This window comes from Scyliorhinus canicula, chromosome 6 (genome assembly GCF_902713615.1).
Source record: "Scyliorhinus canicula chromosome 6, sScyCan1.1, whole genome shotgun sequence".
Lineage (NCBI taxonomy): Eukaryota > Metazoa > Chordata > Chondrichthyes > Carcharhiniformes > Scyliorhinidae > Scyliorhinus > Scyliorhinus canicula.
The window spans coordinates 1,187,733-1,254,731 of NC_052151.1; the positions used below are offsets into that span (position 1 = coordinate 1,187,733).

Here is a 66,999-nt window from a genome sequence, read left to right on the forward strand (position 1 = left end):
ATTACATTGTTATCCAAACAGGAAGAATGTGGAGGCTTACAGGAAGAATGGCACTAAGTGAATTGCTGATTCAGAGATCCAGTACAGACATAGAACATAGAAAATACAGCAGAGAACAGGCCCTTCGGCCCACGATGTTGTGCCGAACATTTGTCCTAGATTAAGAACAAATTAATCTACACCCCATCATTCTACCGTAATACATGTACCTGTCCAATAGCCACTTGAAGGTCCCTAATGTTTCCAACTCAACTACTTCCACAGGCAGTGCATTCCATGCCCTCACTACTCTCTGGGTAAAGAACCTACCTCTGACATCCCCCCTATATCTTCCACCATTCACCTTAAATTTATGTCCCCTTGTAATGGTTTGTTCCACCCAAGGAAAAAGTTTCTGACTGTCTACTCTATCTATTCCCCTGATCATCTTATAAACCTCTATCAAGTCGCCCCTCATTCTACTCCGTCCTAATGAGAAAAGGCCTAGCACCCTCAACCTTTCCTCGTAAGACCTACTCTCCATTCCAGGCAACATCCTGGTAAATCTCCTTTGCAGCTTTTCCAAAGCTTCCACATCCTTCCTAAAATGAGGTGACCAGAACTGCACACAGTACTCCAAATGTGGCCTTACCAAGGTTTTGTACAGTTGCATCATCACCTCACGGCTCTTAAATTCAGTCCCTCTGCTAATGAACGCTAGCACACCATAGGCCTTCTTCACAGCTCTATCCACTTGAGTGGCAACTTTCAAAGATCTGTGAACATAGACCCCAAGATCTCTATTCGCAGACATGATAGGCTGAATGGCCTCCTTTTGCATTGTAATAATTGTGTGATTCTGTTACCTTGTGCTTGCACATTCTGCCAATGTGGTGTGCTCATTACAGCTTCCAAAGAGAATTCATCCTCCTCCTCTCTGTCCAGCTTGTTTTCCCTGATTCTCTTTCTGACCTTGACTTTTATAGGACTATAGAACGGTTGCAGTACAGAAGGCTATTCAGCCCATTGTATCAATGCTGCCTCTCTGAAGCAACTCCCCCACCATCTGCTAGCCCTTTACCTTCATTTCTCAGTAATATGTAAAGCGAGAACATTGTAAGTCAATGGCAGTTGTTAATTTTGATGGAGCAGACTGTTGGTGAATGTAGTAGTGTGGGGACTGGGGGAGGTGGCCGGCTGCAAGCACGCTTTGAAAATAGTGGAGGTAGAGTGAGGGCAGGGTTGAACATGGTGGGTATCAAGCCAGTAACTCACCTCGGGATACACGCCCAATATGACACAGGGGAGCTGGGAAGTTACAGCAATATGATGTTGCTGCTGAATTAAAGTATTATTCAAAGTGGTGGCACAAAGTAGCATCGTTTAAGCAGAGTGGGTCATGAACCTTGTCAACAAACGTGTAGTCAATTCTCTGCAATGTGAGGCTGCTAGTCCTCTGTTCTGCTGCCTTCTCCAATCTGCAAGACAACAGAAGCACAGTCATCGTACTGTCAATCTGCCGTCAGAATCACCGCCCCAATCCCACAACAGAGCTAGTTACCACATCCAGCCATGGGTGAAAACAGCATTGTGCTAGCAATGCAAGTGCGGCACGGCATTGGGAGCCAGAAATGATCCAAGCATCTGAGCATTGTGTTCCTGAGCCACAATTGAATATCCAGCCTGATCTTTCTGCCATTTCTCATTATTTACTCCCCTGCAGAATACTGGGATGAGCATTGAAGCCTGGTATTTCTAGCACGGTGAGTGTGTTAAACAATGAGGTAAATCAGTTTCCATGTATTTGCTGAGGGAGAAATATGGGCCAGAAAATGGAAGAACTCTCCTGCTCATTTCTGAGATCCAATCACAGGATCTTTTATACACATCTGAATAAGTAGATGGGGCCTGTGCACAGGACCTCTGACAGTGCAATGCCTTCTCAGTACCGAGCTAAAGTGGCTCGATTTTGCGCTCAAGAATTTGGGGGACTTGAACTTGAACAGAAAACTTCTGATTCAGAGATGAGCGAGAAACACTTTAAATGCATCCTGACTTGCATTAAATGGGACAATAATGTAATGCCTATCCGTCTGCTTCAGACTAATATTGAAGGGTGCATGGCGCTCTGTGAACAAAAGCAGGGAGTACCCTGAGACACCTTCAACCAACAGCACCTCAATTAAAGAATTACTTCGTTTTTTAGAAAATATTTTGTTGAGGCATTTATAATTTTAACGCATTTTCACATTTTAAACAACAGAGAGATCCAACACACACGCAAAAAAACCCACAATAACATACCCAACTCCCCCCAGCCCTAAACCCTGACATTAGATTCTCTGCCCTTATTCGTCACTTCCATGCCTCCGAACAAAATCCACACTTGCAAGTACCGGAACACGTTCCCACCCGGCAGCTCAAACTCCTCCCCTAGCTCCTCCAGGCTCGGGAAACCCTCCTCAATGAAGAGATCCACAAATCTCTCAATCCCTGCCCGCTGGCACCTCCTAAAGCCCCCATCCAGCCCCCCCCCCCCCGATCACACCGACACCCCCTCCAATCTCGTGCTTCCTCCATTGCCCCCACACTGCACTACCTGCCACTGGGCTTGTGGAGCACTGAGGCGGCGAGAATGGCAGAGGTGCTGTTAACAAAGCCTTCAAACTCATACCCTTAAGAATGACTCTGTTTGTGTATGAACTTTCTGCTTACATACGGTGACTGTGCCAGTCTGCTGGGTGAGTTTCCACAGCAAATACTAGAATAGATTACATCCTAGCAGTTTACATTTTGAAGGAGCTGTCCATGTGAAGTCGCAGTGCAGGCTGCACTGAACCAAATGTTTGCTTCTGATAAAATACTGGAGAATGATGAATGTTCAGACCAATTCCGGGGATGGCGGGACTGACGTATGAGGAGAGATTGAATTGGTGAGGATTATATTCGCTGGAGTTTAGTAAAATGAGGGGGGGGATCTCATAGAATATAAAGTTCTAACAGAGTAGATGCAGGAAGGATGTTCCTGATGGTGGGTGTGTCCAGAACCAGAGGGCACAGCCTGAGGATACGGGGTAGACCATTTCGGACAGAGATAAGGAGACATTTCTTCACCCAGAGAGTGGTCGGCCTGTGGAATTCATTACCACAGGATGTAGTTGAGCTCAAAACATATGTTTTCAAGAAGCAGTTAGATATAGCACTGAGGGTGAAGGGGATAAAAGGATATGGGGGAAAGCTATTGAGTGGGATGGTCAGCTGTGACCTAATGAATGGCAAAGTAGGCTCGAAGGGTAGAATGGCCCCACCCTGCTCCTATTTTCTACATTTCTATGTCCCCAGCATAATTACGAACTTAGTCTCCAGGGAGCGGACTTGGAGGGGTAGAGGGGCAGAGTATAAGAGCTATAAGTATGAATAACTTACAAATAACAAGGAATAATACAGCACAGGAACAGGCCCTTCGGCCCTCCAAGCCTGTACCGGTCATGATACCAACCTTGACCAAATCCCTCAGCCCTTCCTTGTGCCGTATCCCTCTATACCCATCCTATCCATGTGTTTGTCAAGATGTCTTTTGAACGCCGTTAATGTATATGTTTCCCCAACCTCCCCTGGCAACGTGTTCCAGGCACTCACCACCCTCTGTGTAAAACCCTGCCTCACACATCTCCTCTAAACTTTGCCCCACGGACCTTAAACCTATGCCCCCTGGTGACTGACCCCTCCACCCTGGGAAAGAGTGCCTGCCCATCCACTCTATCCATGCCCCTCATAATCTTGTAGCCCTCTATCAGGTCACCCCTCAACCTCCATCTTTCTAATGAAAACAGTCCCAGTCTATTCAGCCTCTCCACATAGATAACAGCTAACGCCTGGTAAACCTCCTCTGTACCCTCTTTAAAGCCTCCACATCCTTCTGGACCAGAATTGTGCGCAATATTCCAAATGCGGCCTTACCAAGGTTCTATACAACTGTGGCATGACTTGCCAGTTTTTATACACGATGCCCCGTCCGATGAAGACAAGCATTCCATATGCTTTCTTGACTACCTTGTCCACTTGTGTTGCCACCTATAAAAATCTGTGGACCTGCACGTCCAGATCTCTCTGACTTTCTATATTCCTCAGAGTTTTGCCATTTACAGTATAATAATAATCTTTATTGTCACAAGTTGGCTCACATTAACACTCCAATGTGAAAATCCCCTAGTCGCCACATTCCGGCGCCTGTACACACAGGGAGAATTCAGATTGTCCAATTCACCGAACAGCACATCTTTCAGGAGCACCCGGAGGAAACTCACGCAGACACATATTTCCCTTCTACGTTAGACCTACCAAAATACATTACCTCACATTATTCCGGATTAAACTCCATTTGCCATTGCTCTGCCCAAGTCTTCAACCTATCTATGTCCTGCTGAAACCCACGCACACACGGGGAGGATGTGCAGACTCCGCTCGACAGTGACCCAGGCTGCAATCGAACCTGGGACCCTGGAACTGTGAAGAAACTGTGCTATCCACAATGCTACCGTGCTGCCCTAAACTTACTTACTAATTCGACCAGCTACATTTTCCTGCAAATCGTTAATGTATACTACAAACAACAGAGGCCTCGACACAGATCCCCATGGAACACCGCTAGTCACAACCCTCCATTCAGAAAAACACCCTTCTACTGCTGCCCTTTGCCTTCTGTGACCGAGCCAGTTCTGTATCCATCTTACCACCTCACCTCTGATCCCGTGCGACTTCACCTTTTGTACCAGTCTGCCATGAGGCACCTTGTCAAAGGTTTTACTGAAGTCCATGTAAACAACATCCACCACCCTCCCCATATCAATCATCTTTGTCACCGCCTCAAAAACTTGATCAAGTTAGTGAGGCACAACCTATCCTTCACAAAACCATGCTGCCTATCGCTAATAGAACAGTACAGCACAGAACAGGCCCTTCAGCCCTCGATGTTGTGCCGAGCAATGATCACCCTACTTAAACCCACGTAACCCATATACCCGTAACCCAACAATCCCCCCATTAACCTTACACTACGGGCAATTTAGCATGGCCAAACCACCTAACCCGCACATCTTTGGACTGTGGGAGGAAACCGGAGCACCCGGAGGAAACCCACGCACACACAGAGAGGACGTGCAGACTCCACACAGACAGCGACCCAGCCGGGAATCGAACCTGGGACCCTGGAGCTGTGAAGCATTGATGCTAACCACCATGCTACCGTGAGGCCAAAGTGAGTCCATTTGTTTCCAAATGGGTAAATCCTGTCCCTGAGAATTCTCTCCAATAATTTACCTACTGACGTGAGGCTCACTAGCCTATAGTTTCCAGGATTATCCCTGCTACCTTTCTTAAAGGGCAGCACGGTAGCATAGTGATTAGCGCAATTGCTTCACAGCTCCAGGGTCCCAGGTTCGATTCCCGGCTTGGGTCACTGTCTGTGCGGTGTCTGCACGTTCTCCCTGTGTGGGCGTGGGTTCCCTCCGGGTGCTCCGGTTTCCTCCCACAGTCCAAAGACATGCAGGTTAGGTGGATTGGCCATGATAAATTGCCCTTAGTGTCCTAAATTGCCGTTAGTGATGGGCGGGGTAACTCGGTTATGGGGATAGGGTGGAGGTGTACGGTTGGGAGGGGTGCTCTTTCCAAGAGCCGGTGCAGACTCGATGGGCCGAATGGTCTCCTTCTGCACTGATAATTCTATAAACAGCGGTACCACATTAGCTATTCTCCAGTCCTCGGGATCTCACCTGTAGCCATTGAGGATACAAAGATGTCCATAAGACCATAAGTCATAGGAGCAGAATTAGGCCAATCGGCCCATCGAGTCTTCTCTGCCATTCAACCATGGCTGATATTTTCCCATCCCCATTTCCCTGCCTTCTCCCCATAACCCCTGATCCCCTTATTAATCAAGAACCTATCTATCTCTGTCTTAAACTCCATTTGATTTGGTGATTTGGCCTCCACAGCAGCAAAGAGTTCCACAGATTCACCACCCTCTGGCTGAAGAAGTTCCTCCTCATCTCTGTTTTAAAGGATCCTTTAGTCTGAGATTGTGTCTTCTGTCAGTCATCTTACCTCGCGGATTCGCGGCCTAGTCTCCAGAATCAGAGAATAATACAGTACCCTATGGTCCATCGAGTCTGCACCAACACATGAAAAACACCTGACCTGCCAATCCTAATCCCACTTGCCAGCACTTGGCCCATAGCCTTGAATGTTGTGACATGCCAAGTGCTCATCCAGGTACTTTCTAAAGGACGTGAAGCAACCCGCCTCTACCACCCTCCCAGACCGTCACCCCACCTCTACCACCCTCCCAGACCGTCACCCCGCCTCTACCACCCTCCCAGACCGTCACCCCGCCTCTACCACCCTCCCTCCAGGCAGTGCGTTCCAGACCGTCACCACCCTCTGGGTAATAACGTTTTTACTCAAATCCCTCCCCCGAATCTCCTGCCCCTCACCTTGAACTTGTGCCCCCTCGTAACTGACCCTTCAACTAAGAGGAACAGCTGCTCCCTATCCACCCTGTCCATGCCCCTCATAATCTTGTCCACCTTGATCAGGTCACCCCTCAGTCTGCTCTGCTCCAGCGAAACAACCCAAGCCAATCCAACCTCTCTTTATAACATGTCAACCGCCTGTCCAGCTTTAGGGGCTGGTTTAGCACAGTGGGCAAAACAGCTAGCTTGTAATGCAGAATAAGACCAGCAGCGCGGGTTGAATTCCCGCACCGGCCTCCCCGAACAGGTAACTTCATTGAAGCCTACTTGTGAGAACAGTTATTATTATTATTCCCCAGAATTAGGTCCCGCACTGCACCGTCCCTTGTTGAACCTTCTGCATATTGAGCTAAAATGTTCTGTATACATTTTAAGAACTCCACTCCATCTAAGTCCTTACCACAGTGACTAGTTGGGAATGTTGGGAAAGTTGAAATCACCTAATATAATGACCCTATTATTAATTGACACACCTTTCCGAATTGCGCATATATTTGCTCCTCAATTTCCCGCTATCTAGGGGTCTATAATAAACACCGAGCAATGTGGCTGTCCCTTTTTTGTTACTAAGCTCTACCCACAAAGCTTCATTTGATGCCGCGTTCAGGGTTTAATCTCTCCTTACCGCAGTAACTGACTCCTTAACTAATAGTGTAATGCCTCCTCCTCTTTCACTGTTTGTCTCGCCTGAAAATCCTATATCCCAGGGTGTTGAGCTGCCAATCCTTCACCTCTATCAACTACGTCTCCCTGACAGCTACTCTATCACAATTCCATGTGTCAATCCTCCCCCTTAACTTATCCGTTTTACCTGTAATACTCCTGGCATTAAAGCCTCATCTTACTCCCTTGAAACTTACTACCTCTGACCTGATTGCTTTTCTATGTTATGCTGTGTCCCTATTCTGCTCACAGTCTGTGACCCCCCTCCCCCTGCCGAATTCATTTAAACTCCTCCCAACAGCACTAGCAAACCCACGAGCCAGGAGGTTAGTCCTTCTCTGGTTCAGATATAGACCGTCCCACTTGTAAAGGTCCCACCTTCCCCAGAAAGGGTCCCAGTGGTCCAGGAAGCTAAAATCCTCCCTCCAGCACCAACTGTTAAGCCACGCATTGATCTGTGCTATTCTCCTATTTCTGTACTGGCTAGCACATAGCACTGGGAGTAATCCAGAGGTTACTATCCCAGAGGTCCTGCTTTTTAGTCTACTTCCTAACTCCCTGAACACTTGATGCAAGACCTCATCCCTCTTTTTACCTGTGTTATTAGTGCCAGTGTATACCGTGACCTCTGCCTTATCACCCTCCTCCTTCAGAATGACCCGTGCCTGTTCAGAGACTTCCTTGACCCTGGCACCAGGGAGGCAGCATACCATCCTGGAGTCTCTTTCAGGTCCACAGAAGCGCCTATCTATGCCCTTGACTATAGAGTCCCCTATGACTATTGCTCTTCTGCGCTTTGACCCTCCCTGCTGAACATCAGAGCCAGCCGTGGTGCCACTGCTCTGGCTGCTGCTGCTGCTCCTTTCCCCTGATAGGCCCACTTGTAAAGGTCACACCTTCATCAGAAACGGTCCCAGTGGCCCAGGAAGCTAAAATCCTCCCTCCTGCACCCACTGTTACGCCACGCATTTATCTGTGCTATTCTCCTATTTCATACAAAAGCAATAGCATACAAAATGATATATTTGTTAGAGAGGGCGACAGTCACATGGGATTCCTGCACTGCCTGCCTGCCCTTTCTAGCAGTCACCCATCTATCTACCTGCAGCTTGGGTGTGACCATGTCTCTGAAAAGCCAGTCTATGACGCTTTCCGCCACCTGCATGCTGCTAAGTGCCTCCAACTGCTGTTCCAACCGATCCATGCAGTCTGTAGGGAGATGCAATTGGCTACACTTGCTGCAGATGTAGTTGTCCGGAATGCTTGAAAGGTCAGAGGTTCCCACAACTCACAGATGAAGTGTTGCCCCACTGACTGACATTTCTAGCTCCAATTGATTAATTTTAAGATAATTTCTTATCAAATTAACTTACAATTAACGATATAATCCCTGACGCTAGATTTCTACCATCGATATTAAACGCTAAATACGCTAATCTTCGCCCTCCGGTTTAGTACTCGGTGTGAAGGGACTGATTACAGTGCAGTGTGATACTCTGTGAAGGGACTGATTACAGTGCAGTGTGATACTCTGTGTGAAGGGATTGATTACAGTGCAGTGTGATACTCTGTGAGAAGGGATTGATTACAGTGCAGTGTGATACTCTGTGTGAAGGGACTGATTACAGTGCAGTGTGATACTCTGTGTGAAGGGGCTGATTACAGTGCAGTGTGATACTCTGTGTGAAGGGATTGATTACAGTGCAGTGTGATACTCTGTGTGAAGGGATTGATTACAGTGCAGTGTGATACTCTGTGTGAAGGGATTGATTACAGTGCAGTGTGATACTCTGTGTGAAGGGATTGATTACAGTGCAGTGTGATACTCTGTGTGAAGGGATTGATTACAGTGCAGTGTGATACTCTGTGTGAAGGGATTGATTACAGTGCAGTGTGATACTCTGTGTGAAGGGACTGATTACAGTGCAGTGTGATACTCTGTGTGAAGGGATTGATTACAGTGCAGTGTGATACTCTGTGTGAAGGGATTGATTACAGTGCAGTGTGATACTCTGTGTGAAGGGGTTGATTACAGTGCAGTGTGATACTCTGTGTGAAGGGATTGATTACAGTGCAGTGTGATACTCTGTGTGAAGGGATTGATTACAGTGCAGTGTGATACTCTGTGTGAAGGGACTGATTACAGTGCAGTGTGATACTCTGTGTGAAGGGACTGATTACAGTGCAGTGTGATACTCTGTGTGAAGGGACTGATTACAGTGCAGTGTGATACTCTGTGTGAAGGGATTGATTACAGTGCAGTGTGATACTCTGTGTGAAGGGATTGATTACAGTGCAGTGTGATACTCTGTGTGATGGGATTGATTACAGTGCAGTGTGATACTCTGTGTGAAGGGATTGATTACAGTGCAGTGTGATACTCTGTGTGAAGGGATTGATTACAGTGCAGTGTGATACTCTGTGTGAAGGGATTGATTACAGTGCAGTGTGATACTCTGTGTGAAGGGATTGATTACAGTGCAGTGTGATACTCTGTGTGAAGGGATTGATTACAGTGCAGTGTGATACTCTGTGTGAAGGGATTGATTACAGTGCAGTGTGATACTCTGTGTGAAGGGATTGATTACAGTGCAGTGTGATACTCTGTGTGAAGGGATTGATTACAGTGCAGTGTGATACTCTGTGTGAAGGGATTGATTACAGTGCAGTGTGATACTCTGTGTGAAGGGATTGATTACAGTGCAGTGTGATACTCTGTGTGAAGGGATTGATTACAGTGCAGTGTGATACTCTGTGTGAAGGGATTGATTACAGTGCAGTGTGATACTCTGTGTGAAGGGATTGATTACAGTGCAGTGTGATACTCTGTGTGAAGGGACTGATTACAGTGCAGTGTGATACTCTGTGTGAAGGGATTGATTACAGTGCAGTGTGATACTCTGTGTGAAGGGATTGATTACAGTGCAGTGTGATACTCTGTGTGAAGGGACTGATTACAGTGCAGTGTGATACTCTGTGTGAAGGGATTGATTACAGTGCAGTGTGATACTCTGTGTGAAGGGATTGATTACAGTGCAGTGTGATACTCTGTGTGAAGGGATTGATTACAGTGCAGTGTGATACTCTGTGTGAAGGGACTGATTACAGTGCAGTGTGATACTCTGTGTGAAGGGATTGATTACAGTGCAGTGTGATACTCTGTGTGAAGGGATTGATTACAGTGCAGTGTGATACTCTGTGTGAAGGGATTGATTACAGTGCAGTGTGATACTCTGTGTGAAGGGATTGATTACAGTGCAGTGTGATACTCTGTGTGAAGGGATTGATTACAGTGCAGTGTGATACTCTGTGTGAAGGGATTGATTACAGTGCAGTGTGATACTCTGTGTGAAGGGATTGATTACAGTGCAGTGTGATACTCTGTGTGAAGGGATTGATTACAGTGCAGTGTGATACTCTGTGTGAAGGGATTGATTACAGTGCAGTGTGATACTCTGTGTGAAGGGATTGATTACAGTGCAGTGTGATACTCTGTGTGAAGGGATTGATTACAGTGCAGTGTGATACTCTGTGTGAAGGGATTGATTACAGTGCAGTGTGATACTCTGTGTGAAGGGATTGATTACAGTGCAGTGTGATACTCTGTGTGAAGGGATTGATTACAGTGCAGTGTGATACTCTGTGTGAAGGGATTGATTACAGTGCAGTGTGATACTCTGTGTGAAGGGATTGATTACAGTGCAGTGTGATACTCTGTGTGAAGGGATTGATTACAGTGCAGTGTGATACTCTGTGTGAAGGGATTGATTACAGTGCAGTGTGATACTCTGTGTGAAGGGATTGATTACAGTGCAGTGTGATACTCTGTGTGAAGGGATTGATTACAGTGCAGTGTGATACTCTGTGTGAAGGGATTGATTACAGTGCAGTGTGATACTCTGTGTGAAGGGATTGATTACAGTGCAGTGTGATACTCTGTGTGAAGGGATTGATTACAGTGCAGTGTGATACTCTGTGTGAAGGGATTGATTACAGTGCAGTGTGATACTCTGTGTGAAGGGATTGATTACAGTGCAGTGTGATACTCTGTGTGATGGGATTGATTACAGTGCAGTGTGATACTCTGTGTGAAGGGATTGATTACAGTGCAGTGTGATACTCTGTGTGAAGGGACTGATTACAGTGCAGTGTGATACTCTGTGTGAAGGGATTGATTACAGTGCAGTGTGATACTCTGTGTGAAGGGACTGATTACAGTGCAGTGTGATACTCTGTGTGAAGGGATTGATTACAGTGCAGTGTGATACTCTGTGTGAAGGGATTGATTACAGTGCAGTGTGATACTCTGTGTGAAGGGATTGATTACAGTGCAGTGTGATACTCTGTGTGAAGGGATTGATTACAGTGCAGTGTGATACTCTGTGTGAAGGGATTGATTACAGTGCAGTGTGATACTCTGTGTGAAGGGATTGATTACAGTGCAGTGTGATACTCTGTGTGAAGGGATTGATTACAGTGCAGTGTGATACTCTGTGTGAAGGGATTGATTACAGTGCAGTGTGATACTCTGTGTGAAGGGATTGATTACAGTGCAGTGTGATACTCTGTGTGAAGGGATTGATTACAGTGCAGTGTGATACTCTGTGTGAAGGGATTGATTACAGTGCAGTGTGATACTCTGTGTGAAGGGATTGATTACAGTGCAGTGTGATACTCTGTGTGAAGGGATTGATTACAGTGCAGTGTGATACTCTGTGTGAAGGGATTGATTACAGTGCAGTGTGATACTCTGTGTGAAGGGATTGATTACAGTGCAGTGTGATACTCTGTGTGAAGGGATTGATTACAGTGCAGTGTGATACTCTGTGTGAAGGGATTGATTACAGTGCAGTGTGATACTCTGTGTGAAGGGATTGATTACAGTGCAGTGTGATACTCTGTGTGAAGGGATTGATTACAGTGCAGTGTGATACTCTGTGTGAAGGGATTGATTACAGTGCAGTGTGATACTCTGTGTGAAGGGATTGATTACAGTGCAGTGTGATACTCTGTGTGAAGGGATTGATTACAGTGCAGTGTGATACTCTGTGTGAAGGGATTGATTACAGTGCAGTGTGATACTCTGTGTGAAGGGATTGATTACAGTGCAGTGTGATACTCTGTGTGAAGGGATTGATTACAGTGCAGTGTGATACTCTGTGTGAAGGGATTGATTACAGTGCAGTGTGATACTCTGTGTGAAGGGATTGATTACAGTGCAGTGTGATACTCTGTGTGAAGGGATTGATTACAGTGCAGTGTGATACTCTGTGTGAAGGGATTGATTACAGTGCAGTGTGATACTCTGTGTGAAGGGATTGATTACAGTGCAGTGTGATACTCTGTGTGAAGGGATTGATTACAGTGCAGTGTGATACTCTGTGTGAAGGGATTGATTACAGTGCAGTGTGATACTCTGTGTGAGGGGATGATTACAGTGCAGTGTGATAGTCTGTGTGAAGGGATTGATTACAGTGCAGTGTGATACTCTGTGTGAAGGGACTGATTACAGTGCAGTGTGATACTCTGTGTGAAGGGATTGATTACAGTGCAGTGTGATACTCTGTGTGAAGGGATTGATTACAGTGCAGTGTGATACTCTGTGTGAAGGGATTGATTACAGTGCAGTGTGATACTCTGTGTGAAGGGATTGATTACAGTGCAGTGTGATACTCTGTGTGAAGGGATTGATTACAGTGCAGTGTGATACTCTGTGTGAAGGGATTGATTACAGTGCAGTGTGATACTCTGTGTGAAGGGACTGATTACAGTGCAGTGTGATACTCTGTGTGATGGGATTGATTACAGTGCAGTGTGATACTCTGTGTGAAGGGATTGATTACAGTGCAGTGTGATACTCTGTGTGAAGGGACTGATTACAGTGCAGTGTGATACTCTGTGTGAAGGGATTGATTACAGTGCAGTGTGATACTCTGTGTGAAGGGATTGATTACAGTGCAGTGTGATACTCTGTGTGAAGGGATTGATTACAGTGCAGTGTGATACTCTGTGTGAAGGGATTGATTACAGTGCAGTGTGATACTCTGTGTGAAGGGATTGATTACAGTGCAGTGTGATACTCTGTGTGAAGGGATTGATTACAGTGCAGTGTGATACTCTGTGTGAAGGGATTGATTACAGTGCAGTGTGATACTCTGTGTGAAGGGATTGATTACAGTGCAGTGTGATACTCTGTGTGAAGGGATTGATTACAGTGCAGTGTGATACTCTGTGTGAAGGGATTGATTACAGTGCAGTGTGATACTCTGTGTGAAGGGATTGATTACAGTGCAGTGTGATACTCTGTGTGAAGGGATTGATTACAGTGCAGTGTGATACTCTGTGTGAAGGGATTGATTACAGTGCAGTGTGATACTCTGTGTGAAGGGATTGATTACAGTGCAGTGTGATACTCTGTGTGAAGGGATTGATTACAGTGCAGTGTGATACTCTGTGTGAAGGGATTGATTACAGTGCAGTGTGATACTCTGTGTGAAGGGATTGATTACAGTGCAGTGTGATACTCTGTGTGAAGGGATTGATTACAGTGCAGTGTGATACTCTGTGTGAAGGGATTGATTACAGTGCAGTGTGATACTCTGTGTGAAGGGATTGATTACAGTGCAGTGTGATACTCTGTGTGATGGGATTGATTACAGTGCAGTGTGATACTCTGTGTGAAGGGGCTTGATTACAGTGCAGTGTGATACTCTGTGTGAAGGGATTGATTACAGTGCAGTGTGATACTCTGTGTGAAGGGATTGATTACAGTGCAGTGTGATACTCTGTGTGAAGGGATTGATTACAGTGCAGTGTGATACTCTGTGTGAAGGGATTGATTACAGTGCAGTGTGATACTCTGTGTGAAGGGACTGATTACAGTGCAGTGTGATACTCTGTGTGAAGGGATTGATTACAGTGCAGTGTGATACTCTGTGTGAAGGGATTGATTACAGTGCAGTGTGATACTCTGTGTGAAGGGACTGATTACAGTGCAGTGTGATACTCTGTGTGAAGGGATTGATTACAGTGCAGTGTGATACTCTGTGTGAAGGGATTGATTACAGTGCAGTGTGATACTCTGTGTGAAGGGACTGATTACAGTGCAGTGTGATACTCTGTGTGAAGGGATTGATTACAGTGCAGTGTGATACTCTGTGTGAAGGGATTGATTACAGTGCAGTGTGATACTCTGTGTGAAGGGATTGATTACAGTGCAGTGTGATACTCTGTGTGAAGGGACTGATTACAGTGCAGTGTGATACTCTGTGTGAAGGGATTGATTACAGTGCAGTGTGATACTCTGTGTGAAGGGATTGATTACAGTGCAGTGTGATACTCTGTGTGAAGGGATTGATTACAGTGCAGTGTGATACTCTGTGTGAAGGGATTGATTACAGTGCAGTGTGATACTCTGTGTGAAGGGATTGATTACAGTGCAGTGTGATACTCTGTGTGAAGGGATTGATTACAGTGCAGTGTGATACTCTGTGTGAAGGGATTGATTACAGTGCAGTGTGATACTCTGTGTGAAGGGATTGATTACAGTGCAGTGTGATACTCTGTGTGAAGGGATTGATTACAGTGCAGTGTGATACTCTGTGTGAAGGGACTGATTACAGTGCAGTGTGATACTCTGTGTGAAGGGACTGATTACAGTGCAGTGTGATACTCTGTGTGAAGGGATTGATTACAGTGCAGTGTGATACTCTGTGTGAAGGGATTGATTACAGTGCAGTGTGATACTCTGTGTGAAGGGATTGATTACAGTGCAGTGTGATACTCTGTGTGATGGGATTGATTACAGTGCAGTGTGATACTCTGTGTGAAGGGATTGATTACAGTGCAGTGTGATACTCTGTGTGAAGGGATTGATTACAGTGCAGTGTGATACTCTGTGTGAAGGGACTGATTACAGTGCAGTGTGATACTCTGTGTGAAGGGATTGATTACAGTGCAGTGTGATACTCTGTGTGAAGGGACTGATTACAGTGCAGTGTGATACTCTGTGTGAAGGGATTGATTACAGTGCAGTGTGATACTCTGTGTGAAGGGATTGATTACAGTGCAGTGTGATACTCTGTGTGATGGGATTGATTACAGTGCAGTGTGATACTCTGTGTGAAGGGACTGATTACAGTGCAGTGTGATACTCTGTGTGAAGGGATTGATTACAGTGCAGTGTGATACTCTGTGTGAAGGGATTGATTACAGTGCAGTGTGATACTCTGTGTGAAGGGACTGATTACAGTGCAGTGTGATACTCTGTGTGAAGGGATTGATTACAGTGCAGTGTGATACTCTGTGTGAAGGGGTTGATTACAGTGCAGTGTGATACTCTGTGTGAAGGGATTGATTACAGTGCAGTGTGATACTCTGTGTGAAGGGATTGATTACAGTGCAGTGTGATACTCTGTGTGAAGGGATTGATTACAGTGCAGTGTGATACTCTGTGTGAAGGGATTGATTACAGTGCAGTGTGATACTCTGTGTGAAGGGATTGATTACAGTGCAGTGTGATACTCTGTGTGAAGGGATTGATTACAGTGCAGTGTGATACTCTGTGTGATGGGATTGATTACAGTGCAGTGTGATACTCTGTGTGAAGGGATTGATTACAGTGCAGTGTGATACTCTGTGTGAAGGGATTGATTACAGTGCAGTGTGATACTCTGTGTGAAGGGATTGATTACAGTGCAGTGTGATACTCTGTGTGAAGGGATTGATTACAGTGCAGTGTGATACTCTGTGTGAAGGGATTGATTACAGTGCAGTGTGATACTCTGTGTGAAGGGATTGATTACAGTGCAGTGTGATACTCTGTGTGAAGGGATTGATTACAGTGCAGTGTGATACTCTGTGTGAAGGGATTGATTACAGTGCAGTGTGATACTCTGTGTGAAGGGATTGATTACAGTGCAGTGTGATACTCTGTGTGAAGGGATTGATTACAGTGCAGTGTGATACTCTGTGTGAAGGGATTGATTACAGTGCAGTGTGATACTCTGTGTGAAGGGATTGATTACAGTGCAGTGTGATACTCTGTGTGAAGGGATTGATTACAGTGCAGTGTGATACTCTGTGTGAAGGGATTGATTACAGTGCAGTGTGATACTCTGTGTGAAGGGATTGATTACAGTGCAGTGTGATACTCTGTGTGAAGGGATTGATTACAGTGCAGTGTGATACTCTGTGTGAAGGGATTGATTACAGTGCAGTGTGATACTCTGTGTGAAGGGATTGATTACAGTGCAGTGTGATACTCTGTGTGAAGGGATTGATTACAGTGCAGTGTGATACTCTGTGTGGAGGGATGATTACAGTGCAGTGTGATACTCTGTGTGAAGGGATTGATTACAGTGCAGTGTGATACTCTGTGTGAAGGGATTGATTACAGTGCAGTGTGATACTCTGTGTGAAGGGATTGATTACAGTGCAGTGTGATACTCTGTGTGAAGGGATTGATTACAGTGCAGTGTGATACTCTGTGTGAAGGGATTGATTACAGTGCAGTGTGATACTCTGTGTGAAGGGATTGATTACAGTGCAGTGTGATACTCTGTGTGAAGGGATTGATTACAGTGCAGTGTGATACTCTGTGTGAAGGGATTGATTACAGTGCAGTGTGATACTCTGTGTGAAGGGATTGATTACAGTGCAGTGTGATACTCTGTGTGAAGGGATTGATTACAGTGCAGTGTGATACTCTGTGTGAAGGGATTGATTACAGTGCAGTGTGATACTCTGTGTGAAGGGATTGATTACAGTGCAGTGTGATACTCTGTGTGAAGGGATTGATTACAGTGCAGTGTGATACTCTGTGTGAAGGGATTGATTACAGTGCAGTGTGATACTCTGTGTGAAGGGATTGATTACAGTGCAGTGTGATACTCTGTGTGAAGGGATTGATTACAGTGCAGTGTGATACTCTGTGTGAAGGGATTGATTACAGTGCAGTGTGATACTCTGTGTGAAGGGATTGATTACAGTGCAGTGTGATACTCTGTGTGAAGGGATTGATTACAGTGCAGTGTGATACTCTGTGTGAAGGGATTGATTACAGTGCAGTGTGATACTCTGTGTGAAGGGATTGATTACAGTGCAGTGTGATACTCTGTGTGAAGGGACTGATTACAGTGCAGTGTGATACTCTGTGTGAAGGGGCTGATTACAGTGCAGTGTGATACTCTGTGTGAAGGGATTGATTACAGTGCAGTGTGATACTCTGTGTGAAGGGATTGATTACAGTGCAGTGTGATACTCTGTGTGAAGGGATTGATTACAGTGCAGTGTGATACTCTGTGTGAAGGGATTGATTACAGTGCAGTGTGATACTCTGTGTGAAGGGATTGATTACAGTGCAGTGTGATACTCTGTGTGAAGGGATTGATTACAGTGCAGTGTGATACTCTGTGTGAAGGGATTGATTACAGTGCAGTGTGATACTCTGTGTGAAGGGATTGATTACAGTGCAGTGTGATACTCTGTGTGAAGGGATTGATTACAGTGCAGTGTGATACTCTGTGTGAAGGGATTGATTACAGTGCAGTGTGATACTCTGTGTGAAGGGATTGATTACAGTGCAGTGTGATACTCTGTGTGAAGGGATTGATTACAGTGCAGTGTGATACTCTGTGTGAAGGGATTGATTACAGTGCAGTGTGATACTCTGTGTGAAGGGATTGATTACAGTGCAGTGTGATACTCTGTGTGAAGGGATTGATTACAGTGCAGTGTGATACTCTGTGTGAAGGGATTGATTACAGTGCAGTGTGATACTCTGTGTGAAGGGATTGATTACAGTGCAGTGTGATACTCTGTGTGAAGGGATTGATTACAGTGCAGTGTGATACTCTGTGTGAAGGGATTGATTACAGTGCAGTGTGATACTCTGTGTGAAGGGATTGATTACAGTGCAGTGTGATACTCTGTGTGAAGGGATTGATTACAGTGCAGTGTGATACTCTGTGTGAAGGGATTGATTACAGTGCAGTGTGATACTCTGTGTGAAGGGATTGATTACAGTGCAGTGTGATACTCTGTGTGAAGGGATTGATTACAGTGCAGTGTGATACTCTGTGTGAAGGGATTGATTACAGTGCAGTGTGATACTCTGTGTGAAGGGATTGATTACAGTGCAGTGTGATACTCTGTGTGAAGGGATTGATTACAGTGCAGTGTGATACTCTGTGTGAAGGGATTGATTACAGTGCAGTGTGATACTCTGTGTGAAGGGATTGATTACAGTGCAGTGTGATACTCTGTGTGAAGGGATTGATTACAGTGCAGTGTGATACTCTGTGTGAAGGGATTGATTACAGTGCAGTGTGATACTCTGTGTGAAGGGATTGATTACAGTGCAGTGTGATACTCTGTGTGAAGGGATTGATTACAGTGCAGTGTGATACTCTGTGTGAAGGGATTGATTACAGTGCAGTGTGATACTCTGTGTGAAGGGATTGATTACAGTGCAGTGTGATACTCTGTGTGAAGGGATTGATTACAGTGCAGTGTGATACTCTGTGTGAAGGGATTGATTACAGTGCAGTGTGATACTCTGTGTGAAGGGATTGATTACAGTGCAGTGTGATACTCTGTGTGAAGGGATTGATTACAGTGCAGTGTGATACTCTGTGTGAAGGGATTGATTACAGTGCAGTGTGATACTCTGTGTGAAGGGATTGATTACAGTGCAGTGTGATACTCTGTGTGAAGGGATTGATTACAGTGCAGTGTGATACTCTGTGTGAAGGGATTGATTACAGTGCAGTGTGATACTCTGTGTGAAGGGATTGATTACAGTGCAGTGTGATACTCTGTGTGAAGGGATTGATTACAGTGCAGTGTGATACTCTGTGTGAAGGGATTGATTACAGTGCAGTGTGATACTCTGTGTGAAGGGATTGATTACAGTGCAGTGTGATACTCTGTGTGAAGGGTATGATTACAGTGCAGTGTGATACTCTGTGTGAAGGGATTGATTACAGTGCAGTGTGATACTCTGTGTGAAGGGATTGATTACAGTGCAGTGTGATACTCTGTGTGAAGGGATTGATTACAGTGCAGTGTGATACTCTGTGTGAAGGGATTGATTACAGTGCAGTGTGATACTCTGTGTGAAGGGATTGATTACAGTGCAGTGTGATACTCTGTGTGAAGGGATTGATTACAGTGCAGTGTGATACTCTGTGTGAAGGGATTGATTACAGTGCAGTGTGATACTCTGTGTGAAGGGATTGATTACAGTGCAGTGTGATACTCTGTGTGAGGGATTGATTACAGTGCAGTGTGATACTCTGTGTGAAGGGATTGATTACAGTGCAGTGTGATACTCTGTGTGAAGGGATTGATTACAGTGCAGTGTGATACTCTGTGTGAAGGGATTGATTACAGTGCAGTGTGATACTCTGTGTGAAGGGATTGATTACAGTGCAGTGTGATACTCTGTGTGAAGGGATGATACAGTGCAGTGTGATACTGTGTGAAGGGATGATACAGTGCAGTGTGATACTCTGTGTGAGGGATTGATTACAGTGCAGTGTGATACTCTGTGTGAAGGGATTGATTACAGTGCAGTGTGATACTCTGTGTGAAGGGACTGATTACAGTGCAGTGTGATACTCTGTGTGAAGGGATTGATTACAGTGCAGTGTGATACTCTGTGTGAAGGGATTGATTACAGTGCAGTGTGATACTCTGTGTGAAGGGACTGATTACAGTGCAGTGTGATACTCTGTGTGAAGGGATTGATTACAGTGCAGTGTGATACTCTGTGTGAAGGGATTGATTACAGTGCAGTGTGATACTCTGTGTGAAGGGATTGATTACAGTGCAGTGTGATACTCTGTGTGAAGGGACTGATTACAGTGCAGTGTGATACTCTGTGTGAAGGGATTGATTACAGTGCAGTGTGATACTCTGTGTGAAGGGATTGATTACAGTGCAGTGTGATACTCTGTGTGAAGGGATTGATTACAGTGCAGTGTGATACTCTGTGTGAAGGGATTGATTACAGTGCAGTGTGATACTCTGTGTGAAGGGACTGATTACAGTGCAGTGTGATACTCTGTGTGAAGGGATTGATTACAGTGCAGTGTGATACTCTGTGTGAAGGGATGATTACAGTGCAGTGTGATACTCTGTGTGAAGGGATTGATTACAGTGCAGTGTGATACTCTGTGTGAAGGGACTGATTACAGTGCAGTGTGATACTCTGTGTGAAGGGATTGATTACAGTGCAGTGTGATACTCTGTGTGAAGGGATTGATTACAGTGCAGTGTGATACTCTGTGTGAAGGGACTGATTACAGTGCAGTGTGATACTCTGTGTGAAGGGATTGATTACAGTGCAGTGTGATACTCTGTGTGAAGGGATTGATTACAGTGCAGTGTGATACTCTGTGTGAAGGGATTGATTACAGTGCAGTGTGATACTCTGTGTGAAGGGATTGATTACAGTGCAGTGTGATACTCTGTGTGAAGGGATTGATTACAGTGCAGTGTGATACTCTGTGTGAAGGGATTGATTACAGTGCAGTGTGATACTCTGTGTGAAGGGATTGATTACAGTGCAGTGTGATACTCTGTGTGAAGGGATTGATTACAGTGCAGTGTGATACTCTGTGTGAAGGGATTGATTACAGTGCAGTGTGATACTCTGTGTGAAGGGATTGATTACAGTGCAGTGTGATACTCTGTGTGAAGGGATTGATTACAGTGCAGTGTGATACTCTGTGTGAAGGGATTGATTACAGTGCAGTGTGATACTCTGTGTGAAGGGATTGATTACAGTGCAGTGTGATACTCTGTGTGAAGGGACTGATTACAGTGCAGTGTGATACTCTGTGTGAAGGGATTGATTACAGTGCAGTGTGATACTCTGTGTGAAGGGATTGATTACAGTGCAGTGTGATACTCTGTGTGAAGGGATTGATTACAGTGCAGTGTGATACTCTGTGTGAAGGGATTGATTACAGTGCAGTGTGATACTCTGTGTGAAGGGATTGATTACAGTGCAGTGTGATACTCTGTGTGAAGGGATTGATTACAGTGCAGTGTGATACTCTGTGTGAAGGGATTGATTACAGTGCAGTGTGATACTCTGTGTGAAGGGATTGATTACAGTGCAGTGTGATACTCTGTGTGAAGGGATTGATTACAGTGCAGTGTGATACTCTGTGTGAAGGGATTGATTACAGTGCAGTGTGATACTCTGTGTGAAGGGATTGATTACAGTGCAGTGTGATACTCTGTGTGAAGGGATTGATTACAGTGCAGTGTGATACTCTGTGTGAAGGGATTGATTACAGTGCAGTGTGATACTCTGTGTGAAGGGATTGATTACAGTGCAGTGTGATACTCTGTGTGAAGGGATTGATTACAGTGCAGTGTGATACTCTGTGTGAAGGGATTGATTACAGTGCAGTGTGATACTCTGTGTGAAGGGATTGATTACAGTGCAGTGTGATACTCTGTGTGAAGGGATTGATTACAGTGCAGTGTGATACTCTGTGTGAAGGGATTGATTACAGTGCAGTGTGATACTCTGTGTGAAGGGATTGATTACAGTGCAGTGTGATACTCTGTGTGAAGGGATTGATTACAGTGCAGTGTGATACTCTGTGTGAAGGGATTGATTACAGTGCAGTGTGATACTCTGTGGAAGGGATTGATTACAGTGCAGTGTGATACTCTGTGTGAAGGGATTGATTACAGTGCAGTGTGATACTCTGTGTGAAGGGATTGATTACAGTGCAGTGTGATACTCTGTGTGAAGGGATTGATTACAGTGCAGTGTGATACTCTGTGTGAAGGGATTGATTACAGTGCAGTGTGATACTCTGTGTGAAGGGACTGATTACAGTGCAGTGTGATACTCTGTGTGAAGGGACTGATTACAGTGCAGTGTGATACTCTGTGTGAAGGGATTGATTACAGTGCAGTGTGATACTCTGTGTGAAGGGATTGATTACAGTGCAGTGTGATACTCTGTGTGAAGGGATTGATTACAGTGCAGTGTGATACTCTGTGTGAAGGGATTGATTACAGTGCAGTGTGATACTCTGTGTGAAGGGATTGATTACAGTGCAGTGTGATACTCTGTGTGAAGGGATTGATTACAGTGCAGTGTGATACTCTGTGTGAAGGGACTGATTACAGTGCAGTGTGATACTCTGTGTGAAGGGATTGATTACAGTGCAGTGTGATACTCTGTGTGAAGGGATTGATTACAGTGCAGTGTGATACTCTGTGTGAAGGGATTGATTACAGTGCAGTGTGATACTCTGTGTGAAGGGATTGATTACAGTGCAGTGTGATACTCTGTGTGAAGGGACTGATTACAGTGCAGTGTGATACTCTGTGTGAAGGGATTGATTACAGTGCAGTGTGATACTCTGTGTGAAGGGATTGATTACAGTGCAGTGTGATACTCTGTGTGAAGGGACTGATTACAGTGCAGTGTGATACTCTGTGTGAAGGGATTGATTACAGTGCAGTGTGATACTCTGTGTGAAGGGACTGATTACAGTGCAGTGTGATACTCTGTGTGAAGGGATTGATTACAGTGCAGTGTGATACTCTGTGTGAAGGGATTGATTACAGTGCAGTGTGATACTCTGTGTGAAGGGATTGATTACAGTGCAGTGTGATACTCTGTGTGAAGGGACTGATTACAGTGCAGTGTGATACTCTGTGTGAAGGGATTGATTACAGTGCAGTGTGATACTCTGTGTGAAGGGATTGATTACAGTGCAGTGTGATACTCTGTGTGAAGGGATTGATTACAGTGCAGTGTGATACTCTGTGTGAAGGGATTGATTACAGTGCAGTGTGATACTCTGTGTGAAGGGATTGATTACAGTGCAGTGTGATACTCTGTGTGAAGGGATTGATTACAGTGCAGTGTGATACTCTGTGAAGGGATTGATTACAGTGCAGTGTGATACTCTGTGTGAAGGGATTGATTACAGTGCAGTGTGATACTCTGTGTGAAGGGATTGATTACAGTGCAGTGTGATACTCTGTGTGAAGGGATTGATTACAGTGCAGTGTGATACTCTGTGTGAAGGGACTTGATTACAGTGCAGTGTGATACTCTGTGTGAAGGGACTTGATTACAGTGCAGTGTGATACTCTGTGTGAAGGGATTGATTACAGTGCAGTGTGATACTCTGTGTGAAGGGATTGATTACAGTGCAGTGTGATACTCTGTGTGAAGGGACTGATTACAGTGCAGTGTGATACTCTGTGTGAAGGGATTGATTACAGTGCAGTGTGATACTCTGTGTGAAGGGATTGATTACAGTGCAGTGTGATACTCTGTGTGAAGGGACTGATTACAGTGCAGTGTGATACTCTGTGTGAAGGGATTGATTACAGTGCAGTGTGATACTCTGTGTGAAGGGATTGATTACAGTGCAGTGTGATACTCTGTGTGAAGGGATTGATTACAGTGCAGTGTGATACTCTGTGAAGGGACTGATTACAGTGCAGTGTGATACTCTGTGTGAAGGGACTGATTACAGTGCAGTGTGATACTCTGTGTGAAGGGACTGATTACAGTGCAGTGTGATACTCTGTGTGAAGGGATTGATTACAGTGCAGTGTGATACTCTGTGTGAAGGGATTGATTACAGTGCAGTGTGATACTCTGTGTGAAGGGGCTGATTACAGTGCAGTGTGATACTCTGTGTGAAGGGATTGATTACAGTGCAGTGTGATACTCTGTGTGAAGGGATTGATTACAGTGCAGTGTGATACTCTGTGTGAAGGGATTGATTACAGTGCAGTGTGATACTCTGTGTGAAGGGATTGATTACAGTGCAGTGTGATACTCTGTGTGAAGGGATTGATTACAGTGCAGTGTGATACTCTGTGTGAAGGGATTGATTACAGTGCAGTGTGATACTCTGTGTGAAGGGACTGATTACAGTGCAGTGTGATACTCTGTGTGAAGGGATTGATTACAGTGCAGTGTGATACTCTGTGTGAAGGGATTGATTACAGTGCAGTGTGATACTCTGTGTGAAGGGATTGATTACAGTGCAGTGTGATACTCTGTGTGAAGGGATTGATTACAGTGCAGTGTGATACTCTGTGTGAAGGGATTGATTACAGTGCAGTGTGATACTCTGTGTGAAGGGATTGATTACAGTGCAGTGTGATACTCTGTGTGAAGGGATTGATTACAGTGCAGTGTGATACTCTGTGTGAAGGGATTGATTACAGTGCAGTGTGATACTCTGTGTGAAGGGATTGATTACAGTGCAGTGTGATACTCTGTGTGAAGGGACTGATTACAGTGCAGTGTGATACTCTGTGTGAAGGGACTGATTACAGTGCAGTGTGATACTCTGTGTGAAGGATTGATTACAGTGCAGTGTGATACTCTGTGTGAAGGGATTGATTACAGTGCAGTGTGATACTCTGTGTGAAGGGACTGATTACAGTGCAGTGTGATACTCTGTGTGAAGGGATTGATTACAGTGCAGTGTGATACTCTGTGTGAAGGGATTGATTACAGTGCAGTGTGATACTCTGTGTGAAGGGATTGATTACAGTGCAGTGTGATACTCTGTGTGAAGGGACTGATTACAGTGCAGTGTGATACTCTGTGTGAAGGGATTGATTACAGTGCAGTGTGATACTCTGTGTGAAGGGATCTGATTACAGTGCAGTGTGATACTCTGTGTGAAGGGACTTGATTACAGTGCAGTGTGATACTCTGTGTGAAGGGATTGATTACAGTGCAGTGTGATACTCTGTGTGAAGGGACTGATTACAGTGCAGTGTGATACTCTGTGTGAAGGGATTGATTACAGTGCAGTGTGATACTCTGTGTGAAGGGACTGATTACAGTGCAGTGTGATACTCTGTGTGAAGGGATTGATTACAGTGCAGTGTGATACTCTGTGTGAAGGGACTGATTACAGTGCAGTGTGATACTCTGTGTGAAGGGACTGATTACAGTGCAGTGTGATACTCTGTGTGAAGGGATTGATTACAGTGCAGTGTGATACTCTGTGTGAAGGGACTGATTACAGTGCAGTGTGATACTCTGTGTGAAGGGATTGATTACAGTGCAGTGTGATACTCTGTGTGAAGGGATTGATTACAGTGCAGTGTGATACTCTGTGTGAAGGGATTGATTACAGTGCAGTGTGATACTCTGTGTGAAGGGATTGATTACAGTGCAGTGTGATACTCTGTGTGAAGGGATTGATTACAGTGCAGTGTGATACTCTGTGTGAAGGGATTGATTACAGTGCAGTGTGATACTCTGTGTGAAGGGATTGATTACAGTGCAGTGTGATACTCTGTGTGAAGGGATTGATTACAGTGCAGTGTGATACTCTGTGTGAAGGGATTGATTACAGTGCAGTGTGATACTCTGTGTGAAGGGATTGATTACAGTGCAGTGTGATACTCTGTGTGAAGGGATTGATTACAGTGCAGTGTGATACTCTGTGTGAAGGGATTGATTACAGTGCAGTGTGATACTCTGTGTGAAGGGATTGATTACAGTGCAGTGTGATACTCTGTGTGAAGGGATTGATTACAGTGCAGTGTGATACTCTGTGTGAAGGGATTGATTACAGTGCAGTGTGATACTCTGTGTGAAGGGATTGATTACAGTGCAGTGTGATACTCTGTGTGAAGGGATTGATTACAGTGCAGTGTGATACTCTGTGTGAAGGGATTGATTACAGTGCAGTGTGATACTCTGTGTGAAGGGATTGATTACAGTGCAGTGTGATACTCTGTGTGAAGGGATTGATTACAGTGCAGTGTGATACTCTGTGTGAAGGGATTGATTACAGTGCAGTGTGATACTCTGTGTGAAGGGATTGATTACAGTGCAGTGTGATACTCTGTGTGAAGGGATTGATTACAGTGCAGTGTGATACTCTGTGTGAAGGGATTGATTACAGTGCAGTGTGATACTCTGTGTGAAGGGATTGATTACAGTGCAGTGTGATACTCTGTGTGAAGGGATTGATTACAGTGCAGTGTGATACTCTGTGTGATGGGATTGATTACAGTGCAGTGTGATACTCTGTGTGAAGGGACTGATTACAGTGCAGTGTGATACTCTGTGTGAAGGGATTGATTACAGTGCAGTGTGATACTCTGTGTGATGGGATTGATTACAGTGCAGTGTGATACTCTGTGTGAAGGGACTGATTACAGTGCAGTGTGATACTCTGTGTGAAGGGATTGATTACAGTGCAGTGTGATACTCTGTGTGAAGGGATTGATTACAGTGCAGTGTGATACTCTGTGTGAAGGGATTGATTACAGTGCAGTGTGATACTCTGTGTGAAGGGATTGATTACAGTGCAGTGTGATACTCTGTGTGAAGGGACTGATTACAGTGCAGTGTGATACTCTGTGTGAAGGGATTGATTACAGTGCAGTGTGATACTCTGTGTGAAGGGATTGATTACAGTGCAGTGTGATACTCTGTGTGAAGGGATTGATTACAGTGCAGTGTGATACTCTGGTGAAGGGATTGATTACAGTGCAGTGTGATACTCTGTGTGAAGGGATTGATTACAGTGCAGTGTGATACTCTGTGTGAAGGGATTGATTACAGTGCAGTGTGATACTCTGTGTGAAGGGACTGATTACAGTGCAGTGTGATACTCTGTGTGAAGGGATTGATTACAGTGCAGTGTGATACTCTGTGTGAAGGGATTGATTACAGTGCAGTGTGATACTCTGTGTGAAGGGATTGATTACAGTGCAGTGTGATACTCTGTGTGAAGGGATTGATTACAGTGCAGTGTGATACTCTGTGTGAAGGGATTGATTACAGTGCAGTGTGATACTCTGTGTGATGGGATTGATTACAGTGCAGTGTGATACTCTGTGTGAAGGGATTGATTACAGTGCAGTGTGATACTCTGTGTGAAGGGACTGATTACAGTGCAGTGTGATACTCTGTGTGAAGGGATTGATTACAGTGCAGTGTGATACTCTGTGTGAAGGGATTGATTACAGTGCAGTGTGATACTCTGTGTGAAGGGACTGATTACAGTGCAGTGTGATACTCTGTGTGAAGGGATTGATTACAGTGCAGTGTGATACTCTGTGTGAAGGGACTGATTACAGTGCAGTGTGATACTCTGTGTGAAGGGATTGATTACAGTGCAGTGTGATACTCTGTGTGAAGGGACTGATTACAGTGCAGTGTGATACTCTGTGTGAAGGGATTGATTACAGTGCAGTGTGATACTCTGTGTGAAGGGATTGATTACAGTGCAGTGTGATACTCTGTGTGAAGGGATTGATTACAGTGCAGTGTGATACTCTGTGTGAAGGGACTGATTACAGTGCAGTGTGATACTCTGTGTGAAGGGATTGATTACAGTGCAGTGTGATACTCTGTGTGAAGGGATTGATTACAGTGCAGTGTGATACTCTGTGTGAAGGGATTGATTACAGTGCAGTGTGATACTCTGTGTGAAGGGATTGATTACAGTGCAGTGTGATACTCTGTGTGAAGGGACTGATTACAGTGCAGTGTGATACTCTGTGTGAAGGGACTGATTACAGTGCAGTGTGATACTCTGTGTGAAGGGACTGATTACAGTGCAGTGTGATACTCTGTGGAAGGGATGATTACAGTGCAGTGTGATACTCTGTGTGAAGGGATTGATTACAGTGCAGTGTGATACTCTGTGTGAAGGGATTGATTACAGTGCAGTGTGATACTCTGTGTGAAGGGATTGATTACAGTGCAGTGTGATACTCTGTGTGAAGGGATTGATTACAGTGCAGTGTGATACTCTGTGTGAAGGGATTGATTACCGTGCAGTGTGATACTCTGTGTGAAGGGATTGATTACAGTGCAGTGTGATACTCTGTGTGAAGGGATTGATTACAGTGCAGTGTGATACTCTGTGTGAAGGGACTGATTACAGTGCAGTGTGATACTCTGTGTGAAGGGACTGATTACAGTGCAGTGTGATACTCTGTGTGAAGGGACTGATTACAGTGCAGTGTGATACTCTGTGTGAAGGGACTGATTACAGTGCAGTGTGATACTCTGTGTGAAGGGACTGATTACAGTGCAGTGTGATACTCTGTGTGAAGGGACTGATTACAGTGCAGTGTGATACTCTGTGTGAAGGGATTGATTACAGTGCAGTGTGATACTCTGTGTGAAGGGATTGATTACAGTGCAGTGTGATACTCTGTGTGAAGGGATTGATTACAGTGCAGTGTGATACTCTGTGTGAAGGGATTGATTACAGTGCAGTGTGATACTCTGTGTGAAGGGACTGATTACAGTGCAGTGTGATACTCTGTGTGAAGGGATTGATTACAGTGCAGTGTGATACTCTGTGTGAAGGGATTGATTACAGTGCAGTGTGATACTCTGTGTGAAGGGATTGATTACAGTGTAGTGTGATACGCTCGGAACGCCTCACAAGATCCAGCAAGATGTAACGAGTGTGAGATCCACATTTACATTTTTAAGTGAAGCATTTGGCCCATTTAAAGATGTTGGCACCCGATTCTCTTGAGACGGCGAATGAACAACCGCGTCTGGGACACCTTGCCATTGCACTGTTTGGTACTGGTCGACACAAACGTGGACCCGGGGTAGCGATCCCTGGGGGCGCCGTCTCCCAAGCCATTGCTTGCTCTCGGAGATCGTGCTCTGAGGAAGATGTTAACCTGGTAATACTGCTGCCAGTGGGGCACTTGAGCACTGCTAGCCAGGCGCCATGTCCCTGGCACCCGGCCACCCTGACAGTGCCGTATGGCTGCAATGGCACTGCCATCTAGCACTGCCAAGGTCACCGTGTTGTTATCCCTGCCAGGGTGTGGGACCAGGGGTGCCCTCCCTTTAAAACATGCTTGAGTTTGTGCTTGAGGAAGCCCTCAGTGGTAGTTTGGGGGTTCTGGAGGCCATGGTGTGGAGTCTGAGGGCTGTCGGCTGATCGGGGCAGCTAGTCAGTTTAGAAAGTGAGGTAAGGGCAGCCTTGGCAGCGCCTTCCTCACTCTGGCCAGAAAAACAGTGTCCCATCTGATAACGGGTGGTAATCTGCACTGCAGGTGCCGTGGACTACCCCCCCTATTAGCTCCCAATATGGAACTCTGTTTCCTGGGCTTGAAACTGTGCCCAGTCTCACCATTGGAACCCTCTCCATATAATGACTGCTTCATTACTTCAATCAACCGTCTGATGACAGGTCAGCTTGACGTGAAAATTAACTCCTTTTCTCTTCCGAGATGTTGCATTATCTGCTGAGTACTTTTTGTTCTTGAACCAGATATCCAGCAATTCCAGTATGTTTCTTTTGGTGACCCCCTCATCATTGTTAGTTAGCGCCTGATTGTACTAATATAGGACTAATTGAATAATTAGTCATTACTGTTCTTCTCTTTTTAGACTCTGCAGCCTGACATTAAAGAAACTGACTGTACTTCGAGAACTTGACAAAGATCTGAACTCTGTGGTCATTGCTGTGAAAATCCAGGTAAGCATCTGATCTAATTTAAACAGAGGAGACACAGGCTTTGAATTTAGTATTTCATTGGCAGTAAGTGCAACAAGGGAAAAAAAGAGAAATTTGCTCCAACATGGATGGACTGGGGAATGAACCCTTTTGCTTTGCACAGTTCAGTGTTCTGTTAGCTTTGCTAGTTGATGCGCAGCACTCCTTAGACATGTGTGGAGTATATCCAGTTTCCCACAATGGAACATACCGATCATTTGTTCCTGCGCTGTAATTTTCTTTGTTCTTTGCAACAAGATACTATGTGTGGGATCAATAATGTTGTGATGCAAAAGGAATTGCTGGCAGAACCCACCCTTGACCTGAAAAGGGGTACAGAATTAGCACTACCTTTGGAGAACGCTGGGAAAAGGGCCCAAGAACTCAGAGGGATGATGGACAGAAGCGTTTTCAGCCTGTGGGTGGGGGGGAGGACCCTCATACAGAATTACCAGTGAAGGCTCCCCCGTGCCTCACCCACCACCAACCCAACATTCAACCAGATCAATCTGGCGCATCTCAAAAGGCGGCCAGATAATCCTAGAATCCTATAATCCCGGGAAGATACAAGGGTCAGCCGCAAGTCTGCTGTAAGTGTGGCCAAAGGAGAGGACCCAGGCAAGGCTGCCAGAATCAGCAGTACACATGGCACCCAGGCCGGAGCCTAAATCACCTCAGGCCCGGGCCTTAAACGTCTTTCAGATCACGAAACGATGTAACTAAACATCACCCCTTAGGTTGCCCAGTCAAAGATAACACTTCTGGTCAACAGTCATTTGCTAGAAATGGAGGTGGATATGGGAGCTGTCATCTCCAGATCGGCATCTTGCACCTTGGCCTGCGAGATACCAGGTGACCACATATACAGGGGAACATTTGAAGATGATGGGGACCAGTATGGCCCAGTTACCTTTGTAACTTTGTTGTTCGACGACCAGGACCCAACCTCTTAGGCAGTGACTGACTCCAGAGGATCTGTCTGGACTGGGTACACATTTTAAACCATTGACCAGATCTACCAGGCCATTGGCAAATACCCCAAGGTATTCCAAGAAGGCCTTTGTAGAATAAAGGGAGGAAGGGAAAAGATTTTTGTGGACCCTACATCCTACCCAAATATTTCAGAGCACACCCAGTCCTGTATGCTTTAATTACCAAAGCAGAGACTGAACTTGAGTGGTTAGAGAGCTTCTGGATAATACGACCAGTGTAGTTCAAAGAGTGGGCTACACCAGGAGTCCCTGTCCTCAAGCCCGACAAGTCGGTCCACCTTTGCGGGAATTATAGACTAACGGTAAATAAAGCCTCACGTTCATATCTGTGTGCCAAACTGGCAGGGTCAAACCTTCACTAAACTAGATATGAGCCATTCCTACCTCCAGCTAGAAATAGATGAATCATCTAGGAAGTATGTGATGATTAACACTCTTAAGGGTTTAAACGAATATACACATGCTTGCCCTTCGTCAGCATGTGCTATGTTTCAACGTGTGATGGATGACATTCTCCAAGGACTACCTAAGGTGGCAGTATACTTAGCCGGCGTACTAATCACAGGAACCACAGAAAAAGACCTCCTAGCAAACCTGGAGGAGGTTTTGAGATGATTTTCTGATGCAAGTGTCTGTCGCAACTGAAAAAATGCAGGCAGGCAAAGTGATCTATCTCAGGTACAGAGTCGATAGAAAAGACCTACACCACATGGAGGATAAAGTGAAGGCAAGCAAAGAGGCACCAACCACGCAAAATACGTCAGAATTCAAATCTTTACTAGGCCTCATAAACTGCTATGGGAAATTTATCCCAAACTTGATCACTTTATTATCACCCCTGCACACACTGTTAGTGATCGTGGCAAGTATCACAGGATGAAGCCTTCACAAAGGGAATGCAGTAGTTAGCATCATCAAACATCCTGGCTCATTACCACCCCAACAGGCAGGTCTACAAGAGGACCATTGCTTCTCTTCATACATATGAATGACCTACACTGGGGGGGGATACCGGACGTCATTTCAAAATTTGCAGGTAACACTAAACTTGAAACTATTGTGAACTGTGAGGAGGATCGTGGTAGACTGCCAGGCGTCAGAGACACGTTGGTGGAACAGGCAGACATGTGGCAGATAGAATTTAACGCAGAGAAGTGTGAAGTGATACATTTTGGTAGGAAGAATGAGGAGAGACGATATAAAATAGAGTAGAACTCTAAAATGGGTGCAGGAACAGAGAGAATAGCGGCACAATGGTTAGCACTGCTGCCTCACAACGGCAGGATCCCAGGTTCGATTCCAGCTTGGGTCACTGTCAGTGCGGAGTCTGCACGATCTCCCCGTGTCTGCGTGGGTTTCCTCCGGGTGCTCCGGTTTCCTCCAAGTCCCGAAAGACGTGCTGTTAGGTGAATTGGACATTCTGAATTCTCCCTCTGTGACCCGAACAGGCGCTGGAATGTGGCAACTAGGGGCTTTTCACAGTAACTTCATTGCAGTGTTAATGTAAGCCTAGTAAAATATCAGAGTATTATTATAACTGGGTGTATAGGGGAGGCAGTGGAATAGTGGTATTGTCACTGGATCAGTAAACCAGAGACCCAGGTTCAAATCCCACCACCGCTGATAGTGAAATTTGAATGCAGTGAAAATCTGGAATTAAAAGTCTAATGGTGATCATATAAACCCATTGTGATAAAATCCTATCTGGTTCACTAATGCCGCCTTTGCCTGGTATGGCCTACATGTGATTCCAGATCACAGTTACGTGGTTGAATTTTAACTGCCCCCCCCCCCCCAAGGCCATTAGGGATGGGCAACCAGTGATGCCCACTCATGAACAAATTTAAAAATAAATCACTTGAGGGTGGCAGGATAGGCTGAGAATGTGCTTAATAAGACATACAGGATCCTGGGCTCTGAATAAAAACATAGGGAGGTGGTGTAGTGGAGGTGGTGTAGTGGTAGTGTCACTGGGCTAGTAATCCAGAGAACATGGGCTCAAATGCCAGTAGGGCAACCAAGCAGGTGGAATTTAAATTAATAAATCTGGAATTGAAAGTTAGTTTCAGTGATCGATGGTAATCTGGTTTGCCAATGCCCCGTTGGAGGAGGAAATCTGCCATCCTTCCCTGGTCAGGTTTACACGTTGCATGGGAGGTGGTTGTTACAATATGGCAGATGGCAATTGCTGGGCTGCCAAAATCCCAAAGGGAAACTTGGACAAACTATCACAGCAGTTTGCAATTTGTATTTTATTATGAGGTATCTGCACTAAAACCAGAGGCAAGAATTTTAAATAACTTTTTGAGATTTCAACCTGTGGGTCGGGGGAGATTTCAAATTTACCCATTTATTTAGAAAACAAAAACTTAAACACACCAGTGGCGGGATTCTCCGCTATCCGGCAGGGCGGGCAACTCCGGCGCAAAGGAGTGGTGTGAACCGCTCTGGCGTCGGGCTGCCCCGAAGGGGCAGAATCCTTCGCACCTTCAGGGGCTAGGCCGGCGCCAGAGTGGTTTGCGCCACGCCGGCAAGTGTGGAAGGGGCTTGGCACCACGCCAACCGGCGCCGAAGGGCCTACACCGGCCGGCGCGAGTTGGCGCATGCACGGGAGCGCCAGCATGTGCTGGTGTCATCCCAGCGCATGCGCAGGGGGTTCATTTCCGAGTTGGCCATCGCCGACTGTTAAAGCGGACGACATGGAGGAATAGAGTGCCCCCACGGCATAGGCCCGCCCGCGGATCAGTGGGCTCCGATCGTGGCCCATCCACCATGGGGGCACCTACCAGGGCCAGATCCCCCTGCACACCCCCTGTATGCCCGTGGAGCCAGGTCCTGCCGGTAAGTACCTGTCGGGTCCGGCCAAAAACAGGCAGCCAACGCGGGCCGGAGAAACGTTACGGGAGCCGCTGCCAACAGCCCCCGACCGGCAGGGCGCGATTCCCGCCCCCACCAAATCCTCGGTGCCGGAGAATTCAGCAGCCGGCGGGGGTGGGATTCACGCCGCCCCTGGTGATTCTCCGACCCGGCGGGGGGTCGGAGAATCCCGCCCCAGATTACATTTACACAGTTAGTACTAGTTCTACCAACATTTCTCAAAACATTTCTGTTTAGGCAACAGTCCTCATAGATTTTCTTCACTGGTCTGTTTCAGAGCACATGCTCTTCAGGATTACATGGCCACATCCATCTATACAACCTTCAATCTCTCTTTAAATATGTTTTCCCTTTTCATCTTTAAACCTATTGCTTTTACATCCCTTTGGAAGTTTCCTTTTCCAGAATATACAGATCTTTCATGTTATATTTACGGCTTCTACTTTTGGGTAAAAATAAACTTCATGTTTTATTCAGTTGTAATCCTTGCCAATTGTGCATTTTCCTTTTGAAATAGAGTGACTGAGTTTTACAGCACAGAAAGAGGCCCTTCGGCCTTCGAGTCTGCACCAGCCATCAAGCACCTACCTATTCTAATCCCATTTTCCAGTATTTGGTCTGTAGCCTTGTATGCTGTGTTCAACTGCTCATTGAAATAGTTCTTAAATGTTGTGAGGATTCCCTCCTCTACCACCCTTTCAGGTAGTGAGTTACAGATTCCCTCCATCCTCCGGGTGAAAAGGTTTTTCCCTCAGATACCTTCTCCATCTACTGCCCCTTGCCTTAAATCTATGCCCCCTGGTTATTGACCCCTGTACTAAGGGGAAAAGTTACTTCCAGGGTCCCAATTCTATCATAAACTTTCCTTCCTCCCACAATTTGTTTCCTACTTTAAGAAACATCTACGTTCTTACCCCAATCTCCCCAGAACGGAACAAAGCAGCGGGGGTGTTACTATCTCTCTAACTCTTATTCATTTGATTTTACAATGTTCTCCTGGAGTATTATTTGTGTGTCAGTGACATTTTTGAGGACCGAGGAAAAGTCTATTTGGTCTACAGCAGAGTAGAGTGAAATCCAAACTCTTCACAAGTTGGAGCCTTCTCTCGTTTGGGACAAACAAAGTGAGATATTACATCGATGACTGTGGCTTTGAGACAGTTCCAATTGTTTATGCTGCTAAGTATTTGCATAATCGTGTTTACTGTGTACAGTCTCTGATTCTGATCCAGTTTCAGAAGCAATATGAAATGGAACATATGTTTTGCTTTAATTTGCGTTTGAGGCCTTTTGCCCATTCATTGCTCACCATTCGCTCTGCATGAAGCTGTATTCATTGACAAGTTTTACCCTCCATAGAATCACATGAGACAGACAGGCCATGTTGGTTTATTCCTTCACAAGAGCTGTTGTTCTAACTTGCTGTGCTCACTTTGTTCGTATGTTACTTTATTCTCTTTCCATTGATTATTGGATTGGTTCTGGGATGTTGACGTGGTCTCTGGTCAATCATTAACTGCACCAATGGGTTGCATTGCCTCACAACCCTCTGTGAAAATGGTTTCTCCTGCTCGAATTACATGGCCTTGTTCTAGACCAGGGGTGGGCAAACTTTTCCGTGCAAGGGCCACATTCAGAAATTCACAATTCACAAAGGGCCGCATAGTATATTAAGTAAAATAATTACTTCACCCGGTTATGAGTTGGTGCCTCATATAGAACATAGAACAGTACAGCACAGAACAGGCCCTTCGGCCCTCGACGTTGTGCCGAGCAATGGTCACCCTACTCAAGTCAACGTATCCACCCTATACCAGTAAGTAACCCAACAGCCCCCCCCCCCCATTATCCTTAAAAAAAAAATTTTTTTTAAAAAAATTTTTTTTTTTTTTTTTTTTTTAATGACTTGGTGGGCCGCAGAAATACCTTTGGCGGGCCGTAGTTTGCCCACCCCTGTTCTAGACCATTCAGATCAATGAAAATAGCCTGTTTCTAGCTAATCAGTCCCATTCCTTCATCATCTTAAATCAAATCCTCTCTGACTCACACCAGAGCAGCTGCAGTCATTCAGTTTGAACAGTCACGTATTGTCTTGGTGTCACTTCTCACATCCATCTGTTCCTTTTCTATAACACTCTGGATTGCATTGGATTTGTTTATTGTCACGTGTACCGAGGTACAGTGAAAAGTATTTTTCTGCGAGCAGCTCAACAGATCATTCAGTACATGGAAGAAAAGGGAATAAAAGAAAATACATAATAGGGCAACACAAGGTATACAATGTAACTACATAGGCACCGGCATCGGATGAAGCAGACAGGGTGTAGTGTTAATGAGGTCAGTCAATAAGAGGGTCATTTAGGAGTCTGGTGACAGTGGGGAAGAAGCTGTTTTTGAGTCTGTTCGTGCGTGTTCTCAGACTTCTGTATCTCCTGCCCGATGGAAGAAGTTGGAAGAGTGAGTAAGCCGGGTGGGAGGGATCTTTGATTATGCTGCCCGCTTTCCCCCGGCAGCGGGAGGTGCAGATGGAGTCAATGGATGGGAGGTAGGTTTGTGTGATGGACTGGGCTGTATTCACGACTCTCTGAAGTTTCTTGCGGTCCTGAGCCAAGCAGTTGCCATACCAGGCTGTGATGCAGCCCGATAGGATGCTTTCTATAGTGCATCTGTAAAAGTTGGTAAGGGTTAATGTGGAGATTCTGAATTTCCTTAGTTTCCTGAGGAAGTATAGGCGCTGTTGAGCTTTCTTGGTGGTAGCGTCGACGTGGGTGGACCAGGACAGATTTTTGGAGATGTGCACCCCTAGGAATTTGAAACTGCTAACCATCTCCACCTCGGCCCCATTGATGCTGACAGGGGTGTGTACAGTACTTTGCTTCCTGAAGTCAATGACCAGCTCTTTAGTTTTGCTGCCATTGAGGGAGAGATTGTTGTCGTTACACCACCCCACTAGGTTCTCTATCTCCCTCCTGTATTCTGACTCGTCGTTATTCGAGATCCGGCCCACTATGGTCGTATCGTCAGCAAACTTGGAGATGGAGTTGGAACCAAGTTTTGCCACACAGTCGTGTGTGTACAGGGAGTAGAGTAGGGGGCTAAGTACGCAGTCTTGCGGGGCCCCGGTATTGAGGACTATTGTGGAGGTGGTGTTGTTCATTCTTACTAATTGTGGTCTGTTGGTCAGAAAATCGAGGATCCAGTTGCAGAGTGGAAATGAAAATGAAATGAAAATCGTTTATTGTCACGAGTAGGCTTCAATGAAGTTACTGTGAAAAACCCTAGTCGCCACATTCCGGCGCCTGTCCGGGGAGGCTGGTACGGGAATCGAACCGTGCTGCTGGCCTGCTTGGTCTGCTTTAAAAGCCAGCGATTTAGCCTTGTGAGCTAAACCAGCCCCTGGAGAGCCAAGTCCTAGGTTTTGGAGCTTTGATATGAGCTTGGCTGGGATTATGGTGTTGAAGGCGGAGCTGTAGTCAATAAATAGGAGTCTGATGTAGGAATCCTTGTTTTCGAGTCACAGAATCTCCACAGAATCTCCAGTCACAGAATCAGACGTGCCAGTAGAAACCTATTAATTCCACTAAGAGTAGATATGAGAAGGAATATTTAAATGTGTGGGACTGCGGGATAAGTAACTGTATAGCAGTGAAAGGGTTTTTTCCAGACCTGTTTTCCTTTTTGCTGTCATCCTAAATGCTGCCACATTCTGTGCCCTAGTTACACAGGCACCTCACCCATAAGCAGAGAAAGGGCTATGGTGAGGAGCACGCAGACTGGGTTTTCCGGTTTCTGAAGGGTGAGAGAGTGGGAAGTGCACAGTGCACAGACTCACACCTCTGTTGTTTCAGCAAGGTGACTCAAAGTGACGGCTCGCCACTTCCAGCGGAGAAGCCGGCCCATTCGTGCTGGCAAAGGAGTTCCACGAGCAGGATGGGACGTCCAGTGGCAGAGAAGTTCGGCTCTGAACCTGAAGGTTCGACTTCAAAACAGTGAAGAAATAAAGTGCACTACTAGCTGAACACTGCCATCTTCAGCAGCAGACTTGCTACTACATGCAGCCAGAGTCCCATTTGCGTGCCTTTTCATTGGCCTTGGTGGAACCATCAATTCAGCGAACACGTGTAGTTACACAGGCACCTCACCCATAAGCAGAGGCTTTAATACACTTACAATAGAGCCAGCCTATTCGTCGTTGAACTTCAAGTGAACTGGCAGGCTGGCTCTAAGGCACCGATCTTTATACATTGGTCCCAGGGGGAGGAGTCCTGGGCGGAGCCAAGGGAGGAGCCCAGTACAAACTCTCGCGTACTCCCAAAGCGACTCCCCCGGTGGTCGGATAGTGCAACTGCACTGACAATGGGTAGATAACGAACATATACACATGGAGTGATATTGGCAACTATATATAGTGTGAATCACATTCACCACATTCACCCCCTGTTAAAAAAATCAAGTCCGGCGGGGGAGATGGCTCAAAGAGTCAGTCTGTCCAGTGGACGAATTGTCCGTTTTGATCTGCGGAGCACCGGGGTTGCAGCCTCTTGCGGTGGCTGGGCGGGCGTCGAGGTCTGGGGTACGGTTGCCAGCTCCGGGGTCAGTCTTGTCCGGGCCTCATACACCTCCTGGTCGAATGGAGACTGGGGGCGCGGGGGGCGGGCTGGTGCTGGCGCTCGGGACTGGTGGGGTGAGCTCACAGAATCGGGGGCGCAAGGGGGCGGCCACATAGGGAACGGGGAAAGGAGTTCCTCGGTGGGGGTAGATGGGGGGCTGGATCCAGCGGGTGCCAGGTCCCGGAGGGATACTGTGTCCTGGCGACCGTCCGGGAACTCAACAAATGCGCACTGTGGGTTGGAATGAAGCAGGTGCACCTTTTCAACAATGGGGTCGGTCTTGTGCGCCCTGATGTGCTTCCTTAGGAGAACCGGGCCTGGCGTCCTCAACCACGCCGGGAGTGAAACCCCCGTGGTAGTGCCCCTGGAAAAATGAAGAGCCGCTCGTGGGGGGTTTGGTTGGTAGCTGTACACAGGAGGGATCTAATTGCGTGGAGCGCGTCAGGGAGGACTTCCTGCCACTGGGAAACTTGGAGCTTCCTGGACCTGAGGGTCAGTAGGACGGTCTTCCAGACCGTCACGTTCTCCCTCTCCACCTGTCCGTTCCCCCTGGGGTTGTAGCTGGTAGTCCTGCTCGAGGCGATGCCCTTGTCGAGCAGGTACTGACGCAGCTCGTCACTCATAAAGGACGAACCCCGGTCGCTGTGCACGTAGCTGGGGAAACCGAACAGGGTGAAGATGCTATGCAGGGCCCTAATGACTGTGTGGGAGGTCATGTCGGGGCACGGAATGGCGAAGGGGAATCGGGAGAACTCGTCAATAATGTTAAGGAAGTAAATGTTTTTGTTAGTGGAGGGGAGTGGCCCTTTGAAATCGATCGCAAGGCGTTCAAAGGGCCTAGAAGCCTTGACCAGGTGGGCCCTGTCTGGTCTATAGAAGTGCGGTTTGCACTCCGCACAGATCGGGCAGTCCCTGGTGACCGCTTTTACCTGCTCGTTGGAGAAAGGCAGGTTTCGGGCTCTGATGTAGTGGGCGAGCCGGGTGACCCCCGGGTGGCAGAGGTCATCGTGGAAGGCTCTTAGACGGCTGATTTGCACGCTGGCGCATGTCCCGTGGGATAGGGCATCCGAGGGCTCGTTGAACTACCCCGGTCAATATTTGATATCGTAATTGTAGGTGGAGAGTTCAATCCTCCACCGAAGAATTTTGTCATTTTTAATTTTGCCCCTTTGCGAGTTGTCGAACATAAAGGCAACCGATCGTTGGTCGGTAATGAGGGTGAATCTCCTACCTGCGATGTCAGCAGTGTCCACGATGGCTTGTGCTTCCTTCTCGACTGAGGAGTGTCGGAGCTCTGAAGTGGATAGGGTACGGGAGAAAAATGCAACGTGCCGCCCTGTTTGGTTTAAAGTGGCTGCTAGAGCTACCTCTGAGGCATCGCTCTCAACCTGAAAGGGAGTGGATTCATCCACCGCCCGCATGGCTGCTTTGGCGATGTCGTCCCTGATGCAGCTGAAGGCCTGGCGCACCTCAGCAGACAGGGGAAATCGTGTGGCCTTGAAGAGTGGGCAGGCTTTGTCCGCATATTGGGGGACCCACTGGGCGTAGTATGAAAAGAGCCCCAAGCACCGTTTGAGGGCCTTGGGGCGCATGCGGTCCGGGTCTGGACCCAGGTCACAGACTTCATCAGCAAATGTGTGGACGACTGCGTGCCAAAGAAAGCAGTACGTACGTTCCCCAACCGGAAACCATGGCTCAACCGCGAGATTGACTCCCTACTGAAGGACAGAGCTGAAGCGTTCAAGGCAGACGACCCTGTCCTATACAAGAAATCCAGGTACGACCTCCGCAAAGCCATCCGAGATGCCAAGAGAGAATATCAAACTAAGCTAGAGTCACAGACAGACTCTCGGCGGTTGTGGCAAGGACTAAGCAACATAACGGGCTACAAAGCGAAGCCGAGCAGTATCTCTGGCAGCAGTGCACCCCTCCCCGATGAACTTAACGCATTCTATGCTCGGTTTGAGCAGGTAACCAACAACCCGCTATCGAGTGCCCCAGCAACCCATAATTCACCCATACCCACCATCACAGTTTCCGAAGTCAGATCGGCCTTCCTGAAAGTGAACCCACGGAAGGCGATGGGCCCGGACGGGATCCCTGGTCGTGCACTCAGAACCTGCGCGGACCAGCTGGCAGAGGTTTTCACAGACATCTTTAACCTATCCCTACTCCACTCCGAGGTCCCCACCTGCTTCAAGAAGACCACCATCATACCGGTACCAAAGAAGAACCAGGCAACATGCCTCAATGACTACCGCCCGGTGGCCCTGACGTCAGTTGTAATGAAGTGCTTTGAGAGGCTGATCATGAAGCGCATCACCTCCATACTCCCGGAATGCCTTGACCCACTGCAATTCGCATACCGTCGCAACCGGTCCACATCAGACGCCATTTCCCTGGCCTTACACTCATCCCTAGAGCATCTCGAAAACAAGGACTCCTACATCAGACTGCTATTTATTGACTACAGCTCCGCCTTCAACACCATAATCCCAGCCAAGCTCATATCAAAGCTCCAAAACTTAGGACTTGGCTCTCCACTCTGCAACTGGATCCTTGACTTTCTGACCAACCGACCACAGTCAGTAAGAATGAACACCAACACCTCCTCCACAATAGTCCTCAACACCGGTGCCCCGCAAGGCTGCGTACTTAGCCCCCTACTCTACTCCCTGTACACACACGACTGCATGGCAAAACTTGGTTCCAACTCCATCTACAAGTTTGCTGACGATACGACCATAGTGGGCCGGATCTCGAACAACGACGAGTCTGAATACAGGAGGGAGATAGAGAACCTAGTGGAGTGGTGCAATGACAACAATCTCTCCCTTAATGCCAGCAAAACTAAAGAGCTGGTCATCGACTTCAGGAAGCATAGTACTGTACACACCCCTGTCAGCATCAACGGGGCCGAGGTGGAGATGGTTAGCAGCTTCAAATTCCTAGGGGTGCACATCACCAAAAATCTATCCTGGTCCACTCATGTCGACGCTATCACCAAGAAAGCACAACAGCGCCTTTACTTCCTCAGGAAACTAAGGAAATTTGGCATGTCCACATTAACCCTTACCAACTTTTACAGATGCACTATAGAGAGCATCCTCTCGGGCTGCATCACAGCCTGGTATGGCAACTGCTCGGCCCAGGACCGCAAGGAACTTCAGAGAGTCGTGAATACCGCCCAGTCCATCACACGAACCTGCCTCCCATCCATCGATTCCATCTACACCTCCCGCTGCCGGGGGAAAGCAGGCAGCATAATCAAGGATCCCTCCCACCCGGCTTACTCACTTTTCCAACTTCTTCCATCGGGCAGGAGATTCAGAAGTCTGAGAACACGGACGAACAGACTCAAAAACAGCTTCTTCCCCACTGTCACCAGACTCCTAAACGACCCTTTTATGGACTGTCCTCATTAATACTACACCCTGTATGCTTCATCCGATGCCAATGCTTATGTAGTTACATTGTATATATTGTGTAGCCCTATTATGTATTCTCATGTACTTTCTTGAATTCTGTTCAATTCCCTTTCTTCCAATGTACTGAATGATCTGTTGAGCTGCTCGCAGAAAAATACTTTTCACTGTACCTCGGTACACGTGACAATAAACAAATCCAATCCAATCCAATCCAAGCACCGTTTGAGGGCCTTGGGGCGCATGCGGTCCGGGTCTGGACCCAGGACTCCGTTCTCCACGATGTAGCCGAGGATGGCTAGTCTGTTTGTGCGGAACACGCATTTCTCCTTGTTATATGTAAGGTTTAATTTTTGGGCCGTCTGGAGAAAACGGTGGAGGTTGGCGTCGTGGTCCTGCTGGTCATGGCCGCAGATGGTAACATTATCCAGATACGGAAACGTGGCCCGCAGCCCGTACTGGTCTACCATTCGGTCCATTGCTCGTTGGAACACCGAAACCCCGTTAGTGACGCCGAAGGGAACCCGGAGGAAATGGAAGAGGTGGCCATCGGCCTCGAATGCCGTGTAGTGGCGGTCCTCCGGGCGGATTGGGAGCTGGTGGTATGCAGATTTCAGATCCACCGTGGAATATACCCGATATTGGGCGATCTGGTTTACCATGTCTGCGATTCTGGGGAGGGGATACGCGTCTAGGAGCGTAAAGCGATTGATGGGCTGGCTATAATCGACGACCACCACCTGAGCTCTCCAGGGACTGTTACTGGCCTCTATGATCCCCTCACTGAGCAGCCTTCGGACCTCCGTTCTGATAAATACCCTATCCTGCAGGCTGTACCGCCTGCTGCGGGTGGCTACCGGTTTGCTATCCGGGGTGAGGTTGGCGAAGAGAGGAGGGGGGGAGATGCGCAGCGTGGCGAGGCTGCAGATAGTGAGTGGGGGCAGGGGCCCGCCGAAGCTGAGGGTGAGACTCTTGAGATTATATTGGAAATCCAAGCCTAAGAGGAGTGGCGCGCAGAGGTCGGGCAAGACATATAGTTTAAATTTGGAATAGCTAGCGCCTCGAATCGTTAGCGTTGCTGTAGTGCGGCTTTGGATTTGGATGGAATGGGAGCCCGAAGCGAGGGTGATAGTTTGGTTGATGGGATAAATAGGGAGGGAACAGCGTCTTACCAGCTCTGGGTGTATGAAGCTCTCTGTGCTCCCAGAGTCGAAGAGGCACGACGTGTTGTACCCGTTGATCTGGACCTCCGTCACCGAATTTCTCAGATGCTTGGAGCGAGATTGGTCCAGGGTGACCGCGTTGAGTTGCGGGCCGCGTGGTGGGTGCCCGGGGGAGTCGAATTCTTCCGATGGGCGTCCTGTCGAGTAGATGCCGCTGCGTTCTGGCGAGCTTGATGCAGGAACACCGCTGAGTTGCGGGTCATGTGGTGACTGCCCGGGGAGGTCGTACTCCTCCGATGAGCTGTTTGAGTCTGGGGATGCAGCTAGGGCCCGTGGATCGCACGTGGAAGGTGGTGATGATGATGGCGTCCAAGATGGCGGCCCCCATGGATCGCACGTGGCCAGAGGGGGCGGAGCCTGAGCGTAGGCCGCAGCGTTTTGGGCCCCGCAGGCCTGCTGGTGCTGGGGGCGATGTTTTTGGACTGTTAGGGTGTTGAGGGCTGGGGCCATTCTGCCAAGGCACACTTTAGCATAGTGGCCTTTCTTCCCACAGCTGCTGCAGGTCGCGGATCGGGCTGAGCAGTGCTGCCGCGGGTGCTGGCTTTGTCCACAGTAGTGGCAGGTTGGAGCAGTTGAATAACTGGTTTGGGGAGCTGAGTAGTGGCAGGCTGGAGCAGTTGAATAACTGGTTTGGGGAGCTGAGTAGTGGCAGGCTGGAGCAGTTGAATAACTGGTTTGGGGAGCTGAGTAGTGGCAGGTTGGAGCAGTTGAATAACTGGTTTGGGGAGCTGAATAGTGGCAGGCTGGAGCAGTTGAATAACTGGTTTGGCGAGCTGAGTAGCTGGCTGGGGGAGCTGAGTAATTAGTTGGAGCAGCTGGATAGTTTGAGTAGTTGACTGGGACAGTAGGACCGGCTGTGGCAGCGCGATAGCTGGGGGGCCTTGCGGCACAGGCTTGGGGGGTCCTCGGGTCGAGGGCCCATGCTGGGTTAGTGGGGTCCGCGGGAAACGAGTTGAGGCTGCGGAAGGAAACTTCCATCGTGATAGCAGCCTCTACGATAGTCTCTAAGCCCTGGGCCCCATTTTCTAATAGTCTCTGACGTACATAGCTAGATCAAAGGCCCGCTACAAAAACATTCCGCACAGCAAGCTCCCTATGTTCGGCCGCGGTTACAGCCTGGTAATTGCAGTCATTTGAGAGATTATTCAACTCGCGTGCAAATTCAGCTAAAGTTTCAGTAGCCCGTTGTCGGCGAGTCGTGAACACATGGCGGGCAAAGACCTCGTTCATGGGCCTAATATACATTTTGTCCAAAATCGGCATCGCTGCGGTGTAGGAACCGGCTGGATTTAGTTGTGTAGAAATTCTGTGGCTTACCCTCGCGTGCAGTAGGCTGAGCTTTTGTTCCTCCGTAGTTTCAGCAGTGCTGATTTCAGCCAGGTAGGCCTTAAAACATTTCAGCCAGTGGCAGAAGGTTTATTTCGCCTCTGCATCCTGCGGATCGAGTTCTAGACGTCCTGGTTTTAGAACGGATTCCATGCTTTACTTCGGCAGCTTCTTAAGTGTATTAAATTGAAGGAACCATCAATTCAGCGAACACGTGTAGTTGGATCTGAACAGAGGCTTTTATACACTTACAATAGAGCCAGCCTATTCGTCGTTGAACTTCAGGTGAACTGGCAGGCTGGCTCTAAGGCACTGATCTTTATACATCGGTCCTAGGGGGAGGAGTCCTGGGCGGAGCCAAGGGAGGAGCCCAGTACAACTCTCGTGTACTCCCAGAGCGATTCCCCCTGGTGGTCGGATAGTGCAACTGCACTTACAATGGGTAGATAACGAACATATATACATGGAGTGATATTGGCAACTATATATAGTGTGAATGACATTCACCACAGGCCTGTTTTCTCATAGCTGCCGTAAATCTCTCCTACGTTATTCCAAACGCAACTACCGAGAAATTGAGTGGTCAATGTAATATTGCAGTCAGTCACTTCTTTAACAAGCACAACAGCCCACTAATTTACTTTCAGAATGATCTGATTGTTCAAGCAATGAACAACACTGGCACAACTGTGTTGTTCACGTTTGTTCTTCAGTTTTAGCAGGCTGAAATTAATTAATGCAGCAGACTGGGAATGAAACTTGTGAATATAACTTGTGAATATATTTAATTTCATGCTCTTTTCAATATATTCTGGTCTTGGGTGATTATGTGGAGTCTGCACGTTCTCCCCGTGTGTTTCCTCCGGGTGCTCCGGTTTCCTCCCACAGTCCAAAGATGTCCAGGTTAGGTGGGGTTAGGATGGGGGAGTGGGCCTCGGTACAGTGCCCTTTCAGAGGGCTGGTGCAGACCGATGCTTCTATGTCAGCTGAGTGGAAGAGGCTCCTCAGTTAGGTCCACTATTGAGTTTCTAGAACTCGGCCTGCCAGCCATATTGAACATGGCTGAGTTTGCAAGTGGCTACAAGCGGCAGAGCAGTTAAAGGGAACACCTACAATTCCAAATATTCACTGTCACTGGATCTAAATCCTGGAACTCCCTCCCTCACAGCATGGTAGGTGTACCTACACCACATGGGCTCAGAGGTTCAAGGTGGCCACTCACCACAACCTTCTCAAGGATGGGCAATAAATGCTGGTCTAGCCAGTGACATCCGCATGAAAAATTAAACAAAATAATTTCACATTACATTTTGATGAAATATTGATCAATCTCTTAATTACTTTATAACCAATTTTCCCTGAACTTGATTTAGCTTTATTCTCCTTCCACATCCTCTCCTTTGCCATCTTCTTTCCTGTAGACAGTGTACAATATGTCTTGGAGAGAAGGCAAATGGTCCACTCTGGGCTCACTAGCAATCCGACTCTGCAGCTAACCATCCAAAAGAGAAGATTGGGTTGGTTCACCAGCCAATCGTTCTCCATCCCACCATAACCTGACCTCCCCCCCCCCCCCCTCCTCGCCCCCTCCATCTACCTGCTCCTCCCAATTTCCACTGGCTCTCCGATCCACTGCTCCTCCCAATTTCCACTGGTCTCCGTTCCACTGCCCCTCCCCATTTCCACTGGCTCTCCGTTCCACTGCCCCTCCCCATTTCCACTGGCTCTCCGTTCCACTGCCCCTCTCCATTTCCACTGGCTCTCCGTTCCACTTCCCCTCCCCATTTCCACTGGCTCTCCGTTCCACTGCCCCTCCCCATTTCCACTGGCTCTCCGTTCCACTGCCCCTCCCCATTTCCACTGGCTCTCTGTTCCACTGCCCCTCCCCATTTCCACTGTCTCTCCGTTCCATTGTCGCTCCACATTTCCACTGGTCTCCGTTCCACTGCCCCTCCCCATTTCCACTGGCTCTCCGTTCCACTGCCCCTCCCCATTTCCACTGGCTCTCCGTTCCACTGCCCCTCCCCATTTCCACTGGCTCTCTGTACCACTGCCCCTCCCCATTTCCACTGGTCTCCGTTCCACTGCCCCTCCCCATTTCCACTGACTCTCTGTTCCACTGCCCCTCCCCATTTCCACTGACTCTCTGTTCCACTGCCTCTCACTAGTTCCACTGGCTCTCTGTTCCACTGCTCCTCCCCATTTCCACTGGCTCTCTGTTCCACTGGGTGGAGCTGGGCTGTCTGTCAGCTTTTTACTTTCATTTCAGGCTGTTTGCTACAGGGTGTGTTTTAGTTTTGTTTTCAGTGTTGGAGCTGAAGCCAGACCAAGCAGGTGTACTGCTGTTCTCTCTGCCATCAAAAGACTATCTCTGGATCCTTTGGTGAATTCAGAATTATAAATGTTCTCAGTAGTGACTTTAACCTGATGTGCTTCTGATAAAGGTTTTGTTTTTAAGTCGTATGGATGTTAAAAGGAAAGCTTAGAGAATTACTTAGTGTTGTAGTATTTGGGGGGTGTATTTGAATTAATGGTTGCGAAGATGTTCATTGTATGTTTTTAAAGGTTAACTTGAGTTTATGGAATAAACATTGTTTTTCTTTAAAAATTACTTTTCCATTTCTGCTGTACCACACCTGTAGAGTGGGCCGTGTGCTCCCCATACCACAATCTATCAGAAGTTGTGGGTCAGGTGAACTCCATGATACACTTTGGGCTTCTCTAAACCCTAACCCATAACACTTCCCACCTCCACCACCCTTTCAGGCAGATAGTTCCAGACTCCCACCACCCTCTGGGTCAAAAGGTTTTTCCTCACATCCCCTCTAAACCTCCTGCCCCAGACCGTAAATCTCTGCCCCCTGGTCATTGACCCCTTCACCAGGGTAAAGGTTTCTTCCTGTCTACTTATATATGTCCCTCATAATTTTACACATCTCAATCATATCGCCCCTCAGTCTCATTTTCACTCATCAGCCCAAGCCTGGATTTTGTCCAGGGCCTGAATTTTCAGGATAGCGAGCACTCAGTGCCCACCATTCTGAGAGTCCCTGCCATCTCTAACAGGTCCATTTTATACTCAATTGAGCATTGCCTGGCCACAGGCAGAAGGTCCATCCATCCTTGGACAGATGTCCTGCTTTGGAGAGCTGTCTGCAGTCAGATTGGGCGACAACTCTCCAGCCGTTCAGACACAGCGCTGCAGTGGCCGGAAGAAGTACTGCAGCACTGTGCCTGATCCCAAGGCCCTGGACGGCACTTCAGAATCCAGCATGGACCAATAACCCAGGTACTCAGGCGAGGAGAGAAGGTGACTTGTAGTGAGGAAAAATCAATACAGTCAGGGCTTCAACTCTTTCATTATCTTATCATTTATATAATTTTATATACTCAGAATTTGCTATTGGCTCATTTTTTGAGGAATATTTCTGTGCGGCCAATGATGTGCCAAGCATCAGAAGGTGCATCAAAACGCCACAGATCAGCATCAAGTCAGAGAATCCCCCCATGCCTGTTAGTAAGTGGTTTGTTCAGCTTGTACATCCAGCTAACAAACCCCAGGGGGATTAATAGGGAAGGAGATATCCTGAAGCACATCTGTTTGCTGTTTGCAGCTGTTGAACTAGCTGCCACATTGAAACAGGTAAGGTGCCCTCTCTCTGACACAGAAATAAATGGTTCCACTCCTACATGTCTGAACACAGTGAGCACAGATCCAACAACTGGCTCCTTCTCTCACTCTCCCACACTCAAAATCTGGGGCTGGAGATGTTTGGCATTACGGCTGTGTTGTCTTACTCCGAACAGCACTTTGAGATCCTGTTTCACTGTAACACCAGTCTGGCCCATCATCGTCGTTGGGCCCTCTTTGCAGCATTTCTAATCTGTTCAGGAGCAAGCTGTGGCTTCAAATGGCAGAGGTGTCACTGGGCTGATTTATACAGCATGCTGAATAACGCAACTCTCTCTCTTTTGGTCAATATAGGGCTCGAAGCGAATCCTGAGATCGAATGAATACCTTCTCCCCCCAGGTGGTCTGATGGAGACGGAGTTAGAGCTCACATTTTCCTTGCAGGTATCGACTATACACAGACACTTTGTCACTTTCTGTTGTGAAATGACAATTTTAGTTAACTTTTCTGGAAGATTAAGTGAGGAGGTATCCACCTGTCTGCTAGTGTGATGAGTTCCTGCTTTCATCCAGATCTGCACACCAATTTCTCAATCACAAACCGCTTCATACCCGCCGCTCTGGGGGTTCCGGATGGTTTCCTCCCCTCTGAAAGGGGCACCCACTGCTCTGGGGGTTCCAGAGGGTCCCGGCCCTCTGAAAGGGGCACCCACTGCTCTGGGGGTTCCAGAGGGTCTCCCCCTCTGAAAGGGGCATCCACTGCTCTGGGGGTTCCAGAGGGTCCCGGCCCTCTGAAAGGGGCACCCACTGCTCTGGGGGTTCCAGAGGTTCTCCCCCTCTGAAAGGGGCACCCACTGCTCTGGGGGTTCCAGAGGGTCCCGGCCCTCTGAAAGGGGCACCCACTGCTCTGGGGGTTCCAGAGGGTCCCGGCCCTCTGAAAGGGGCACCCACTGCTCTGGGCGTTCCAGAGGGTCTCCCCCTCTGAAAGGGGCACCCACTGCTCTGGGGGTTCCAGAGGGTCCCGGCCCTCTGAAAGGGGCACCCCGCTACTCTGGGGGTTCCAGAGGGTCCCGGCCCTCTGAAAGGGGCACCCACTGCTCTGGGGGTTCCAGAGGGTCCCGGCCCTCTGAAAGGGGCACCCACTGCTCTGGGGGTTCCAGAGGGTCTCCCCCTCTGAAAGGGGCACCCCGCTACTCTGGGGGTTCCAGAGGGTCCCGGCCCTCTGAAAGGGGCACCCACTGCTCTGGGGGTTCCAGAGGGTCCCGGCCCTCTGAAAGGGGCACCCACTGCTCTGGGGGTTCCAGAGGGTCTCCCCCTCTGAAAGGGGCACCCACTACTCTGGTGGTTCCAGAGGGTCTCCCCCTCTGAAAGGGGCACCCACTGCTCTGGGGGTTCCAGAGGGTCTCCCCCTCTGAAAGGGGCACCCACTACTCTGGGGGTTCCAGAGGGTCCCGGCCCTCTGAAAGGGGCACCCCGCTACTCTGGGGGTTCCAGAGGGTCCCGGCCCTCTGAAAGGGGCACCCACTGCTCTGGGGGTTCTAGAGGGTCCCGGCCCTCTGAAAGGGGCACCCACTGCTCTGGGGGTTCCAGAGGGTCCCGGCCCTCTGAAAGGGGCACCCACTGCTCTGGGGGTTCCAGAGGGTCCCGGCCCTCTGAAAGGGGCACCCACTGCTCTGGGGGTTCCAGAGGGTCCCGGCCCTCTGAAAGGGGCACCCACTGCTCTGGGGGTTCCAGAGGGTCCCGGCCCTCTGAAAGGGGCACCCACTGCTCTGGGGGTTCCAGAGGGTCCCGGCCCTCTGAAAGGGGCACCCACTGCTCTGGGGGTTCCAGAGGGTCTCCCCCTCTGAAAGGGGCACCCACTGCTCTGGGGATTCCAGAGGGTCCCGGCCCTCTGAAAGGGGCACCCCGCTACTCTGGGGGTTCCAGAGGGTCTCCCCCTCTGAAAGGGGCACCCACTGCTCTGGGGGTTCCAGAGGGTCTCCCCCTCTGAAAGGGGCACCCCGCTACTCTGGGGGTTCCAGAGGGTCCCGGCCCTCTGAAAGGGGCACCCACTGCTCTGGGGGTTCCAGAGGGTCTCCCCCTCTGAAAGGGGCACCCACTACTCTGGGGGTTCCAGAGGGTCTCCCCCTCTGAAAGAGGCACCCACTGCTCTGGGGGTTCCAGAGGGTCTCCCCCTCTGAAAGGGGCACCCACTACTCTGGGGGTTCCAGAGGGTCCCGGCCCTCTGAAAGGGGCACCCCGCTACTCTGGGGGTTCCAGAGGGTCCCGGCCCTCTGAAAGGGGCACCCACTGCTCTGGGGGTTCCAGAGGGTCCCGGCCCTCTGAAAGGGGCACCCACTACTCTGGGGGTTCCAGAGGGTCTCCCCCTCTGAAAGGGGCACCCACTGCTCTGGGGGTTCCAGAGGGTCTCCCCCTCTGAAAGGGGCACCCACTACTCTGGGGGTTCCAGAGGGTCCCGGCCCTCTGAAAGGGGCACCCCGCTACTCTGGGGGTTCCAGAGGGTCCCGGCCCTCTGAAAGGGGCACCCACTGCTCTGGGGGTTCCAGAGGGTCCCGGCCCTCTGAAAGGGGCACCCACTGCTCTGGGGGTTCCAGAGGGTCCCGGCCCTCTGAAAGGGGCACCCCGCTACTCTGGGGGTTCCAGAGGGTTCCCTCCCCGCCTTTCTGAAAGGGGGTAAATTGCCCTTTGTGTCCAAAAAAGGTTGGGTGTGGTTGCTGGGTTACGGGGATAGGGTGGAGGTGTGGGCTTGGGCGGGGTGCCCTTTCCAGGGACCAGTGCAGATTCGATGGGCCGAATGGCCTTCTGCACTGTAATTCTATGATTCTATGAACTGAGTCCTGAAAGGTGGTTGTGCCACTTGTGGGAGTTCCTGGTCGCAGCCTTGCCACAGTGGGAAGACTTGCTCTGAATGAGAGTCATTCCTAGGCCACTCCTTCATGCCTTCCAGCATCTATTTCAGAGCAGGCCAATTGCCTGCTAAAGGAAGCAGTGTCGCAGGGATATTGTCACTGGGCTAGTAATCCAGAGAGCCAGGGTAAACCTCTGGGGACCTGAGTTCAAATCCCACCACGGCAGATGTGAAATTTGCATTCAATAAAATGATGGCCGTGAAACCATTGTCAATTGTTGTAAAATCCCATCTGTCACTAATGTCCTTCAGGGAAGGAAATCTGCCGTCCTTACCTGGTCTGGCCTACATGTGACTCCAGACGCACAGCTTAACTGCCCGCTGAAACGGCTGTGCCAAACACTCAGTTCAAGGGTAATTAGGGATGGACAATAAAAGCTGGCCCATCCAGCGATGCCCATATCCCGGGAATGATTCATCTCCTTCAGCATGCGACTCACCTTAAATGGACTTGAATCTATCCAGCTGCTGAATGAGGTACTAACATGATACTGGACGACGGGCGTTCTCTCATTCTGGCCTCCTTTTAATTAGCCTTTGCCTCTCTTAAATCTCATGAAATCTCAAGAAATAACTGAATGAGGGCCGGGATTCTCCCGCAATTGGCGGGACGGCCCAACGCTGGCGCCAAGAGCGGCGTGAACCACTCCGGCGTCGGGCCACCCGGAAGTTGCGGAATTCTCCGCACTTCCAGGGGCTAGGCCGGCGCTGCAGGGCTGCCGGTGGCTGGTGCGAGTTGGCGCATGCGCAGAACCACCGCCATGTTTGCTGCGCATGCTCAGGGGGTTTCTTCTCCGAGCCGGCCATGGCGGAGCCTTACAGAGGCCGGCGTGGAGGGAAAGAGTGCCCCCATGGCACAGGCCCGCCCGCAAATCGGTGGGCCCCGGCCAGGCCACCAAGCCAGAACTGGCCAGAAACGGGCGGCCGCTCGGCCCATCGGGACCCGGAGAATTTCCGGGGAGGGCCGCTGCCAATGGCCCCCTGCCCCCACCCGGAAACCGGCGCCAGAGAATTCGGCAGCAGGCGGCGGGGCAGGATTCACGCCGCCCCCCGGCGATTCTCTGACCCAGCGGGGGGTTGGAGAATCCTGTCCGAGGTGTTTGACTGTGAGGGAATCAATGTGCTCAGTGAGGCAACTTTTCCTTCCTTTTGGTTATGTTGAACTAAAAGTCTGTTCGGTTCTATTCCATTGTCAGTATCCCCACTTCCTGAAGAGAGATGCAAACAAACTACAGATAATGTTACAGAGGAGGAAGAGGTATAAAAACCGGACCATTCTGGGCTACAAGACGCTGGCGTTGGGGACCATCGATATGGCTGAGGTACGCTTTCACTGCCGCATATTACCAAGACGATTCCCTTGTCATTCTTCTCAATCAGAGAGCAGCGTGTCTCCAACTCGGAGAATCATACGGACTTGAAACGGTAACTCTCTCCACAGATGCTGCCAGACCTGCTGAGTATTTCCAGCATTTTCTGGTTTTATTCCATGTATTGTCACCTGCATCACAATTTCTGTGTTTATTAGAACCTGACCCAAGTGGATATTATTTTTGTTTTTAAAATATTTTTATTGAACTATTAGCAAAATCTTTATAACAATGACAAACAAAATAATAATAACATAAATATCAACATGGTAAACTGAACATTTCCCACTCAACCCCTTCTGTACATCCCTTAACCATATTGCACCCCCTCCCCCACCCTTCAGAATGCTGCTTCTGCTGACATTTTAATTTTCCCCGAGAAAGTCGACGAACGGCTGCCATGTCCGAGAGATCCCCAACATTGACCCCTCAAGGCAAACTTTATTTTCTCCAGGCTGAGATAGCCAGCCATGTCACTGACCCCGGTCTCCACACTCAGGGGCTTCGAGTCCCTCCATATTAACAGGATCCGTCTCCGGGCTACCAGGGAGGCAAAGGCCAGAACGTCGGCCTCTTTCACTCCCTGAACTCCCGGATCTTCTGACACTCCAAAGATCGCCACCTCTGGACTGGGCACCACCTGGGTTCCTAGCACCTTGGACATTGCCTTGGCAAACCCCTACCAAAACCCTCTGAGCTTCGGTCTTGCCCAGAACATGTGGACATGGTTTGCTGGGGTTCCCGCGCACCTCACACATCTATCTTCTACCCTGAAAAACTTGCTCATCCTCGCCGCCGTCAAGGAGGAATTAACTCTGCTTAGGGCGTCCACCCACAGACCCGCCTCTAACTCCCCACCTAGCTCCTCCTCCCACTTGCCCTTCAGTTCCTCCACTGGGGTCTCCTCCGCCTCCAACAGCTCCTGATAGATATCCAACACTTTCCCCTCCCCCACCCAGGTACCGGACACTACTCTGTCCTGGATCCCCCATGGCGGGATCAGCAGGAAAGCCAACACCTGTTTCCTCAGAAAGTCCCAGACTTGCAGATATCTGAAACCATTCCCCGGCGGCAACTTGAACTTGTCCTCCAGCGCCTTCAGACTGGGAAAATTCTACTGCCCCACCCCCAGCCTCCCTCCACCTCCCCTCCCCCTCCCCCCACCCTCAGCCTCCCTCCACCTCCCCTCCCCCTTCCCCCACCCTCAGCCTCCCTCCACCTCCCCTCCCCTCCCCCCACCCTCAGCCCCAGCCCCTAACTCCAGAGGGAAATTTTGTAGCTTCAATACCTGGAGACATGTCATATAGGAAATAATTTCTCTTTATCCAACAAGAGAAAAAAACATACCTGACCTCATCCTCATCAACCTGCCTGCTGCAGATGGATCTGTCCCTGACACACAGTCCTTGTGGAGACAAAGTCCCGTCTTCATATTGAGGATACCCTCCATCGAGTTGTGTGGCACTACCACCATGGGATAGATTGTGAACAGATCTAGCAGCTCCAGACTGGGCATCCATGAGGCAGCAGAATAGTGTTCAACCACAATCTGTAACCTCATGGCCCAAGGGAGGGTGCAGGGTGGCATGCCAGGGGCAACACCAGCCATACCGGAAAATGAGAGTGTCAACCTGGTGAAGCTATAGCACAGGACTAATTGCATGCCGAACAGCCTAAGCAGCAAGTAATAGACAGAACAAAGCGATCCCATCATCCTCTGATAACAGACAGGAGAAAGGTGGCTCTCCTCCACGGATAGTCAGCATGGCTTTGTCAGAGCGAGGTCACACCTAACAAATTTGATTGAACGTTTTGAGCATGTGACTTAGTGTGTAGATGAGGGTAGTGTAGTTGATGTAGTTTACATGGATTTTAGCAAAGTCTTTGACAAGGTCCCACATGGGAGATTTATAAAGAAGGCAAATGTACCTGGGATACAGGGGAACTTGGTAAGGTGGATGCAAAGCAGCTGAGCTGTAGGAGACAGAGGGTGATGACAGACGGCTGCTTTAGTGACTGGAAGCCAGTGTCCTGTGGGGTACCACAGAGATCTGTGCTGGGCCCACTATTGTTTGTCATTTATATAAATCACATAAATGACTATGTGGGGGGTCGGACCAGTAAGTTTGTGAATGACACAAAGATTGGCCGGGTGGTTATCAGCGAGGCTTGGGTTGCAGGAAGGTACAGACGGGATGGTCACATAGGCGGATTAGTCCAGATGGAATTTAACCCTGAAAAGTGTGAGGTGTAACACTGGAAGGAGTAATTTAACAAGGAAGGTGTTCCACTGGGAAGTTCCGAGGAACAATGGGGCCTTGCCGTGTTTGTCCATAGATCTCTGAAGGCAGAGGGCAGGTTAATAGGGTGGGGAAAAAGGCAAATGGGACACTCGCTGTTATCAATCGAGGCCTAGATTCCAAAAGCAGGGAGGTCATGTTGGAGTTGGAGAACTTTGGTGAGGTCACAGCTGGAGAACTGTGTGTAATTCTGGTCACCACATTATAGGAAGGATGTGATTGTACTGGAGGGGGTGCAGAGGAGATTCACCTGGATGCTGCCTGGGATGGAACATTTCAGTTATGGAGAGAGGTTGGATAGGCTGGGGTTGGTTTCTCTGGAGCAGAGAAGGCTGAGGGGCAATCTGATCGAGGTGGACAAGATTATGGACAGGGTGGATAGGGAGCAGCTGTTCCCCTTAGTTGAAGGGTCAGTTACAAGGGGGACACAAGTTCAAGGTGAGGGGCGGGTGGTTCAGGGGGGGATTTGAGGAAAATCCTTTTTACCCAGAGGGTGGTGAGGGTCTGGAACGCGCTGCCTGGGAGGGGGGTAGAGGCGGGCTGCCTCACATCCTTTAGAAAGTACCTGGATCAGCATTTCGCAGGTCAGAACATTCAAGGCTATGGGCCAAGTGCTGGCCAATGGGATTAGGTGGGCAGGTCAGGGCTTTTCATGTGTCAGTACAGACTCGATGGGCTGAAGGGCCTCTTCTGCACTGTAGGATTCTGTGAAGTTGGAATTTGGTACTTTTAGCCAAAAATAGACTATTACATTTGTGGAAAAAACCCCATCCTCCTTCAAGATCACCACAGCTACCAAAAAATATCCACAAACAATTCTGGGAGCCAAAAAGACAGCTGGATCAGTCAGGGCCTGGCAAGGAGGTGACGATGAGCATGCAGTGTGAGGCGGAGCCGGTTACACCTGAACAGGCCGGGTTGCTGGGGAACATGCCGGACTACCCACCAATAAGCGAGTAGATGGACCTGTGAACACGGGAGCTTCTAAAGCACAGAGATACCATCAAACTGGAGATGATGGCAATGGTGAAGGTGGCCGGCTGAATTCAACACAGCCATGACAGCCCTGTACAACAACAAGGTGCGGTTTGGGATGCTGTACCTGGCCACGCTGTGGGAAACCTCCCAGGGGAAGGAGGTTGTGGCGAGATTCATTTGCCAGCACGGGCTGGGAACGCAGCAACAACAACAGAGAACACAAACGTGTTTTTAAAAGAAAATGGCCAATTGCGTGGGATAGAACTGCCTCGCTTTCAATCTGCTATGGGTCCCAGGAAGGAGGGGGTTGTTGTGTTCTACAGCTCTCCTGATCATGTAGACACGCATAGAACATGTGTGTTTAGCTGTAACAAGCATTTATTATTGAACACGTGGACAGACAATGATATCTAAGTTACGTGAGCAACTGTGAGATGCGACCATCCTGTTAACTGCCACCTCTCGTCAGTAACTTGATGTATATCTGGCTCCACCTACTGGCAGAGGGACATAACTGCCAATACATGTCCTGATGATCAGCTTTATACATTTGTACAATTATATACAGTTATATACATATATGCATACGTGTATGTCACCACAGGGGTGAGAATGGTGAGGTACAGAAATGGGTGTGGAGAGGCAGCAGGGTGGCACAGTGGTTAGCACTGCTGCCTCACTGCTGAGGACCCGGGTTCGATCCCGGCTCTGGGTCGTGTGGAGTTTGCACATTCTCCCCGTGTCTGCGTGGGTCTCACCCCCACAACCCAAATGGCCGTGCTAAATTGCCCCTTAGGCAAAAAATAATTGGGTACTCTAAATTTATTTTAAAAAAGGAAACGGATGGGGAGAAGGATGCGGGGGGGGGGGGGGGGGGAAGGAACACAGAGCGTAGGGGAAGTTAAAGATTGCTCGGCGGGGGATGGGTGACCACACCCCACACTAGCGAGCAAGTTGGCACACGGAATTACAGGAGAAGGGGGTTTACTGCACCGCTCCCAAAGGGGAGAGAAGGGGGGAAAGAGAGGGATAGAGACCCTCGGGGGCATGGGGAGGGGGTTAAAAGGGGGTTGACAGACTCGGGGTTGAGGGGGAACCGGGTGGTTGTAGGGAGGGGGTGGGGGGCAGTACTGGCTATGACAGGGCGCACATGGCAACGGCAGAAATAAGTACACCAAGAACGGCTATCTCAGATGGCTTCTGGACAAAGGGAAAACCCGGAGTGCAGGGGCACATCCACAAGGTAAGTATGGGTGATCCAGCAGGAAGTGGGGTACAGAAACCCCCCCCCATCAGGATAGTCAGGGGGCTTAACGGCCCAGTGAAAAGTTCCAGAGCCTTCGCCCATCTGAAAAGTCTGAGTGCCGATGTTATCTTCCTCCAAGAGTCGTACCTGAGGCTAAAGGACAGACTTTAACTGCTTATAGGACCCACGGATGGGCAGATCCAGCTCCAAATCTGGGAAACTATCAAACATGGCATGAAGGTTGATCAACTTCATGGAGCAGAATGGGGGTAGTGGATCCCTGGAGGTTCACCCACCCAGGGGAGAAGGAGTTCTCCTCCTTCTCCGAGGTACACAGGGTCTACAACAAGATCGACTTCTTCGTAGTGGGGAGAGTAGTGCTTCCAGCGATAGTAGGAGCGGAGTACGCCGCAATCAAAATCTCTGACCATGCTGCACACTACATGGATGTGAGGTTGGATAGGGGCCAAGCACAACATCCCCCCCCCCCCCCCCCCCCCACACCTCCCATGAAGGTTGGACAGCGCAGTAGCATAATGGTTAGCACTATGGCTTCACAACACTAGGGTCCCAATTGCGATTCCCGGCTTGGGCACAGGGCTGGTTTAGCTCAGTGGGCTAGACAGCTGGTATTTGATGCAGAACAAGGCCAGCAGCGTGAGTTCAATTCCCGTACCAGCTGAGAATTCCGAATTCTCCCTCTGTGACCCGGACAGGTGCCGGAATGTGGCAACGAGGGGATTTTAGCTCACTCGGCTAAATCGCTGGCTTTTAAAGCAGACCAAGCAGGCCAGCAGCACGGGTTCCATTCCCGTACCAGCCTCCCCGGACAGGCGCCGGAATGTGGCGACTAGGGGCTTTTCACAGTAACTTCATTGAAGCCTACTCGTGGCAATAAGCGATTTTCATTTTCATTTTCGCAGTAACTTCATTGCAGTGTTAATGGAAGCCTGCTTGTGACAATAATAAATATTATTATTATTATGAAGGTGGTGCACGAGTGCACCGAGCCAGAACCCGAATGAGCAGATTCTTCCCAGAGGTGGAGGACAAATGTGAACGGTGCCAGGGAGGGGCCCAGCTAACTCACCCACACTGTCTGATTCTGGACAGCCTACTTTGTGGATTGTCCAAAGTGGTGGGGGTGAGGGTGGAGACAAGCCCGATAGTGGCGGTCTTTGGGGTTTCAGACCAGCCAGATCTATTCCTGGGGAGGAGGGCGGGCGCCCTTGCCTTTGCCTCCCTGATTGCCCGCCGTAGAATCCTGTTTGGCTGGCGGTCAGCAGCACCACCCAGAGCTGCAGACTGGCTGTCCGACCTCTCGGAATCTCTCCAAATGGAGAAAATCAAATTCACCATCCAGGGGACGGGAGAGGATTTCCACTGGACGTGGAAGCCATTCCCAAGTTGTTCTGGGACCTGTTTGTAGCCAACAACAAATAGGGTGGGGGGTGGGGGGGGTTCCACACAAACACAAAGTAAAGGGGGAACGGGGACTGATATTTCTCCCATCCCCATTCCCCTGCCTTCTCCCCATAACCTCTGATCCCCTTATTCCGTCATTAATCAGGAACCTATCCATCTCTGTCTTAAAGACACTCAGTGATTTGGCCTCCACAGCCTTCTGCTGCAAAGTGTTCCACAGATTCACCACCCTCTGGCTGAAGAAATTCCTCCTCATCTCTGTTTTAAAGGATCGTCCCTTTAGTCTGAGGCTGTGTCCTCTGGTTCTAGTTCTTCCTACAGAGGGAAACCTCCTCCATTTTTAGTTCAACAGTTAGGGCTCCTGTTTCTGAAGTTGAAGTCTTGAGTTTAATTTCCTATCAAAGGTCGTGTTAGGTTTTGAACATGACGTTGTTAAAACCGTGCAATACTGAGCCCGCTGATCTTTCCAGCGCTTGCACGCAATTTTCCAAATGCAAACAATGGGTGTGAAAAAATATAAAAATTAAATAATCCTGAGTTACATGCTTTAGCATAGTGTCAGGGTGGAGCTGTCGTTTAAGGGGAAAGTGCAGCTCGATTTGCAATTTTTACATTCAGTGATACAGAAGTGCCAACAATGATTGTGAAATTTAAAAAAGTGATTCTGGAGAATCTTTTTGTGAATGTGGCGTGGGTCGCGATAGTCGGCTATTCTGTAAATGTGGGTCGCTGGAAAAAAAGTATGAAAAATACTGTGACTGCCTCCTAGAACACAGTGTCCAGGTACCTCTCCCCCTCCCTGGTGTGTCCAGGTACCTCTCCCCCTCCCTGGTGTGTCCAGGTACCTCTCCCCCTCCCTGGTGTGTCCAGGTACCTCTCCCCCTCCCTGGTGTGTCCAGGTATCTCTCCCCCTCCCTGGTGTGTCCAGGTACCTCTCCCCCTCCCTGGTGTGTCCAGGTACCTCTCCCCCTCCCTGGTGTGTCCAGGTACCTCTTCCCCCTCCCTGGTGTGTCCAGGTACCTCTCCCCCTCCCTGGTGTGTCCAGGTACCTCTCCCCCTCCCTGGTGTGTCCAGGTATCTCTCCCACTCCCTGGTTTAACCAGGTATCTCTCCCCCTCCCTGGTGTGTCCAGGTACCTCCCCCCTCCCTGGTGTGTCCAGGTACCTCTCCCCCTCCCTGGTGTGTCCAGGTATCTCTCCCCTTCCCTGGTGTGTCCAGGTACCTCTCCCCCTCCCTGGTGTGTCCAGGTACCTCTCCCCCTCCTTGGTGTAACCAGTTATCTCTCCCCCTCCCTGGTGTGTCCAGGTACCTCTCCCCCTCCCTGGTGTAACCAGGTATCTCTCCCCCTCCCTGGTGTAACCAGTTATCTCTCCCCCTCCCTGGTGTAACCAGTTATCTCTCCCCCCTCCCTGGTGTGCCCAGGTACCTCTCCCCCTCCCTGGTGTGTCCAGGTACCTCTCCCCCTCCCTGGTGTAACCAGTTATCTCTCCCCCTCCCTGGTGTGCCCAGGTACCTCTCCCCCTCCCTGGTGTGTCCAGGTATGTCTCCCCCTCCCTGGTGTGTCCAGGTATCTCTCCCCCTCCCTGGAGTAACCAGGTATCTCTCCCCCTCCTGGTCCCCGCCCCGAGTCCCCACTCCGCACCGAGTCCCCGCTCTGCACCGAATTCCCGCTCTCCACCGAATGTGACCTGACCCAGCCTTTGACAACCTTCTCTGATGGAACAGTATTGGGAGGGGCAGCATTAGATAACAATTGTTATCCAACCTGTGTGTCAGGAATATTTGAAGTGTTTTATTGTTTGGTTCAGATCACTGAAAAGCAACAGTGGGGGAGGGAACTTTTGGTGAAGAATTAATTCTTTCTTTTGTTTCCAGGTAATGCAACATCCCACTGATGGGGGACAAGTCCTCGGACTCCATTCCAACATGAAAGATGCTTCAGTGCGGGTCGCTGAAATCAGCATCTACTCCCTCTCCAGCCAGCCAATCGACCATGAGGATGGAAATATACACGCAGGGACCAAGACAAAAGCCTCAGGTAGACTCATTGATAATGTCAGATGTACGGGTTTAGCCTGTGTCCACACGTTTCCCAAACTAGGAAATAGTTTTCCGCCCTGTGACGTACACTGGTGGACTTCATAACAATTGAAATCACTTAAACTATAAATGAACCCGATATAGATAAAGAAAGAGCCACCATAACCCTGCTAAATAACCGAGATACACAATTAGACTCCGAAACAGCATTTCCATTAAAAAGAAACAAATAACAGGCACAATATTCCGGCCTCGCTACACTCGTGCTCAAGCGTAACGAGCCCGGTGAATAGAGGGTGAGGCCAAAATCGGGAACCGCGCCTGGCGCCAAACAGTTTGCGATGCAGCGGCCTGCTCCCGTAGGCGAATTCAGAATCTCGCCGTAGTGTGGCCAGAAACCCATTATCACCACTTAAACCCCATTTCCACACAATTACCAAGAGCCACCCATCATCCAACAGCCTCCTGTCATTCACCGTCCACCCCAGCAAGTGGTCACGCTGGCACCGATTAGTACTCCTTTTGAAAAATGTGAACCTAGCGGAAGGACTTCCGTGGGGATCGGAGGAGGTGAGTAGCCACCAGTGCCGAGAGGCAAAGAGCCCGAGGGCGCTGGGCATGCCGCCCCAGTGCTGGGTGGGGGACTCTCCACAGGGGTGGACCTCCATGGGAGGGTGGGGGGAGATGCTGATGGGGCAACTGGGGGGGGCAATCGCTCACGGCACCAAGATGCCAACCCCAGGATCCCAACGCCATTTGGGGTCAACCACTGTCCCTGCCCGTCTCCCCACTGAACACAAATAATCCCCACCGACTGCTGAGGACTCTGCGCCGCCGAGGGAATCGCTAACAGAGAATTGGCAATCGTGGTTCAGTGAGCATCTGATACATGCCAAGTGGGATCCGTGGGTAGGTGGGCCATGTAGCATGTGGGAGTCAATGCCTTGCATTCCAATCAAACCTTGATGCCTGGAAATTGTGTAATTAACTCTCTCCCCGTATTCAAAATAAATCTCTCTCCCCTCTATTCACAATGAACTCTCTCCTCTCCCCCCACTATTCACAATGAACTCTCTCCTCTCTCCCCGCTATTCACAATGAACTCTCTCCTCTCCCCCCACTATTCACAATGAACTCTCTCCTCTCTCTCCCCACTATTCACAATGAACTCTCTCCTCTCCCCTCTATTCAAAATGAACTCTCTCCTATCTCCCCACTATTCACAATGAACTCTCTCCTATCTCCCCACTATTCACAATGAACTCTCTCCTCTCTCCCCACTATTCACAATGAACTCTCTCCTATCTCCCCGCTATTCACAATGAACTCTCTCCTCTCCCCTCTATTCACAATGAACTCTCTCCTCTCCCCACTATTCACAATGAACTCACTCCTCTCTCCCCACTATTCACAATGAACTCTCTCCTCTCTCCCCACTATTCACAATGAACTCTCTCCTCTCCCCCCGCTATTCACAATGAACTCTCTCCTCTCTCCCCGCTATTCACAATGAACTCTCTCCTCTCCCCGCTATTCACAATGAACTCTCTCCTCTCTCCCACTATTCACAATGAACTCTCTCCTCTCCCCCCTCTATTCACAATGAACTCTCTCCTATCTCCCCACTATTCACAATGAACTCTCTCCTCTCCCCCCGCTATTCACAATGAACTCTCTCCTCTCTCCCCGCTATTCACAATGAACTCTCTCCTCTCTCCCCGCTATTCACAATGAACTCTCTCCTCCCCCCGCTATTCACAATGAACTCTCTCCTCTCTCCCCGCTATTCACAATGAACTCTCTCCTCTCCCCCCGCTATTCACAATGAACTCTCTCCTCTCTCCCCGCTATTCACAATGAACTCTCTCCTCTCTCCCCACTATTCACAATGAACTCTCTCCTCTCTCCCCACTATTCACAATGAACTCTCTCCTCTCTCCCCGCTATTCACAATGAACTCTCTCCTCTCTCCCCGCTATTCACAATGAACTCTCTCCTCCCCCCGCTATTCACAATGAACTCTCTCCTCTCTCCCCGCTATTCACAATGAACTCTCTCCTCTCCCCCCGCTATTCACAATGAACTCTCTCCTCTCTCCCCGCTATTCACAATGAACTCTCTCCTCCCCCCGCTATTCACAATGAACTCTCTCCTCTCTCCCCGCTATTCACAATGAACTCTCTCCTCTCTCCCCACTATTCACAATGAACTCTCTCCTCTCTCCCCACTATTCACAATGAACTCTCTCCTCTCCCCTCTATTCACAATGAACTCTCTCCTCTCTCCCCGCTATTCACAATGAACTCTCTCCTCTCTCCCCACTATTCACAACGAACTCTCTCCTCTCCCCCCGCTATTCACAATGAACTCTCTCCTCTCTCCCCACTATTCACAACGAACTCTCTCCTCTCCCCCCGCTATTCACAATGAACTCTCTCCTCTCTCCCCACTATTCACAACGAACTCTCTCCTCTCCCCCCGCTATTCACAATGAACTCTCTCCTCTCTCCCCACTATTCACAATCAACTCTCTCCTCTCTCCCCCGCTATTCACAATGAACTCTCTCCTCTCCCCACTATTCACAATGAACTCTCTCCTCTCCCCCCGTTATTCACAATGAACTCTCTCCTCTCTCTCTGCTATTCACAATGAACTCTCTCCTCTCCCCCCGCTATTCACAATGAACTCTCTCCTCTCTCCTCTGCTATTCACAATGAACTCTCTCCTCTCCCCCCACTATTCACAATGAACTCTCCTCCCGCTATCCAATGAACTCTCTCCTCTCTCTCTGCTATTCACAATGAACTCTCTCCTCTCTCCCCACTATTCACAATGAACTCTCTCCTCCCCCCCACTATTCACAATGAACTCTCTCCTCTCTCCCCACTATTCACAATGAACTCTCTCCTCTCTCCCCACTATTCACAATGAACTCTCTCCTCTCTCCCCACTATTCACAATGAACTCTCTCCTCTCTCCCCGCTATTCACAATGAACTCTCTCCTCTCTCCCCACTATTCACAATGAACTCTCTCCTCTCCCCCCACTATTCACAATGAACTCTCTCCTCTCTCTCCCTATTCACAATGAACTCTCTCCTCTCCCCCCGCTATTCACAATGAACTCTCTCCTCTCCCCCCGCTATTCACAATGAACTCTCTCCTCTCTCCCCTACTATTCACAATGAACTCTCTCCTCTCCTCCCCGCTATTCACAATGAACTCTCTCCTCTCTCCCCACTATTCACAATGAACTCTCTCCTCTCCCCCCACTATTCACAATGAACTCTCTCCTCTCTCCCCACTATTCACAATGAACTCTCTCCTCTCCCCGCTATTCACAATGAACTCTCTCCTCTCCCCTCTATTCACAATGAACTCTCTCCTCTCCCCCCACTATTCACAATGAACTCTCTCCTCTCTCCCCACTATTCACAATGAACTCTCTCCTCTCTCCACTATTCACAATGAACCCTCTCCTCTCTCCCCACTATTCACAATGAACTCTCTCCTCTCCCCCCGCTATTCACAATGAACTCTCTCCTCTCTCCCCGCTATTCACAATGAACTCTCTCCTCTCTCCACTATTCACAATGAACCCTCTCCTCTCCCCACTATTCACAATGAACTCTCTCCTCTCTCCCCGCTATTCACAATGAACCCTCTCCTCTCCCCACTATTCACAATGAACTCTCTCCTCTCCCCCCACTATTCACAATGAACTCTCTCCTCTCTCCCCACTATTCACAATGAACTCTCTCCTCTCTCCCCGCTATTCACAATGAACTCTCTCCTCTCCCCACTATTCACAATGAACTCTCTCCTCTCCCCCACTATTCACAATGAACTCTCTCCTCTCTCCCGCTATTCACAATGAACTCTCTCCTCTCCCCCCACTATTCACAATGAACTCTCTCCTCTCCCCCGCTATTCACAATGAACTCTCTCCTCTCCCCCCACTATTCACAATGAACTCTCTCCTCACTCCCCACTATTCACAATGAACTCTCTCCTCTCCCCCCACTATTCACAATGAACTCTCTCCTCTCCCCCCGCTATTCACAATGAACTCTCTCCTCTCTCCCCGCTATTCACAATGAACTCTCTCCTCTCCCCCCGCTATTCACAATGAACTCTCTCCTCTCTCCCCGCTATTCACAATGAACTCTCTCCTCTCCCCCCGCTATTCACAATGAACTCTCTCCTCTCCCCCCACTATTCACAATGAACTCTCTCTCTCTCCCCACTATTCACAATGAACTCTCTCCTCTCCTACCAACTATTCACATTGAACTCTCTCCTCTCTCCCCACTATTCACAATGAACTCTCTCCTCTCTCCCCGCTATTCACAATGAACTCTCTCCTCTCTCTCTGCTATTCACAATGAACTCTCTCCTCTCTCCCCTCTATTCACAATGAACTCTCTCCTCTCTCCTGCTATTCACAATGAACCTCTCTCTCTCCCCACTATTCACAATGAACTCTCTCCTCCCTCCCCGCTATTCACAATGAACTCTCTCTCTCTCTCCCCGCTATTCACAATGAACTCTCTCCTCTCTCTCTGCTATTCACAATGAACTCTCTCCTATCTCCCCGCTATTCACAATGAACTCTCCTCTCTCCCCCCACTATTCACAATGAACTCTCTCCTCTCCCCCCCACTATTCACAATGAACTCTCTCCTCTCCCCACTATTCACATTGAACTCTCTCCTCTCTCCCCACTATTCACAATGAACTCTCTCCTCTCTCCCCGCTATTCACAATGAACTCTCTCCTCTCTCCCCACTATTCACATTGAACTCTCTCCTCTCCCCCCACTATTCACAATGAACTCTCTCCTCTCCCCCCACTATTCACAATGAACTCTCTCCTCTCTCCCCACTATTCACATTGAACTCTCTCCTCTCTCCCCACTATTCACAATGAACTCTCTCCTCTCTCCCCGCTATTCACAATGAACTCTCTCCTCTCTCCCACTATTCACATTGAACTCTCTCCTCTCTCCCCACTATTCACAATGAACTCTCTCCTCTCCCCCCCGCTATTCACAATGAACTCTCTCCTCTCCCCGCTATTCACAATGAACTCTCTCCTCTCTCCCCACTATTCACAATGAACTCTCTCCTCTCCCCCCGCTATTCACAATGAACTCTCTCCTCTCTCCCCCCTATTCACAATGAACTCTCTCCTCTCTCCCCACTATTCACAATGAACTCTCTCCTCTCCCCCCGCTATTCACAATGAACTCTCTCCTCTCTCCCCACTATTCACAATGAACTCTCTCCTCTCTCCCCACTATTCACAATGAACTCTCTCCTCTCTCCCCGCTATTCACAATGAACTCTCTCCTCTCTCTCCGCTATTCACAATGAACTCTCTCCTCTCCCCCCGCTATTCACAATGAACTCTCTCCTCTCTCCCCACTATTCACAATGAACTCTCTCCTCTCTCCCCACTATTCACAATGAACTCTCTCCTCTCCCCCCGCTATTCACAATGAACTCTCTCCTCTCTCCCCACTATTCACAATGAACTCTCTCCTCTCTCCCCACTATTCACAATGAACTCTCTCCTCTCTCCCGCTATTCACAATGAACTCTCTCCTCTCTCTCCTCTCTCCCCCGCTATTCACAATGAACTCTCTCCTCTCCCCCCCGCTATTCACAATGAACTCTCTCCTCTCCCCCCGCTATTCACAATGAACTCTCTCCTCTCTCCCCACTATTCACAATGAACTCTCTCCTCTCTCCCCACTATTCACAATGAACTCTCTCCTCTCTCCCCACTATTCACAATGAACTCTCTCCTCTCTCCCCACTATTCACAATGAACTCTCTCCTCTCTCTCCCCCACTATTCACAATGAACTCTCTCCTCTCCTACCAACTATTCACATTGAACTCTCTCCCTCTCTCCCGCTATTCACAATGAACTCTCTCCTCTCTCCCCACTATTCACAATGAACTCTCTCCTCTCCTACCAACTATTCACATTGAACTCTCTCCTCTCTCTCCGCTATTCACAATGAACTCTCTCCTCTCTCCCCACTATTCACAATGAACTCTCTCCTCTCCCCCCGCTATTCACAATGAACACTCTCCTCTCTCCCCACTATTCAGAATGAACTCTCTCCTCTCCCCCCGCTATTCACAATGAACTCTCTCCTCCCCCCCCTATTCACAATGAACTCTCTCCTCTCTCCCCCCGCTATTCACAATGAACTCTCTCCTCTCTCCCCTCTATTCACAATGAACTCTCTCCTCTCTCCCCGCTATTCACAATGAACTCTCTCCTCTCTCCCCCGCTATTCACAATGAACTCTCTCCTCTCCCCGCTATTCACAATGAACTCTCTCCTCTCTCCCCACTATTCACAATGAACTCTCTCCTCTCTCCCCGCTATTCACAATGAACTCTCTCCTCTCTCCCCACTATTCACAATGAACTCTCTCCTCTCTCCCCCACTATTCACAATGAACTCTCTCCTCTCTCCCCACTATTCACAATGAACTCTCTCCTCGCTCCCCCTATTCACAATGAACTCTCTCCTCTCCCCACTATTCACAATGAACTCTCTCCTCTCTCCCCCGCTATTCACAATGAACTCTCTCCTCTCTCCCCACTATTCACAATGAACTCTCTCCTCTCCCCCACTATTCACAATGAACTCTCTCCCTCTCCCCCGCTATTCACAATGAACTCTCTCCTCTCTCCCCACTATTCACAATGAACTCTCTCCTCTCCCCCCACTATTCACAATGAACTCTCTCCTCTCTCCCCACTATTCACAATGAACTCTCTCCTCTCTCCCCACTATTCACAATGAACTCTCTCCTCTCTCCCCGCTATTCACAATGAACTCTCTCCTCTCTCCCCACTATTCACAATGAACTCTCTCCTCTCTCCCCACTATTCACAATGAACTCTCTCCTCTCCCCCAGCTATTCACAATGAACTCTCTCCC

The 66,999-nt window shown here is 48.6% G+C and overlaps 1 protein-coding gene across 1 annotated transcript; it reads left to right on the forward strand.

Annotated features, from left to right (window-relative positions):
- The first annotated feature begins 29,274 nt into the window (after window positions 1–29,274).
- On the forward strand, window positions 29,275–60,139 carry LOC119966908 (phosphofurin acidic cluster sorting protein 1-like). Its single transcript, XM_038798865.1, has 6 exons — window positions 29,275–29,377; window positions 29,459–29,474; window positions 29,578–29,665; window positions 48,122–48,211; window positions 51,872–51,997; window positions 59,870–60,139. The coding sequence occupies exons 1-6, from the start codon at window positions 29,275–29,277 to the stop codon at window positions 60,137–60,139; spliced, it is 693 nt and encodes a 230-aa protein (XP_038654793.1).
- Window positions 60,140–66,999: the final 6,860 nt, after the last annotated feature.

What these genes read in the sequence shown, in the direction of transcription:
- LOC119966908 (XM_038798865.1), top strand. Translation starts at nt 29,275, where the DNA reads ATGGAACTCTGTTTCCTGGGCTTGAAACTGTGCCCAGTCTCACCATTG. An exon ending in AGCTCACATTTTCCTTGCAG is followed by an intron (nt 48,212 to 51,871) that starts GTATCGACTATA and finishes TTCCATTGTCAG; the next exon opens with TATCCCCACTTCCTGAAGAG. An exon ending in GGACCATCGATATGGCTGAG is followed by an intron (nt 51,998 to 59,869) that starts GTACGCTTTCAC and finishes TTTTGTTTCCAG; the next exon opens with GTAATGCAACATCCCACTGA.